Raw genomic sequence first — 72,089 nt, forward strand, 5'->3', positions numbered from 1 at the left:
GAAACCACCCCGTTGAAACTTGAAATTGGTTGGCTAAAAGTTAAAGAAAAAAAATCAATCGTGAAATTAAACCAATGATCGGTTTGAACGCTTTCAAACCGAATAAACACATATAAACTTGTAATGAGATTACCAAAGTCTGGATTTTCCGCTGCATCGCGCGGGCGCCCGTCTAGTTAATAATATATATCCAAACAAACAATTAATGGTTTAACTCTTTAGTAAAATTAAATCATATAGTATAAAAATGAGAGCGTTATTAGTTATTACCTTCTTTAATTTTCAACAAATTATCAATGGTGTGTCTAGTCATACTCCATAAAGTTGAGAATCTTGTAAATGGGGTGGTTCGGTTTTGGCGGGTTTGAAATTATCTTTAACCATAGCCAACCCGTATTTGGCGGTTTTTAAAAATTCATTAAACCGACCTGCTGGTTATGTCGGTTATCGGTTAAAATCAGTTCGGTTATGTCGGTTATGGTTCGGTTAATGATTATGACGGTTAATTTGCACACCCCTAAGAATAGATATGATTACATTCATAATAAAAGACTGATCATTTGTTTATTTGAAATAACTTAAAGCAAACTTATTAACAAAAAGGTTGTGATACTCTAAACTTTATTCTAAATGAGTTCACACGACTTTTGTTGTGTAATATATATTTTAGTTGTTCCACGATACCACAAGAACATGTATAGAAGGTTGATAGTATGTGCCAGGTATCAATCCCACCAATACCTAAATATCTTCAAGTAATGAGAGCTTTTTTTTTGGCCTAATTTGGTGGCTGAAAAGTAAGTTATCCAACATTGATCCTCACATCAAAGAAAATGAAACTAGGGTTCAAATGATTTATTATGATTTAGAAAATTTCCATAAAAATATCCACCAACTCAAACAGATATCAGGTGGTGTATCATCTATCTTATCACACACATTATACAAATACTTGATCTTTTTAATGTGCACATAACTATTCAAAGGAGGTTATTAGGATGACTATGTTAAGTTGTTAACCCCATGCATTTTTAATAAAGAGATCCGGTTATGTATGTAATAGAATTAGTGTGTATACTGATATGTACATATCATATTCATTCTAATGGATCGGTGTTTTAAATGTTTAGATCAAACATACTAAAGCTGCAATTCAATCCTTGAAGCTGCCAACTTCTTGATCACAATACAATACCCGCTAACAAATGCAGTACCTTTTCAATACAGACATTTAATCCAATATTTAATACATGTTAAAGAAGCTAAATGCATACACTTCAACATTAAACTACTACATAACATAAGTTTTCCTTTCGCCAACAGCAACCCTGTTCTTCCAAAAACTTCTTGACCTGATAAGCAACACAGACATTATTCATGAATAAAAATAGACTTACTTTGAGCTTGCATTGGTTAATAAGATTTTTTGACTTACATTGAGTAATCAATCATCCAGAAACCAGCTTTACAACAATGCTGAGAGAGTTGAAAATAATCAATAGAACTCTCAAATACTGAGTTGCATAAATCAGACCGATAATCTGTCCCTTGATGGAGTTTCTCTTCACCCCTGAGTATTCTTGGAAGCTCCATCCTCTAGGTGCAAGAAAACGATCTTCATTCAATATTGCAAATGCATTTGCAATAAGCAGACACCCCTCCAGAAGTGTCCAAAGACCCATATTCTGTATTATGCATTAGTCAACTTAACATTTAAAAAAAAACATTCTTATAAAACTAAAAGTTTTCAGTTGTACTATTAGATCTTATAAAACTAGAGGCTTTAATCTTTACTAACTATGTACAGATTCAGCATCGTTACAAACTTACAATTAACAGACACTTCAAATAATGACATAAACTATACGATCTATTTTCAACTATTTTACTACATTTCTGTCTCAAGAGCCAAATATACTCAGCTAATCATCATCAAACAGACTAATGATAAATTTTAGAGGCTACATAATTGAAAAAAGCTCCAAAGGCATCCTGTGATTAGGTATGCAATGATACTTCTAAGGCAAAAAATGTCAATAAGATTGCTGCCACTGGCCATCAACAAATACTAAGTCTTTTATTATAATTATTATCTGTCTCTTCACTCAAATGGCAAAACAGTCTGAACTGTGCTGCCAATCACCGTTAAAAAAATCAGTCCGATTAATCGCTAGCGAGTTCTGAAACACTGCTGCCAATATTTTAGCAGAAGATTCAGATCATACTCCATTCAACCGGATTATGTAATTAGTATCAGAAACTAAGATCCAGATAATACCTACAGAACTGTTGAACTACATACACAATGAACGATTATTAGAGGTGGCAAATGGGTTGGGTTGGGTTGGGTTGGGTCGAACGAGTCATGGGTTGAAATGAGTCATGGGTCAAAACGAGTATGAGTCAAAACGAGTCAATTAAAAAAAGGGTTGTTTTGGTTTGGGTCAAAATAGGTTATGGTCAAACCAGGTTTTGAGTTTTTTTTTTTTGTGAACGAGAATAACGGCGGAAACATTTTAGTTTTTTCGTTTTTTACTTATATTTTAAGTTATGATTTTTTAATTATTTTTTATGAATTTTTTTGAGGGGTTTTCTATTAAGATCAAAAACCCTCAAAAAAATATTCAAAAATAATAATAAAAAAATTATAACTCAAAATATAAATCATAAACAAAAAAAGTAAAAGCACTAAAATGTTCATACGTTGTCCTCGTTCCATAAAAAAAAAAACATCCATCTAGAATCGAACCGAAATTGAAAGAATCGACGAAAATGAAACAAAGAAACAAAAAGCCAAAACCAGACCGCATCAATCGAAATCGAAAAAATCAATCAAAACGAAACTAAAAGAATTCAAACCGAACAAAAACAAAACTGAAAAAACGAACAAAAACGAGTCCGGAATCGACCAGAAAGAAACCAAAACCCAACACGTCACGGGTGAAAACTCGTGTTGACTTGAAACCTGAATCGAACTCGTTCCGATCTGAAACCCGTTTCGTGCCGAAACCTGTACGAAAACCCGTTCCGATCCGAAACCTGTCACATTACTTTAGGACACTAACCCACATCGACCCATTTCTTTGAACTTGTCGACCCATTTTGACTCGAAAATAAAAGGATGGAATTTCAAATGACTCATTTTGACCCATTTATTTAAAACCTTTTACCCAAACAAACTCATTTAACTTTTAAAACAACTCAAATTGACTCATTTGAAAGGAGTTGGGTCAAGATTGCCACCCCTAACGATTATATACATATAGCAGATGGTTTCATGTAAACTAATCGCATCACTAACATTAAAGAAAGTTAATTGACTAGAACGACTGCTTCCGTAATTTCATGATTTATGTGACAATCATATTCAATCCGTTTAAACCCTAAATTGATCTATTAGACTTCTTCTAAATGCGATTCACGTGCCCTAATGGGAAGAAGGATATTCGTCGACGAAAACAACAACTAACCTCGTATAAAGAATCGAAAGATCAGCAGCAGACTCGAATCACCGGAGATCGACTTGATGTGTTTGTTTAAAAAGATACGAATCGTCAAAAATTATTACGCCGGAGGGCTAGGCCTTATTTATTTATTTATAAGAATGATCACAAATTAGTCCTCTATGTTTTAATTTTCAGCAGTTTGTATCCCATATATATATATTTTTCAGATTATATACTTATACACTGGGCCAAACCTTAAAGATGTTATCGGTATCGGGCTTGAAGATTAGTATACTAAGTCTAAGTTAGGCATGTTATCATTATGTAATCTTGCTAGTTAAATAACCGTTCACGTGGAATCAAATTTGAATTTGGTTGTTCGTTTTATGTCTAGTCTAAACCAAAGTTAAATAATGATTTTTGAATCAAGTTACAAAGGATTCACAACGCAGTATTTAGCGGTGTACAAACAAGCAGTTTCTGAACTTTAGAGGTGCAAAAAAAAAAACGGATTTTAAACCAAAGCATAAACCCAAACTGCTTTTGAAACCGGTTTGGAACTGATAAAAACCGTACTCAGCAAGGTTTTGACTTTTTGTTGATGATTGGGTCAAGTAGTCATGAAAAATCCATCTTAAAAGGCCAACCCAAGCCCAAACATTGAATCCAAAATAATAATCCACACCTATAAACTCACACACACTATTTAGGATTCTAGGGTTTGTTTTCTTCTTCATCAGCGCCGGCAGTCAGGTAAAGTTAAGCAAAGAAAGCAAAATGGTGAAAGGTCGTCAAGGAGAACGCGTCAGGTATAATCCAAACCCTAAATCACATAACATCTGTTTTTCACTCACGTTTTACATCTCAATTACAGACTGTACACCAGAGGAACCATCCTGGGGTACAAGAGATCGAAGTCAAACCAGTATCCAAACACATCGTTGGTTCAGATCGAAGGAGTGAACACCAAGGAAGAGGTGGCATGGTACCAAGGCAAACGCATGGCGTACGTCTACAAGGCCAAAGTGAAGAAGGACGGGTCTCATTACCGGTGCATTTGGGGGAAAGTGACAAGGCCGCATGGTAACACTGGTATTGTCAGGGCTAAGTTCAAGTCCAATCTTCCACCTAAATCCATGGTATATTATTTTATTATATGTTATATTCAACTTACAAGTTTATGTATCTTAGCAGTTTTTTGTTGTGTGACTGATTGTTGTTTTTCAGGGGTCTAGGGTTAGAGTCTTCATGTACCCAAGCAACATTTAAGGTATCATCTTTATTATTAAATCTGTTTATTTAATTCTGTTTTTGCTGCCTTTGTTTTTATGTGTTTGAAATGATATTATCTGCTTTTTTACAAATGCAGACTTGATATTAGTATTTCTAGTTGTCCCAATTGTAGTTGATAGTTGTTTTGATTTAAACATATAAATGCTCAATTTTTTATTTGAAAATGTTGATTAAGCATTGTTTTCGAATATTTATAGGCTTATAATTAGCCCTACAAGAAGCCATTTTGATTTAGGAGTATATTAATATGCAGGGTGTGTCTGGATTGAAATATTTGTATGCATGCTGAGTTTCATTCTGTTTTTGGAACATGGTTTGTAGTTTTGAAGATGTTTAGATCAATTTTCGTTGGTTAACTTAGGATTTTGTTGAACTTTTATCGATGGTCACACTTACGTAAATGCAGTCAAAGTATCTTTGTTTTGAGTCGGACATGATTTTATTTACGTTATCTTATATTTTTTAGTGTCATTATGAATAGTTGTTAGGCCATGTGTAGTGGGGCTACAATTTGGGCGATTTTGGGCGCGAAGAGGCGCGAACACTGCCCCCTGGGCGATTTTTAGGCGAAAATGGGTGGGGGCGAGGTCTTCTCCTCGCCTGGAAGAAGGGGCGAAATGTGTGGTGGTGGGGCCGGCATGTATGGATGTGTGTTATATACATATATATATATATATTATATATTACTATTATATTACAAGTTGTAGCCCCTACACCATTACACCCCAAAAACAAATTCTTACCCCTTGCTGACTGGGCGCCACACGGCGCAGTTCGCCCCCAATTGTAGCCCCTCCACTACGCATAGCCTTAGTAGCTGAGGAATTAGTTGAAGATTGTTGTTTTGTTATTATAATGTTCATTCGTTTTTTTGCTGACTGTTTAAAACCTTGCATACGTGCAATTTTATTGGAGAAGACCAAGGAGATTGTTGCTGTTGGTAATTTATCTGTTCTTGTAGTAGTTGTGTTGACCATTTGTTATGGAACATTTTTGTTTTTTACATTGAATATTAATGGATCTTTGTGTTTTCCTGTACCTTTTCCGAAAGAATGCAAGCTCACCTTCTTTATTGTTTGTTCTAGTTTCATTTTAATGTCATGCATTTTACTACATGACACAAATATTATCCTTTAAAAGACAAAACCCATGGTTGAGCTGTATTCAGTTTAGATCAAGTAGCCTGAATACCTAATGATGAGCTGAATTGAAATTGTTTTGCTTAAGCGTATTCTTTTGTAGGGCTGGCATATCGTGTATGCCCGTACACAGTAAGACACGAACACAAAATGTGTATACCTGTACATGACACGAAAACTTATTGTGTACATGTATTCTAAACACGAACACAAACCTGTTACTACCTGTATACACGATAAAACACGATAAGAGATGTTTAGAAACACATATTTGACAACCGGTTCAGTGAAACAAAAGCCTGGGAGGGAATGTTCGTGAGTGGTGAGTGATGAAGACTGGAAGACATAGAGTGAGAATGTTATTTTACTTGTTTAGACACGAAAATTAACAGGTAATTTCATGTCTACCTGTTTAGTACACGAAACCTGTTAAGGTCTTACATGTTACCTGTTACAGTCATGTAGGTATGTGTCGTGTATTCGTGTCTTGTGTATAAATTGTCAGCCCTATTCTTTTGTTACTCGCTCTTAAATTTGCAGTTGAATTTGGGTTCGGGGTATGTAAGAATCAAACTTTGAAACATTTTAGCCTAAAATGGTCATAGTCGGTCGGTTTTGGCAACTTGAAAGAACCGAGGACGACCCACCTTATTTCTGTCTGTTTTGGCTTTAGTTTCAATCCAACATATCCCTATGTCCAAGTGTATTCGGATGACGTCTATGGCTTCGGGCACCATCATGCCAACACCCACTCCTCTGTCGCCTCTATCGTCCAGGTGCTGAGTCGGGCTTAGCCTAACGCAACCAATGATGAAATACAAATAATCGTATTCTAACAACATAAATTTAAAGAAGTTTATATAATTACAATCAATCTTTTACAATTTTTATAAAACTACCACAAAACAAAACAAACTTAATTACCTTTTTCTTATTCACATCAACAAAATGATCTTCAATCACCCACAAAACACGACCCACCACTCTCTACATCTCTCTCCTGAATCCCACAATCTCATTTTCACAATTCTCATATCACCTTCTCTCTCTCTTCTCCAATGTCCTCTCACAACCTTCATATCCTTAACAAATTTCATCATCATGTCAGCCATCAAAACCCCTTCATCCAGCAAACTATTCACATTGAGCCTCGTATCCGCATGGTACTCTAGACGTGCACAAAAAAACCGGTTCCGGAACCTAACTGGTGGAACCGAACCGGAACCGGTTCCAGTTCCAACCCGGTTGGAACAATACCCGGTTTGGGTATTTTTGTACCCGAAAATCGTACCCGGTTCTCCTATTTGTATGTCAGTACCAGTTCCAACCCGGTTCTTAATTGGAACCGGTTCGGTTCGTACCCGGAAAAACCGGTTCCGACGGGTTTTTTTTGAAGGGTCAAACAAAAGTCAAACTAGCCGTTGGAACCGGTTCCAACGGTAATATAGCCGTTGGAACCGGTTTTTTAGACACCAATTAGCCGTTGGAACCGGTTCCAACGGTAATATAGCCGTTGGAACCGGTTTTTGAGACAATAGATCCGTTGGAACCGGTTTCAACGGTAATATAGCCGTTGGAACCGGTTTTTGATGCCCAAACCTATATATAACTTGTTTCCATTAAAAACTAACTATTACAAACCTATATATAACTTGTTTCCTATATTTAAAAACTAACTATTACAAACATTATTAAAACATAAACGATGCTAAACATAACAACTAAAACATAAAAAACAAAGTCCGTCGTTTTAATCCGGGAATACTTATTTTTGGGTTGTAGAGCCGGACGACTCTCCCACTTCCGTTTTTTTAGCTTCCAATCTTCTTTTCTCTCGACAATACTTATTCGTATGTTTTCGTAATGTCGAGTTGGACCCTGCTTTAAGAAACTTCGAGCAATATTTGCAACGTGCCAACTCATGTGAGTCGGTCATGAGACACAAATCGTAATGAACCCAAACATCGGGGCATCTTGTTGTTTCGATCACCATAACAACGTCATCATTGGTTGCCATTTGTTGTCGGTTTAAGGTTAATTGTGGTTTGGAGTTTGTTTTATAGTTTTGGAAGTGGTTTAACAAGTAAACAAACAAACCTTGCTATTTATAGTAAGAAAATAACCTATTTATAGTTAAAAAACCGGTTCCAACGGTCAAAAACGGCTATATAGCCGTTGGAACCGGTTCCTAACGGCTCTAATATTTAAATTTCAAACCGGTTTTTACGTAAAAACCGGTTCCGGTTCATACCCTACCTGGTTCTTAAAAGTTCGCATATCTGGGCATCAGTTCGGGTCAGGAACCGAACCGGTTCTTGATTGGAACCGGTGCCATTTTACAACCCGGTGTGAAAAAACCGGTTTGGAACCGGTTCGGGTTTTCCATTTGAACCCGATTTGTGCACCTCTATGGTACTCATCCAACATTGGCGTCTTATCGCTCAACAAATACGTGTTAACCAATTACGGATTCAAGTACCCGATTTTCCTCACAATGTGTCACATGTCATCGTGCGCTGTGCTCAGCTACATTGCCATTGCATGGATGAAGATGGTGCCTGTGCAAACCATTCGTTCACGTGTTCAGTTGGTTAAGATTTCGGCTTTGAGTTTGATCTTTTGTGCGTCGGTTGTTAGTGGCAATGTGTCTCTTAGGTATTTGCCTGTGTCGTTTAATCAAGCGGTTGGGGCTACAACGCCGTTTTTTACTGCGGTTTTTGCGTATATGATGACCTTGAAAATGGAGAGTTGGCTTACTTATGTTACCCTTGTTCCGGTTGTTACCGGTGTTGTTATTGCCAGTGGGGGTATGCTTCTTATTCTGTTATTTTCAGTTATGTTATTTTGTTGCATATTGCTGCCCATTTATGTAGGGTAGTAGCGTTGCGTTCTTTACACGAACCTAACATGAAATTTCCGGGTATGGGTTTGGTATAAATGGGTTAGCGTGTTGACATGTTTAACCCATATATTTATTTTTTATTTTTGAAATTGTGTTTTATACTTTTATATAATAACTTAAAAACTATTTGGTTATTTTGTTATACCAAAATCTAGAAGTTAAAACACAAAATTCTCAAGAAATATAAAAGCATGCATTATGTAAATTCAGAGTATTAAAGTACAAATATGCAAAAAAGATTTAGTTTCGGGTTAAACGGGCTGTGCTCATGTCAACTGCAAAGGCATGCATTGTGTTTGGGTTCATGTGTTTTATGCCGTTCATTTAGTTAATTTTAAGTATTTATGCTAAAATTCAAAACTTGGATGAAAATTTGATATAATATCTAATTGAAATAAAACTGTGCCATACCCATTTGTCTTCTTGGTTGTATAATTATAAATTTAAAGTATTAATATGCGAAAAAAGGTTAAAACAGTCATATTCGTGTCAACCTGCAAACGTTTGGGTTCGTATGTCTAACACGATTTTCTGGTTGTGTTGGGTTTGACCCGCCAACCCTTGAACACGGCCCGTTTATCACCCCCTACTTTTATACTCTCTAAAGAATCCTGCAAAAATCCCATAAATCTTATGAATTCTGTTTGGTTTCATACAAAGGTGGTTTTGATAACTCCTTTATGAATTCTGTTTGGTTTCAGGTTTTAGTTTCGGTTCATTTTCGATTTTTTTTGTTTTGCTTCAGTTAATGGTTTTCAGTTTTTTATATCTATTTTTTTGGTTTTCGGTACGATATTTTTCGTTGGTTTTGTTTTAGTTCTTTAGATTTGTTTCAGTTCTGTTTTAGTTCGGTTTTAGTTATTTGTTTTTTGTTCAGTTTTTTGTTTTATTTCGGTTTCAGTTTATTTAAGTTTTTTTATTTTTGTTTTCTTCATTTTCGATACGGTTTCGGTTCGTATTTTAAGCCACCAATAACTACAGGACCCATTAGCCAAATCTGACATGATCAGCAACAAATTTAACCCACAATAACTACAGGACCCATTAGCCAAATCTATGCTTAGCTGCGGATATTGTTGCTCATCCGTTTAAGGGAATAAATGAAAAAATAAATCATGCTTATAATTCTGAGCATAGTTTGTTTCAAGCTCGGCTCATTATTAATTTTTGAAGCCTGAGCCATTTAGGCTTATGAGCCAGCTAGTGCTCGAGAAGTCAAAATGCGGCCCGAGCTCGTTTATTAAACAAGCTTACTCTTAGGCTCGAGGTCATTTAATCCTGAAAAAAACAAAATTGATCTACTTTAAAATTGAAAACGTATTGTGTTCAACATCAACCATTAATGTGTACCTGTGAATTGTATCGAGATATCGATTTTATATGGATCCTCCCTACATGATGCATAATGATTAGAAACTAAGTATGTTCATATGTATGTATGTATGTATGTGTAAAGCAATAAAAAGAAAGATAACTCACAAGTCAAAGTTTTGGTTTATTGTACAAAAAGATATATTCAACGATGCACCAACACCGCTCATGTAGCATCTCTTTTCTGAAACTAATATGGCAGGTAACTGGTACATCGTGGAAGCCAATTATCAATACTTGAATATGTTTCAACTTTCAAACACTTCAATAGGGTAACAACAACTTGCACGCTGCTGCTGCTGCTGCTGCTGCTGCTTCCTTGAATATCAGTCAAATGCCCAAATTGACCTGGAATTTCAAACTGCAAGCAACTTTCAATTTCAAATTTCAAAAAAGAAATCCTAATTGCAGTCAACCACATATGACCGTGTAATCGACAATTTTTAACACATATAAAAAGCCTGGGAGCTAACAATTAATAGCAAAACAAAAACCCTCAGATTTAGTCAAGAAGCTGGTCAGCTGCCGAATAGCTTCTGTTTGAAACGCCTATTTCCTCTTGTCCCCGTGTTACAAATTCCGTATTTGCGGAAGCATCGTTAAATTCACCAAAGCCACCAAAGCTTCACGGCATAAAAACCCTAAAAAACATACCCGAGGTGGATATGTGATGTTGAAAAAGGTGAATGAAGCCAGACAATTGAACTCAGACCTGTTACAGCCCATGAAATTTCAACAACTTAAACCTAACATTAATGAATTAAACATCCAAGATCAATGAGAATATTCAAAATCAGTGGCTAAAACGCCACATAACTGCATACTGGTGATTGATATCTTCGATCCGTCCCTTGGCAGTTTCAATCGGTCCCTTTAAACTTAGATTACCCATTTTCAAATCATGGGTATAGATCAGTCCCAGTCGATTAGCATCATTATCCAATGCAAATAATCAAGAAACATACCTCTTGAAGTCTTGATTCGAACCCGAGGCTGACGGTTCTTCACCTTTTTTCTCGAATCTAAGCAAACCGAGTGCAATACAGGTAGCAGATAATCAATTGCTACTCCCGTCCATCGATTTCAAGTTTAACCAATCATGGTTTGAGCCTTGGATGTGATTTAGGGTTTGAAGTGTTCCACTCCTCTCTTCATACTTCTATGCGTAATCTTGTTTGTTTCTATCTTGTTTGTATGCATCTGACAGCTAGTGCGTGTTTTTAGGTTTTGAAACTCAAATTTTGAATCTGGCCGCCCATAATCCATCTTACACTTTCGGATGCTAAAAACACTTAGAACCTATGCTTTAATTGACTGTACCTCTTAATTTTAAGAGTTTTTAGTGAAATTACTCTTTTACCCATCCTATATGTATTTTAATATAGTGTATATATATATATATATTTAAAAACTCACTTTTGTTTTGCATTTTTTTCCAACATTATTCATAATATTTTGAAAACTGATTATTAAAATTATATTTTTATTTAACTAACCAAACCGATTAAAGAAAAGGGTTTATATTATTATATTATGGTTTTTGTTATTTTTATTGTTATTTTATAGCTATACGTTTTTTTTATGGTTTTCTTCAAGCTATTTTCATATATTAAGGGGCCTAGAAATTTTTGGATAATGTCTGTGTTGCTTATCAGGTCAAGAAGTTTTTGGAAGAACAGGGTTGCTGTTGGCGAAAGGAAAACTTATGTTATGTAGTAGTTTAATGTTGAAGTGTATGCATTTAGCTTCTTTAACATGTATTAAATATTGGATTAAATGTCTGTATTGAAAAGGTACTGCATTTGTTAGCGGGTATTGTATTGTGATCAAGAAGTTGGCAGCTTCAAGGATTGAATTGCAGCTTTAGTATGTTTGATCTAAACATTTAAAACACCGATCCATTAGAATGAATATGATATGTACATATCAGTATACACACTAATTCTATTACATACATAACCGGATCTCTTTATTAAAAATGCATGGGGTTAACAACTTAACATAGTCATCCTAATAACCTCCTTTGAATAGTTATGTGCACATTAAAAAGATCAAGTATTTGTATAATGTGTGTGATAAGATAGTTGATACACCACCTGATATCTGTTTGACTTGGTGGATATTTTTATGGAAATTTTCTAAATCATAATAAATCATTTGAACCCTAGTTTCATTTTCTTTGATGTGAGGATCAATGTTGGATAACTTACTTTTCAGCCACCAAATTAGGCCACAAAAAAAGCTCTCATTACTTGAAGATATTTAGGTATTGGTGGGATTGATACCTGGCACATACTATCAACCTTCTATACTTATGTAAGCTAATTGATGAACTTACTCACTTATAAAATTAGAAAATTGTAACCATTTTGCAAATTTCATACCCCCTTGGCAGGTTGTCTGGTGCACTTCTAGAAATATATAAATCAATAATTAATAATATTTGTTCAGATGAAGTTATGAGTATCTTGCATTGTTTTTATTTGAATTCGAATATATTTTTTTTCTTTTTACTATAAAAGTATGTCTAATTAATATATATATTTATGTATGAGATGTAATGAAATATGAAATTAGATGTTACAGTAGTGATAGAGCTGATGATGTTTGTGAATAATTAGTTGTTGATATTCATGATTAACCAATAATAATAATTGAATTACTTAATTATTTTATTATTATTATTTTTGTTATTTGTAAAATTTTTAGCTTACAACTAGTGCAAACAGACAAATTTATCCATATACCCTGGTGTTAGTTATTCAGAATGAAATTGTTTGACTTCAAATTTTTTTGTGGATTTGACTGCATATTTGACTAATGGGTCAAAACTGTAGTTTAATGGTCAAAAAAGAAGTTTTGATTGTTAAAAGTCAAACGGATCTGATAAATAAATCTTTAAATCATTTGAACTTTAGGTTTAACTAATCTAAATTTTTTCTCAGGCTGGAGGAGGAAAATAATGAATACACGGATGCTGATATTGATGGAATTCGTGAAGAATGATCGACTTTTGTGGCATCCTTTATTTACCAGTGAATGTTCGTATCGATGTTAATTAAATGTTAAACTTTGAAATATTGTGAAGAATGGTCGACTTTTGAATGTTTGTTAGTATGTTGAATATTATATGAAATGGATTATTTTGCTATATATGAATTTTAGTTTTATTATGAGACGTTAATTGCCATTATTTAATGTTGAAATTATAAATCTGTCAAAAACATTCTATTTTATAATACTTGAAACCATGACCCGCAAACGTGTGTCGAACACAAAGATGTCAATAATGTTTGTCATAAATGCATGACACACAAATTTTCATCATTGTTTCTTTATGACATGGCCTTCCTTGACACGAGATATCGTGTCATTTACCCATTTAATGACGCGCATAGCGCGTAATTAAAGGATTATTTTCTAGTTGTAGGGGTATGGTACTAAAACCCGGTTCTACGACCCTAAATCTATTATGTTTGGCTTATTTTATTACATGGACTAATACAATGTTATTGGGCTGAGGGGGTTTTGTGGAGGTAACCCTAACTGGACTAGGCCCATTAGGGTATCATGATGGTGGCCATGAGGCTCTCTATATATGGAGGTCTCCACCTCCTTGTTAGAGGGTCATGCTCAATAAGAGCCACCACCACTTTTTGTGTCTGTGAACAAGAAATCCTCAGGATATCTTAGCAGTCGCCTCCACACCCCCGAAACCATTGCAGGTTTCAACATTGCAGGTCACCGGCGCTGCCGCAGAAGAAGAAGATCAAGACGTGGTTCATTCATCTCGAAAATCCGTGGAAACATCGTCATGGATCAGGTTAGATTCATTTCGTGTTTAGACATTGGCGCCATCCGTGGTTCGTTCAGCTCGTAAGTCGCCCCGCGCGCCAGCTTAATTATTATTACAGCTCATAAGTCGCCATGCGCGCAGGCTTCATTGTTATTATAGCTCGTAAGTCGCCTCTCGCGCCAGCTTCATTATTATTACAGCTCATAAGTCGCCATGCGCGCAGGCTTCACTGTTATTATAGCTCGTAAGTCGCTTCTCGCGCCAGCTTCATTATTATCTCAGCTCGTAAGTCGCCCCGCGCGCCAGCTTAATTATTATTACAGCTCATAAGTCGCCATGCGCGCAGGCTTCATTGTTATTATAGCTCGTAAGTCGCCTCTCGCGCCAGCTTAATTATTATTACAGCTCATAAGTCGCCATGCGCGCAGGCTTCATTGTTATTATAGCTCGTAAGTCGCCTCTCGCGCCAGCTTCATTATTATTACAGCTCATAAGTCGCCATGCGCGCAGGCTTCATTGTTATTATAGCTCGTAAGTCGCCTCTCGCGCCAGCTTCATTATTATTGCAGCTCATAAGTCGCCATGCGCGCAGGCTTCATTGTTATTATAGCTCGTAAGTCGCCTCTCGCGCCAGCTTCATTATTATTACAGCTCATAAGTCGCCACGCGCGCAGGCTTCATTGTTATTATAGCTCGTAAGTCGCCTCTCGCGCCAGCTTCATTATTATTACAGCTCATAAGTCGCCATGCGCGCAGGCTTCATTATTATTATAGCTCGTAAGTCGCCTCTCGCGCCAGCTTCATTATTATAGCTCGTAAGTCGCCTCTCGTGCCAGCTTCATTATTATTACAGCTCATAAGTCGCCATGCGCGCAGGCTTCATTATTATTATAGCTCGTAAGTCGCCTCTCGCGCCAGCTTCATTATTATAGCTCGTAAGTCGCCTCACGCGCAAGCTTCATTATTATTACAGCTCATAAGACGCCTCGCGCGCAAGCTGTTATTATTACAGCTCGTAAGTCGCCTCACGCGCAAGCTTCATTATTATTATAGCTCGTAAGTCGCCTCGCGCGCAGGCTTTTATTACAACATGTCACCATCATGAAGAAAACCTCTCAAAACTCAAAAGACAATAAAGACAAGGCCAAAGAAAAGGGAAAAAACCGCCTCACACCTTATAAAGTCCAGCGCTCCACCTAGACGCTTGCGCGCCCAGGAGCAACGCTAGACTTGGGGGGCTTGTAGGGGTATGGTACTAAAACCCGGTTCTACGACCCTAAATCTATTATGTTTGGCTTATTTTATTACATGGACTAATACAATGTTATTGGGCTGGGGGGGTTTTGTGGAGGTAACCCTAACTGGGCTAGGCCCATTAGGGTATCATGATGGTGGCCATGAGGCTCTCTATATAAGGAGGTCTCCACCTCCTTGTTAGAGGGTCATGCTCAATAAGAGCCACCACCACTTTTTGTGTCTGTGAACAAGAAATCCTCAGGATATCTTAGCAGTCGCCTCCACACCCCCGAAACCATTGCAGGTTTCAACATTGCAGGTCACCGGCGCTGCCGCAGAAGAAGAAGATCAAGACGTGGTTCGTTCATCTCGAAAATCCGTGGAAACATCGTCATGGATCAGGTTAGATTCATTTCGTGTTTCGACACTAGTAGTGGAAGTAATGAAATTTGTAGTTGCTCATTGCAGTATATTTAATATACAATTGAGGAAACTAGTAAAAGAATCAGGTTTTCATGGTCATATTACATTAATTTCCCAATATATGAAAAATTATCTCAGACATTTCATCAAACAACACAGAGTTGAAATTACAAATTAGAACCTTATTCTGTTAATATAGGAACACTGGTGATATTAGGCTGCATGCTTCCTCATTTCGGAGTTTTTTCGAAACCGGATTGTATAAGCAAATATTCACACCTAAATTGGCCCATTAATTTGAATTTAGCTTCCTGTATCAGGTCTTTAATCATATTAGGTTCATTTTTTTTCAAAACATTCTTAACCACATTCTTGCATTCCAATCTGAAGCGTACGTTTTCTCATATTCTGTCAACAATCGATTTTCCGCCACCATTAACTGAGTTTAAATTAAGCTTCCAGTAATGCTTTTCCATTTCTTTCTTTTCTCTCCTCAATTTACTTTTGTCTTCAACTGCTTGACTAACTCGGCTAACCATTGGTCACCTACACATAATGATTCAAACTGAATCTTGGAAATCACCTTTACTTGTTTTTAGTTTAAAGTTTTGATTTTTGTAACTTTAGTCTTTATCTACATTCACTTTCAACCTGTATTTTTTTTATTGTTGGAATTTTGCTTTTAATTTAACGGAAGAATTCGTGTAATCCAAAAACACATTTCAAATCAAAACAAAACTCCAAAATCATAAATATAAATTATATCCTAGTCAAAACAATACAAGAGTTCAATATATGCAATAAGTAAGGAAAACACAGTTTTCAATTCATGCATGTTTCCAGTTATAAATACTTGCACAATGCCCACCTTCTAAGTTTGCCAAAATGCACAACCGCAATTACATATATCCAATCCTTGATGTGACTCAACGAAAAGAAAAAGAAATATCTGCAACGATGGTTTAAAACTAAAGCACCACAAATTCCCAAAAATCCAACACCCATACCTGTGTAATAAGATTTCCAAAAGTCGTCTTCATCTTCTTGATCAATATCTTTCTTTTCAACAACAGGTGAAACCCTACAACTTGGTGTAAGCGGAGGTCCACAAAGCAGAGGATTACCACTGTAGGAGGTATAATTGAAGCGTTGAAGTTGAGACCCAACCGGTATTTCTCCTGACAGATTATTATTTGAGAGGTCAAGATAGCTTAGAAAATTCAATTGTGACAAACTCCACGGAATACGTCCTGAAAAATTATTACTAGACAAGTCAAGAGATTCAAGAGAATTCAGTCGCCCCATATCTTGTGGGACTTCCCCATTTAGTTTGTTGACAGAAAGATTTAATGAAACCAATTCAAAAAGACTAGTGATTTCGTTTGGTAGTGTTCCAGACAAGTTGTTTCTTGAAAGATCTATACTCTTGAGTAGATGCAGGACACTTCTTCCAAATGAACGTTTTGTTCCTTTCCATGTAACCCATGCATTGTCTAAAAATTGCGCCTCTTCATTAGGAAGTGTACACGAGATTCCAATAACCGTTGTGCATGGAGCTGATATAGTTGATACATAAGTATGGCTAGTGATCATATAATCTCCAATACTTCTTCTAGCCATTGCTGTAAAGTTATCAAAGCACCTAGGAACACCGCCTGACAATCCATTATTAGACAGATCAAGGACATGAAGATTACGCAACCAGCATAACCGAGAAGGTAACGTCCCATTGAATCTATTGGATCCTAAAACAAGAACATATAACTCTGAAAGTTCTTCCCCTATCCATTCTGGTATAACACCGGATAACTTATTTTCCCCAAGATCTACAAACCTTAGTCTTGTGCAGTTTTTCAAGGTCATTGACACTTCACCCACAAATGCATTTCTTCGCAAATACAATGCCTCCAGGTTGGACAAGATTCCCAACGAAGAAGGAATTTCCCCGGACAGATTGTTATTTGAAAAACTTAGAACGACTAGCTTTTCTCGGAATTTCATCCAACAATCAGGTAGGCGCCCTGAAAATTTGTTGTTGGAGAGGTCAATAAAAGTTAAACCCGTATCAAAGTTACACAAGAATATAAGTGTTCCTGAGAACCTATTTCCCGAGAGATTTAATGCAGCCAGTTTAGAAGGCAATATCGGTACCCTTCCTTCGAAATGGTTGTTACTCAAATCTATTCCAGGAGAGCCATCAAATAACACCTCCGTGTTGGGAAGCATACCTTTCATTTGATTTGAAGAGAGGTTCAGAAACTTCAATTGACTTGGTAGGTCCCAAAACCAATCGGGGACGCTATCTGATATTCCGGCATTCGAAATATCAATATATTGGAAATTCTCTTGAGTTTTAATCCACGACGGGAATCCAGGTCCCAACTTGCAAGATTGCAATTTTATTGTTGATAATTGAAAAGGGATTCTCCCATGTAAGCTTAAAGCTAAAGAATTGAAAGACAAGTCCAAATAATCTAGTTTGGTGAGATTGAGAAAATGATCATCCGAGATAACACCTTCAAGGGAGTTGTATGAAAAATCAAGAAGTGAAAGCTTTGAGACCAGGCCCAAACTGTTTGGCACATTACCGGAAAACTGATTACTAGACAAGTCTAAATGTGAGAGGGAAGGATGCCCTTTAAAGTCAGGAATTCTTCCATTCAAAGAATTATGACTAGCATCAAGTTTTTCCAGATTTGAAAATTGACCGATACTATCAGGCATTGACCCATTAAGGAGGTTTCGTGACAAATATAGGTAAACTAAAGATGAAAAATTCCCTAAATGTTTTGGAATGACACCTCCTAATTGATTTTGTGATAAATCCAGATAAGCTAAGGATGAACAGTTGCCGAAGGATTTTGGGATGACACCTCCTAATTGATTTTGTGAGAGGTCTAAGTCGGTAAGAGAAGTGAAATCTCCAAAGGAAAAGGGAATAGACCCCGTCAAAGAATTACCGCTAAGATCAAGTTCATGCAAGTTGGAGAGATTGCCAAGTTGATGAGGAATAGGTCCACTCAGATTAGCACTAGAAATATACAATCTTTGTAAATTGGACAAGGAACCCAAAAAGGAGGGTAAAGGACTGGATTGAAAATCATTGTAACCCAGATAAAGATGTTGTAGCTGAGTTAACACTTGCAATGAGGGACTAATATTACCTGAACCTATCGAAGAAAGAAAAAGGCTGATTACATGACCAGTGTGGTCGTCACAAGTGACCAACCACCATTTGCAACAATCCGTTTTTTCTCCTTCGCTCCCCCAACCGTCTAGATTTCCAAACTCGTCTGTTAGGTTGGCTTTAACATCAAGTAGAGCTTGCCTCTCCACCTCAATGCAGGAGCTCACACCACCACTCATGAATAATAATATGCATAGCAGCAAAGACACAAGAATAGACATTGCTGATCATATAGTGTGTGTTTATTAAATGGGAATCTGAGGATATATCTGTCGGAGAATTATTAATAACTATTTATAGAAGAAAGTGGAAGAAAAAAACATTCTTCTATTGCAAAGTGGAATTCACTACCAGAACGTAACAGGAAGTTGCTGGTAAAAAAATAATAATATTGCTTTTCAGACTAATTCTTTTTTCGGTACTTCAGTGGTCATTTCCGTGTCAATCCGATGGCATAACGAACTATAATTGATACCTATCAAATTCGTGTTGTGAACGTCACCGTAAATCGGCCGCGGGTGTGTTACCTCGTTATGTATTAAGATTGTAGAAAAGTGTGTCAGTTTTATTAATAATAATTAACAAAAGATAGATAATTATACTTTCATTATTTGTGCGAAATATACTAATATAATACCGTATACAAAAACTAAGCGAATACAAAGATAAATTGATTCAAACCAAGTTTTGCAAAGAACTTCAGCCGTGCTGTGCCTTCTTGTAATGTTGCTATAAACACGAGCAAATTAGACATTGACGTGTGTGGATGAGGATTCATGTTTAACTCGGGTCATTTAATACAATTTAGAGTCTCCCCTAAAAGGGCTCGTCTGTATCCCAAGGTACAACAACCAAAACAGATATATGGTCTTATTTGTTTGTGTAAAAAGAAAAGTAAGTAAATCAATTTTAGCGTGGGAATCGTATGAAGCAAAGAAAGGAAAAAGCCAAAGGCACTAGCATTTTGATAAGTTTAATGTTTTTTTTATACATATAGCACACACATTTATTTAATTATATGTAAATAGTATTTATTTATATGTAAATGTAAGAAGTACAAAACTTTAAAGTATAAAGTATTTCATGAAAAAAAAAAACGCATTAAAGGATTTCGCTTTGTTCATTTTGTTCTAGTATAATAAAATAATTTAGTGTCTTGAAATAATAATCTTAATTAGCCCCATATGCATAAAACAGTTGCCGACACTTTTGCCTTTCTATCATAATTTTTTATCTCAAGACCAAAACTTCCTAGTCTGGTGCCACAAAAAGCTAGTCTCAGATGAAAAAATTTTCCACACGCTACTTTTACATAAAATATTTGAAACCCACAACCAGAAAGAGAATATATGATATATTAACAAAGTATGTGATATGATACCAAAAACACGTTACTTTTGCATAAAATATTTAGACAAGTAGAATCCCACAACCAAGACAACCAAGACGAGGAGATTCTGGAAGAACACGGTACGCAGTTGGAAATAAGATATAAATCAATATCTTTATACTAGATTTCATCATTAAATCAACAACCATTTACAACCATAGCTTGGTTCTAGTAACAAATGTGTATTGTATTCAACCAAAAGGTTGTGAGTTCTAGTATCACTTGAGACATCGAGTATAATAGGAGTAAAAAAATATCAGTATTTAAAACAAACAACAATAAAAGCGTACAAATAACATAAATGTAACAACTATAGCTAAACATAAAATTAACCTACTAACTGATCTGACCAAGTTTTGTGTTTGACATCATCTCTTAAGCTAAACAATCACAGCAACATAAGACTTCAAATGAAGTGTAACAAATCAAATAAAAGATAAATAATTTGATCAGAGGAACAAAATTTTTAACAAGTGTACGTATTGGTTGGTATGGGTTGGTTTTTGGTCTTAACTAACCAAGACCGAAATTTTTGGTTATAGGATTTTGTAAACAGTTTGGTTTTGGTATATTTAACCAGTTTGCCATTTGTTCTGTCCGGTTAACTATCTACTGGGACAACTTTTTTGGGTTTCGGCCTAATCGGGTTTGTTCACATATGAAGAAGTAAAACGAGCTGGTGTAAAAGAAACTTGGACGATTACACACCAATGAATTTGATAATCGCTTCAACTTGATGATGTTTGAGTTAAAACTTTAATCCCAATCGCTTCAACTTATTAAAGTTTGATCTCGATGATTTCTAAAACAAGTCACTCTTTTTAAACCCATTATTTATTTTGGGTAGGATATGTTTTGATCGACATTAATCTACTGTTGAAAAAGATTATCTTAACCTTGAATACAACACGGAATGCATAATGTACAACCATATGATTGATATTAGATTTTGAGAAAAAAACTGAGTTTTGATTGTATGTCTATTTTCATATTGGCTTCAGTTTAGGTGTCATTTTGGGATGTTGTAAATGAGCCGCTAAGTCGAGTCCAAGCTCGACTAGGCTTGATGTCTTCTTGTTTTAAATTACATGAGCTCGAGCTCGGCTTGAGTCTTTCACAAGCTCAAGCTCGACGCTTTTTTGTTAATTAATTTAAACATTTTAAGAAAAACTTTAAACGAGCTTAAGCAAGTTTATAACTTGTTTCAGTTAAGTAAGAGTTTAACAGTTCGGTTCAGTGCTATTTTAATCTTGGAACCAGTCGTAACCTTATTTTCTTTTTAATTTATCGAATATGAGTATGTATATATTAATTTATGAAAAAGTTTTATTATTTTTACTTTCGTAAATGGTTCAAACCGTCAAAACCGAAGTGTTTTGGCCCCTCCAACCAACCCAAATACATATTAGTAAAATTATAGAAATTAATAATTTAAAAATTAAAACATTACACATTTTTGTCATTCTACACAATTATTATATTAAAATCAATTATTTTAAAATTAGAAAGAAACATAATGTACAAGTCAGTATAATCTATCTATATACAAATACTAGTTTTTAGCTCCAGTTATGAGGTTTTTTTACATTTGTTGTTGTTAATATTGTAAATATATATTTATTTGCATTTAAATATAATTTATGATAAGGAAGTTTATAATATACTTGGATCTACTTTGATCCATTTATGTTTGGTTATGTTCGTTTATGTTCATTTTTGGATGAAACATTGAATAAATAATCTACTTAATGTTTTATATTTGTTCGTTTGTGTTCATTTAAGTATGCTTATTCATATCCGTTTATGTTTGTTTGTGTTCTTTTACGTTTGTTTAGTAATGTTCATTTATGTTCATGAGCGATTCATTTAAATGAACAAGCATTTAACCCAAGTTTGTATTAGAGATGCTTCTATAAATCATACATGCTTTTGTAAATTTAAGTGTAACATCCCGAAATTTCAAGATAATATTAATTATATTACTTAATAATATAGGGAAAGTTTACTCGGGTTATCAGGAAATAAATAATAGAATATGAGTTGGTATGGGTCGGGTTAGTGTTGGGTAATGGATGTGGGTTGTGGACTTGGGTTATTTGAGATGGGTTAAATGAGAATGGGATTTAAGGGATATAAATATCCCCTAAACCCAAAATATCTTCATTCTCACCTTACACCCTAAAACTCCTAACACACACATACACACACATTCTAACCGATCAAGATTCGGAGCCGAGACCCGAGATTTTGTTGATAGATCTGAGTTGGTAAGGTAAGAACAATCCAACAAAGCTAATATTACTGTAAATGGTTAGGATTGGATGGGTTAACCGGACCCGAAACCCAAACTGCCCAAATCGGACCCCTAAAACGTCGATTTTAGGCCGATTTGATGGTTGGGATTTGAAGGCGCCGATCATACGATTCCGTGGGTACCAAAATCGAGTTATTTGGCTAAGAAACGAAGGAGTTATGGGCAAACAGATCTGCAGCGCGATAACTTCGCCTGCAAGATTAAGTTCGCCTGATGAACTTCGCCTTCAAGCGTAACTTCGCCTTCAAGCGTAACTTCGCCTAAGGATAACTTCGCCTGGAGCCAAGTTCGCCTAAGGTTTAACTTCGCCTGAAGCCAAGTTCGCCTAAGGTTTAACTTCGCCTGAAGCCAAGTTCGCCTAAGGTTTAACTTCGCCTGAAGCAAGTTCGCCTAAGGTTTAACTTCGCCTGAAGCCAAGTTCGCCTAAGGTTTAACTTCGCCTGAAGCCAAGTTCGCCTAAGGTTTAACTTCGCCTGAAGCCAAGTTCGCCTAAGGTTTAACTTCGCCTGAAGTGAAGTTCGTTTAGAAAATAAATTAAAAGCGATAAGTAAAAGTAAGCTAATACTAGGCCACCAGATTAGATCAGGCGAGTATTGATACGTGTAACTTGTACAGTCAGCCGAGCTCAGTTTAAGAAGGGATTTACAGCTATCAGAAGATAGAAGCAGAGTTCAGGTGAGTTTCTAGCCCCATTCCTTGTTATGTTTTCGGGGCTGTGTGCATACTCGATGTGTTGTTAATACATTTATCCTAAGTGATAAGTGTATGTCATATGTGATATGTGTGATAGATATGAATGATTGTTTGTCGGTACGCGAACGATCTTCGGATATTGCGCGTACTGTCAGGTTAAAAATAAAGGTACGAATATTATATATCGAAGATGTATGAATATTTCAAATGAATACTTGTCGGGGCGTGAACGATCTTCGGATATTGCACGTAACGACAAGGGGTATGGTTGTTAAATGAATGAGGTAAAGAATGCCTAGAGTGTTCTTATGTTATAATGTAAGTATGTGTCTATAGGTACACGAATGGCATGTGAGTTCTACGTTCGACATAGTAAGTTAGGATGGCAAATCCCTCTGGCTTCTGTCGGACATAGACTCGGCTGGTGATGGCGTAGTTAAGGACTGCGAGCCTTATACGTGAAGTAGATGATATATGTAAACGTAGATAAGGACTGCGAATCTTATACGTAATATAGATAGGCGTCAGCATAGGAAAGGACTGTGAACCTTATACGTGCTGTATTTGTAGCATAGGGGAGGACTGCGAACCTCGTACGTGCTATGAATTAGGTTGCAGCATAGGAAAGGACTGTGAACCTTATACGTGCTGTATTTGTAGCATAGGGGAGGACTGCGAACCTCGTACGTGCTATGAATTAGGTTGCAACATAGGGAAGGACTGCGAACCTTGTACGTGTTGTGGATGTATGTCAGCATAGGAAAGGGCTGTGAACCTTATACGTGCTGGTTTTGTAGCATAGGGGAGGGCTGCGAACCTCGTACGTGCTATGAGTTAGGTTGCAACATAGGGAAGGACTGCGAACCTTGTACGTGTTGTGGATGTATTATGGTATAGGAAAGGACTGCGAACCTTGTACGTACCATAAATGGTGAACATAGGTAAGGACTGCGAACCTTGTACGTGTTCACGACCTTGAGTACAGGTATAGACGGTGAACTATGAACGTACTCTCGGTAAACTGAGGATAGTGATTGTAGATATGTATGTATGTATGGTAGCAAGTATGTATGTAGAACAGAAGGGTAACTAGTGAAGTATGGATATGTATCTACGGATATGTATGTATGTGTATGTATTGTATGGCGTTCGATTAACTAGAACTCACTCAGCGTAGCTGACTTTTAGTATGCACGCAGGTGAGCTGATTATAGAGTTAGCATGAGGATGACACACGGCATGGATTGAACGGCTGGCATCTGAAGAAAGAAGTAAAAATGTTTTGAATATAGAGTTTTGTGTTATGGTATCAAAGAAAAGATTTAATGTTTTGTAACAAATGATTGATGTTTTATATTCCGCGAAAAGTTTTAATAAACTCTGATTTGAAGGACTGTGTTTATGAGTAAATCCGACACGAAAGTAGGGCCACCGGGTTCGGGGCCTTACATTAAGATAGCATAATATGTTAGTAATCTGTCACCAATAAAACCGTTTTAGGCATGGAATCAAGTTTGGTGTGGTGGTGGTATGAGTGATGAAGATTAAACGGACTGGCCCTGATATGGTTTCATAAATAAAAGAGGAGGTAAGGGGCGACCGGATCTGAACGGGTGGTCGATTAACCAGTGTTCATTTGTTGATTCAGGAGAAATCCAACAAAGAAGGAGCATTTGATGTAAACGATGATGGTGGTTGATGAATTAGAGGGGAGGTTGATTATGGTAGGTGGTAATCGGAAGTTAACCGGTGATGGATAAGATAAACCACCGATGAATAGTATGTAGATGAGAGAATTGAATTAAGGTTTGATAATGAAAGAGTTTCACAAATAAATGAGATGTTATAAAGTGTTTAAGGGCTATTCAGGTTTGGTGAGACTCATGAATTGCGAAAATTATTGTTTGAAGATAAAAAAAATTCACAAATAAATGACATGTTATAACCCATTTTAAAGGCTATCCAGATTTGGTGAACCGAGCGAGGCTTTGCTCGTTCTTGGTTTGTTTTCAAACCAGACAGAGTGGATCGGCTCATTTTCCGAGCAATTTCCGAATGAGCGGCGTACGAACGGCGAGCGGCGAGCAGTTTAGACAGCCCTAGGTGAAATCCATCTAATCAAGACCGGCCCTTGAGTAGGCCAAATTGGGCGGTCGACCGAGGCACGTAATATTTGGGGGTCAAAGTTATATATATTATTTTTTTTTTATATATAATAGGTATGGATCTTGATCATCTCAAATATTGGGTCCAAATTCTTTTTATCTTCATTTAAGCTATTTGGCCCGAGCTAAATTCAAAAACTAAAAAAAAAAAATTACGTTAATCAACGTATAAAAAATTAGCTTATATATTTTGTTTCTCGTCAGGGCCTACAAACCTTTTTATTTTGACTTAACCGAGGTATTTAAATTCTTGAAGATAGCCCTGCCCCTAATAAATGAGGGATCCAAGGGGATCTAGGCGGGGTCAGGGTCGAGTTTGAAAATGGCAATTGTTGCTTCACTAAAATTCATTAGGAATTGATGTTTCCGGAATGTCATAAGTGAAACTCGGTGTCAAAGTTATGCCGATTATAAATGCAATTTAAATTTCAAAATGAAAGTTGTCGTCCTGTCGAACGCAGTTTGTAGCCCAATACGCAAATATGATTTTTCTTGATCATTACTCTCGTTCCTTTTGTTTCTAGTACTTAACACATCAAGCTTACACATAGCACAGCCTGCGAGGAAAATAAAGCAAATTATTGGTTGCCTTCACATCATTTGACTTTTGGAAATAAACATAATGCAAGTCTTGTTAGGCAATTAAATGAACTAGTGGACGAGTTAGGTTTCTTTACGTTTTCATATGAATTAACGAGTAACTTAGACAATCACCTAACCTTCTTAAATACATTTGGCTAATTAGTCAAAGCCAAGTCGTTTTCTAATAATCAATCTAAGACCATGTGTAGTAGTGGTAAAGCCACACTTAGTGACGCATCACATATCCTGGATCAAGTAAAGACTCTGGGTTTCGACAAGCTACCGCCGCATCCATTTCATTAGGAATTGATGATCTTTTAACAATACCTTCTAAAAGATGGCTTCCTTCCTTTTGCCGTATTTCGCTCAAAGAGTTGAAGATGCGACAGGTGATGTACATCATAAAAGGGCTTTAAGCGGAAAATTGTGTAGTGGTATAAAGTCTCATAATCATTACACAAATATTACTTTAATTATTTTTTTGTCTAATTTTTTAAAAATAAATAATATAAATGTGAAGGAAAAACCATGATTGGGTAAGCTCTCCCCTCACCCGGCGCCTTCACCAAAACACCCAAAGCCCAAAAAGCCGTCATAGCGTCCCTGGGGTGGTGTTCCAGGCGCTATGGGGCTTTTTCTCCCCTCCCAAAGCGCCCATTGCACATAGTCTAAAGTCGATGTAGAGTATCTCAATCGCCCTTTATCATTTTCTAACACTCATTTTTACAAACAATTTGAGCAAATTAGAGACATAATTTTCAGCCAGTTGTCATACAGAAGAACAAAGCGTTCAGTACTTACGAACTAGAAATCATTAACTATTTGAGTCTCTTCTCATGACTATAACATGAAGTCAAACAAATATTAATTAGACTAGTTGTAAATTGCCCTTTATACTCAAATAAAAGGATGTAAAGAGTAAGGCACCTCAAGCGTTTCAAAGTGTATCCAAAGTACTCTGCAACTCGTAGACAACATTTCTGATATTCATCCGTTGTGCGGGGGAATCCAGTGAGCATAATACTCCAATCTTCAAAAGTGAAGTCACACAATGCTCTATATTCTTTGTGTTTGGGTTCTTACTATTCATAGCAATTTCATCTTTTTGATCACAATTTAGAACGCCACAATCACTTTCATCATCTTGATGATAATTTAAAAGGTCACCATCAATAACATCAGTTACATGGTCATCTTGCAAGGCCATGCTCGCAAATTTATGGAGGTTGAGACCATCATTGAAGATGTCGTATGTCGGCCTTTTCCCTGTCATCACCTCCAACAATAATATTCCAAAACTATAGACATCCCCACTACTTGTCATCCCACTCCCAAGACCATACTCTACAACGTGTAAGCATTTATTAGAGAAAAAAAGGTAAGAAAAATACAAGCATTTGTGTATGCATGAATTTTTACCTGGAGCTGCATACCCAATGGTTCCTTTAATAGCTAAAGAGTTGTTTTTGTTTGAATCATGATTTCCAAGAAATCGGGCCAAACCAAAGTCTCCAACATGAGCCACCATATCACTATCAAGTAAAATGTTGCTAGGCTTCAAATCACCGTGAACAATGGTAGTTACACAATGATTATGAAGATAATCAAGTGCACACGCTACATCTATGAGAATATGTATTCTTGCAATAATGTCAAGTCTAGATTTTCTTGCACTTGAGTGCAACCAGTCATGTAAATTCCCATTAGGCATGAACTCGTAAACCAAAGCTTTGAAATCATTGCCTTTAAAGTCAATACTTGAACATGAAGTTATTATCTTCAATAAATTTCGGTGTCGGATACTCCGCCATACTTCACACTCTGCAAGAAAGCTTCTATCGGCTCCTCGAATTTGGAGATGTACAACTTTGACTGCAACATATCCACCATGAAGGATTCCTTTATAGACAGAGCTGAATCCCCCCTCTCCAATCAAATTTTCTTCAGCGAACCCATTGGTAGCCTCAAGAAGTTGACTATATGTTAAGTTCGAGAGTGGTTCGCTCGCCGATGATTGAGGTTGTCGGGCCTTGGGTCTCTTCTTAGACCAAACGTATACAAATAATAATACAGAGAAAAGTAGGAATCCAATTAAAACAGCTAGCACGATTAATAAAGGAAACCTTTTTTTGTGTTTCTTCATCACCTTGCATTTTGGTAACCCGAGTTCAACTAAGCCACCACAAAGCCTATTATTACCGGAAACTGAGAAGGCATTTGTTTTGGAAAACACTCCTGCAACTGGTACTTCACCCTCAAAATCATTAAAAGATAAGTCCAGATATTCTAACGAAAAATGTTCCAAGAATCGAGGAATTTGGCCGGATAAATTATTATAAGAAAGATCTAGTCTTGCCACTCCTCTCATGGAACTTAATGATGGTGGTATGATTCCTTGGAATGAGTTTCTTTTGAGTGATAAAAACAAAAGGCTAGTGCAACCACCAAGGCTGCCAGGAATGTTGCCTGATAAATTATTATGCGATAAATCTAGATAAGTTAGCATCTTAAGGTCTCCAACCTCTATTGGAAGTGAACCAAGCAGGTTGTTGTGAGAAAGATTTAGTATTATGGACAGAGATGAAAGTTGAAGAATCTCTTTAGGTATTCTATCACTGAGTTTATTGTCACTAAGGAACAACCCTAGTAGTTTTTGACAATTTCCTAGGCTTAATGGAATACGCCCTTCCAATCTGTTGGAGTTTAAAGCAAGTTTATTCAAGGATGATAAGTTTCCTATGGCATCTGGAATCAAACCTTCAAATTGGTTTCCATACATAGTAACAACTCCAAGATTTTGAAGCTTACCAATAGCAGAGGGGATTTTTCCGGTGAATCGATTACCTCCTAAATGCAAATTGGTCAAACCAACTAGATTACCTATACTTGAGGGGAGGTTTCCATATAACTGATTTTCACCAAAAGATAGATAATATAGTTGATAAGAAAGATTACCAATTGATCCGGGGAGCACCGCTCGAAAATTGTTGTAAGGAATATCCAATATTTGTAACTTGCTACAGTTTTTCAAAGAATCGAGAAACTTCATTTCATCAGCTTCACCGCTTCCCAAAAAATTTCCACCTAAGGTTATTTGATATAAATTTATAAGTTTTGCAAAGTCGACTGCCAACTCCCCATTAAATTTATTGTCAGACATTTCAATAAGTTCTAGTTTTGAACAATTAGATATGGAGAGTGGTAGATGTCCAGTGAGGTTGTTATCGCTTAACTGAAGGTTAACGATATTTGGAAGTGTTGTACCTATGGTTGAGGGAAGGCTACCGGTAAGTTGATTATCAGGCAATGAGAGATCCGTTAGGAGCGAAAGGTTATAAATGGAATCAGGTATGGTTCCATTTAAGTTGCATACACCCAAGTAAAGTACTTTCAAACGTTTCCAATTGCCTAAGGTGTCTGGAATGTTCCCACCCCATGGGATTCTCGAGGCTGAGAACGATTCGACAAATGTAAGATTACCCAAGAAAGACGGGATTCCACCTGTAAAGTTATTTCTATGAATAACAATAAAAACAAGTTTTGAGAGGAAACCAATCTCCTTGGGTATGCTTCCACCTAACCTGTTTTCAGAAATGACAAGCGTATCAAGGTTATAACAACCAGACAAGTTAGTTGGAATAACTCCCTCAAATTTGTTACGGTCAAAGTTGAGCAAGCTCATCCTAGATAAACGACCGAGTTCCTGAGGGATGGTTCCTTGAAAGCTATTGTTGAATATTACAAGTGCACGAAGGAAGCTAAGATTCCCCACATGAGGAGACAAATAGCCTGCTAGACCTTGGGAATACAGTCTCACACGAGTCACTCGCTTGTGCTTCTTCCCACATAAAACACCATTCCAATCACAATAATGAAAGGAAGTGTTCCATGAGGCTAGAGCTCCGTGCGGATCATGGGTGATCATCGACTTAAATGACAACAACGCCAAATGATCAGTCTCGTTTCCTCCATAGGAAGCAGAGGTGGGAGTTGTAATTAGAAATATAACAAGGCTAAAAAGACGAAAAGCGAGATGAGAGGAAGATGGAAAGAAAATTGGCTTGTGTGGTTTCATTTTTGGAACTACATGAAAATAGTAGGACAGGCAGTGGTTTTGTATATTCATTAATGTAAGATAGATGAAAATAATGAAACGAATGCCATCCACAAATTGAGTTGAGGACATATGCCTGCCAAGTCTTTATAGCAATAAATGTCTATATAAAGATTAGAGAGTAAAATTTATATAGAGAGTCCTAAATTATTGAATCCATTAAAGCTTCTGGAAGATCTTAAATACAAAGACATTGCCTTGCAAGGATCTTAAACTAGTTACTTTGCTGATTAAATATATACTAAAAAAAGTTAAAAATGCAAGTAAAAATATATAGTACACTGATCTAATCAGCCATTAATCAAAAATAAAACTTACATGAACACAAAATAAACACATCATTTTTGTAAACACCCAAATGGCCAAATCATATTATATAAAACATCAAGATCATAAAACTAAGAATTATAAACTAGTAAGAACACTGGACACGTATAAGACAATTGTCTTTAAAAATGAAAGGAAATTTGACGCCTGAACATGATAAAGAAGTGTTTTCGACCAAAAAAATATATTTTAAAAAAATGCATATAAATTACTTACATTAAGATTGACGTTGACGTTTAATATAATTATGTCGTAATCATGAAAGACTTCATGATCTTGAAAGAATTTGATCTCAAATATAACCCGAGCAATAAGAGAGAATGGAGAAGATGCTATATTTTTACAATATTGATGCAATTCTAATGATCCCAAGCATATTATGAAATTACGGGAAAAAAATATTTTTCATGAATGTGATGCAACAATAAATATAACGATATAATGGATTGAAAAAAGAAAATTTCGTTCAATGATTTTCAAATATATTAAAAGCTTGATGTGGAAATATTAAATGATAAGATATAATAAGTTGGTTGATAGTTATATTCGTGAGTGGACCAACAATGGACGGCAGGTGGGGTTGTGGGGTTGGTGATGTGACGAAGGGGATTATATTAAACTTTTTAACAAATTGTTACAGAAAATAATATTAGAAAATACCGGCCTATTCAAAAGTGAATGGATGTAAACGAAATAATACATCTTGGAAAGTGTATGGGTTGTGTTTTTAAAACTGTATGGTTGATATATAGTAAAGATATTTCAACTAAAAGAGTGTCAGAGACTCGACTGAGAATATCATTTGAAAAATTAATACACTGAAATTTTTAAAAGTGATTGTGTGTATTTAGTTTTTTTTTTCTAAGATGAAAATTTATGGATCCATGAATGACGTTTGCAGTTCTCTGTTAAAACTTACTATAGTTGGTATAGAGATAGGGTAGTGAAAAGACCCAAATACCCATAAAATATCACCTGTGGGTCGTCCAGGACTTCCCCAAAAGTCACCTGCGGAACAATCTTATCACCCGCATAACTCAAGTCAGAGAAAGAGTAAGAATAAACTCCAGAGATTATCTGCAGGTTGATCAGGACGTCCTTAGAAATCATACGCAAGGAATTCCCTTCATGCGCAAAGATGACTAGAGGGTGACGTCAGAGAATCAGCTGTAACTAACTTCTTTCTAGAAGATTTACGCGAAGATCTTTCTTTGAAAAGCACGTGATGTAACAGCAAATTAAAAAATGACAGCTGGTCAGGTTGTTATAACCGTGCACATGGCCACCTAGCTCGTCCTATCACATACGGACACGTGTCCAGGTTGTTACAAATACATCATCTAGAAAGGGACATTTGTACCAATATTATTCTCTTACCCTTCGGCTATAAATACTTCCTTCGTCATCATAAGTTATTCATTCACTCCCCACTTATCACTCGAATTACTTATTACTTTTCTTACCTTAAGAACGGTACTTATTCTCACGCCGGATGGTGGTTACGGGAAGACCCCCCCCCCCCCCCGGTTCCTTCCCGTAACGAACTCACGGTGGTTGTTTTGCAGGTTTTCGTCATCGGACTTGCAGGATTGAACTCGTATCACCGAATTGTTAATACTCGACCCGTATCCTGTGGAATCGCAGGTCAAACCTATTGGGGATTCGATCCGTGTTCTTCAGCCAGTTAAAACAACACTAGAGTAACCCACTTTCGTGAATGGAGTTTACGAATCTTGGCTAACATTCTGGCATGTGTCGCCGCGTTAGACACTTCTTTAAATGGCATTTACGGAATAACCATTAACCAAAAAATGTAACCTTAATTTTACCCGCAAACTGAAACCACCATCAAATGCAAAAAGTCCCCATTTTAAAAATATTGCAAAAAGGTTATCGATTGAAAGTTACAACTGAAATTTGATATTATTTTTTTGTAAATTTTGGTTTTGTGTTTCGTTTCTTTGTTTTTCATGGTGTGAGGATATTGCCGATTGGATGCGTAATTGGTATTGGAATGTGCGTATACGGCATTAAACACGCATAGCAATTGTCACGCGTAACCAACGCCTGAACACCCGTAACCGTCATCAAAATGTGCATAACTGGCATTAAACACGCGCAGCGACGTCAAGTGTCATCGGCGCTGGTTACTCGTACAGAGCTTGTCACATGCCAGGTGCTTAGTTAAGCGCGTACCAAGGCCGGTTACGTGCATTACGTGGCGCCACATGCGCGTTTCCCGGTCTGATACACATGATGCTCTGCCCGGGTAACCGGCATTTAAACACGGGTGACCAACGCCACACGCATACCTGGCGTCTGAATGTGCAACCAATATTAAACAAATGGAACCAATTTCGTGCACATAACCAACATTAAGCACGCGTAACCAACATGGATTACTCGTGGCGCTGGACTCACGTTTGTTAGCCTTCGTATGCGTAACCAACTCTGCACGCATGGGCGGCACTGGAATGCATGTAGCAAGCACTTAAGCACGTGTAACCTACGCTGTCCGCGTAGCTAGGGCCGAAAACTATGAAACTATAGGCAACGGTGAAATGTATAACAATTTCAAACAAAACAATTTTTTAAACCCATTTGTTTTGACCATAAACCCGTTCCAACCCAACCCCAATTAATTTAACCCGAAACCTGTTTTAACTCGACCCTCTTTGACCCAAACCAAATTACCCTTTTTTTATCAGTCCATTTCAACCCTAACTCGTTCTGACCCGTGACTCGAACCCGCCTGGCCTGACATGTTTGTCAGTCCTGCCTTTCGACTAGTTATAAGTGGAGCCAACTTTGTATTGGTTACCTGAATGATCCTAGGCGTGCAAACAAACCGAAGAATTTTATGTGTCTTTGTAATTTTTGTTTTAAATTTATAGTTTTAAAGTTTTAATATGCTAAAAAAAATTCAGAATTTCATGTTAAACTAGTTGTGTTCGTGTCAACTAGCGAAAACTTGTGTCGTGTTAGGTCTACTGTATCTTACATTATTTTTAAATCATTTTGTGTTCGAGTTCTTCATAAATTTGTTGGTTCGGGGCAGTTCAATCTGTGAGCACGACACATTTAACTCACTTAACTGTGAATATACAAATCAGAGTGAAGTGGTTGCATTGCTAGACGCCGAGACAATCGTGATGCATTACGTTTTGGTTCAAATGTTGGAACTTGATAAGGAGTTGACTTTGGGTGATGAATGAACTGGAAAATGAATGTCATAAATACTACTCACAACTCACAAGAATGAGTATGATTTCAATCTACACTTTTTATGCATGAAATTTTACTTGTATATGTTAATCCAAACTAAAGCACATTCTAAACTAAATGAAAACTCTCAAATTAAAACAGTACATTCAATTAAATTAAAACAGTGTTTCGTCTTAACAATGGACAATGGTGAACAAGAGGTAGATGGCTTTGACAGGGTCGCAGGAGATCTATATATGCAATAACTATAAACGGAAATTGAATATATTGTAGTTTTGTTATTTCATTCAAGGGTCCATATACATGCTTATAAACTAGAAAACAAGAAAAGGAAACCAATAATCTAGCCATGAATTAAGGCATGAAAACGGGATCTAGAATAATAACCATAAAGAGGAAAATACTTTCTATAATAATATTCCCCCTCAAGTTGGAGCGTGAAGATCCCGAACGCCTAACTTGCTGAGTAGAGCCTCCAACTGTTTCGATCCGAGGGCCTTGGTGAACAAGTCTGCTACTTGATGTTTGGTGTTGATGTAGACCGGTTCAACTTCCTTCGACTCGACTCGTTCGCGAACGAAATAGCAATCCATTTCGACATGTTTAGTACGCTCGTGGAAGACCGGGTTATTCGCGATGTGTTTAACAGCAATATTATCGCAAAAAACAGTAGTTGGAGCTGGTTGGGCAGTGTCAAGATCCTTAAGCAGCCATCGCATCCAAAGTATTTCACTAACGGTGGTGGCCATGGCTCTAAGTTCGACTTCAGCCGAGGATCGAGATACGACCGACTGTTTCTTTGACTTCCAAGATATAGGACCACCCCCGAGGAGGAGAAGGTACCCGGTTCTTGACCTTCTAGTGAAGGGACAACCCAACCAGTCGGAATCGGTATAAGCCACGAGATTGTTTCCCCCTGTCTTCGGCAATAGGATGCCTTGGCCCGCGGTTGCCTTCAAATATCTTATGACCCTTGTAGCGGCTTCGAGATGACTTGTTTGAGGATCCGCCACAAATTGACTTAGAGTACTAACCGAATAGGCAATGTCGGGACGGGTGGCCTGGAGATAGAGCAACCACCCGACAAGCCGCCGATAATGACTCGGATCAACCCGATCTTCCTCCTTTCCTACTTCCAACTTTAGACTTTGCTCCATAGGTATCGGACTTGGTCGACATCCAAGCATACCGGCATCTTCAATAATGTCGAGAGTGTACTTTCTTTGACTAAGTACCATACCTTCTTCCGTTCGAGCAACCTCTATCCCCAAAAAAATACTTAAGATTTCCACGATCTTTTATGCTAAAACGTTCATTCAGAAACGATTTTATCTCGCTCATTCTTGTAGCATTGTTGCCGACCAAAATCATGTCATCAACGTAAATTAAGACTGCAACATATATCTCCTTCCTCCTGAAAATAAACAATGAATGGTCGGCTTTTGACTGTCTAAAATCAGCTTCGACAAGTCCTGTGGTAAACTTATGATACCAATTTCTCGAGGCTTGTTTGAGCCCATAAAGAGACTTTCTTAACCGACACACTTTGTTTTCCTTTCCTTTATCAAAACCTTGAGGTATCTTCATGTACACCTCTTCATTCAAATCACCATGCAAGAATGCATTGTTCACGTCTAATTGATGAGCCATCCAGTTTCGTTTGACTGCAACTGCCAAAATGGTTCGAACGGTGACCAACTTGGCAACCGGAGCGAACGTGTCATGAAAATCGATCCCTTCTATTTGTGTGAAACCTTTAGCGACCAAGCGAGCTTTGTACCGTTCAATGTCTCCATTGGTCTTGTACTTAATCTTGTAAACCCATTTGGAATCGATGGCCCTCTTATCTTTTGGTAAGTCTTCAAGGGTCCATGTTCCGTTCATTTCGAGTGCCTCTATTTCTCGTTTCATAGCTACTCTCCAGTTTTCATTATGCGCAGCTTGTTTAAAGGTTCTTGGCTCATCGGTTTTATCGATGGCCGACAAGAAAGCTTTGTGAGAACGTGAGAAATTAGTATAGCAAACATAGTTAGACATGGAATGTACCGTGGAGGAGCGTTGATCGGAAGCGGATGCGGCATGGTCGAGGGACGGTGGTAGTGAGACATCATACCCATCTAGTCGTTTCGATCGAGCACGTTCCCTTCTTTCTCTCGGTTGTCGTTGAGGAGGTTCTGCCTCGTTTGATTGTTGAGCCTCGGTTTCCATGTCGTTGGGTTGTTGGGCCTCACCATTTTCTGGTTTGGAACTCACGGGCCCGGTTGGATCCATGTCATCCTCAACCACATTTTGTTCAGCCACTAGCATCTCATCATTGTTCTCATTTTCATTTTCTGCAGTGGTAGTTGGTGTTTGATTAACATTGCATTCTTCATTATGGTCTCCATAGTACCAAGGTGGGAACCCGAAAACACCATCGTCTTTTGACACACGGTTGTGTTGGCCACCTTTGTAAGGAAAAATGTCCTCAATGAACTTGACATCTCTCGAAATAATGATCTTACCCTTTTGAACATCAAATATTTTGTAGCCTTTTGTTCCGACAGGGTAACCGAGAAATACCCCCGGCTTCCCCCTTTCTTCGAGCTTGTCACCACTTGTGTCGGTATTTCTATAGTAGGCGAGACACCCAAACACCCTTAAAAGATTAAAATTCGGCTTTTCATTGTGGATTATTTCATATGGCGTTTTGTTATTTATGACTTTGGAAGGAAGACGATTGATGATGTGTGCAGCGGTTAACACGCACTCCCCCAAAATCTCTTTGGTAGGTTAGCCTCGAACCTAATAGAACATGTTGTTTCAAGAAGATGACGATGCTTTCTTTCCACAACGCCGTTTTGTTGAGGCGTGTGTGGACATGTGGTTTCAAGAATGATACCATTTTCGGCATAAAACTTGGTCATGCGGTTAGAGGTAAATTCTCCTCCATTGTCACACCGAATACGTTTGACCAACCTTGAAAATTGGGTTTTGATATATTGGTGAAAGTAAACAATACAATCGCTCGCTTCACTTTTATGTTTCAATAAAAATACCCAAGCGCCCCTGCTATAATCGTCAACAATGGTGAGAAAGTATCTTGCTTGAGTGAGTGAAGGCGTTCTATACTTTCCCCATATGTCACAATGCAAAAGCTCAAAGCAATCTTTCGTTTTAATAGAACTAATAGGAAACGGCAATCTTTTATGTTTTGCTTTAACACAAGAATCACAAAACAACATACGAGTTTTTGAAGGAAATTCAATAAAATCAAAACGAGAAAGCTCCTCATGTGAAGCGTGCCCCAAACGCCTATGCCAAGTATCCATAGTTACCATTAGCGCCTTCCTTTCACTACCCACCATGTCCACCTCGTAAAGACCATTCGTGCATTCACCCGCTCCAATCAACCTCCTCGTTGCTAAATCCTGCATCACACAAAAGGTTGGGAAAAAAGTTACTGCACATTGTAGATCTTGTGACAACCGGCTAACCGATAATAGATTACACGTGAATTTTGGAACGTGCAAAACATTATCTATTTTTAGACCATTTGGTAAAGTGCAAGTCCCTCTTCCTTCTACGGGAACGAGTGAACCGTTAGGAATTGAGACTGGCATTTCATTCAAAATTTTCACTTTGTTTTCAATCCATTCTTGCCTGTGCGTTATGTGCACCGAAGCACCCGAATCAACGAGCCACTTACCTTCGTGTCTAACGTTACCTGCAAAGTTTTCTGTCAAGGGGGTTTCGATCACTTCTTTCTTCCCAAACATGTTTAAAAATTGTTGGTATTGCTCGTTGCTTAGCCCCGGGAGAGGGCTCTCTTCGACATAGGCTGCTTTCGGGCTTGGCTTCTCGGTTTTTCCTTTCCCGGGCCACCATTCCGGGTAACCTACAAGTTTGAAGCAACCTTCGCGTTTGTGCCCATCTTTGTTACATAAATCACAGTGGCCCTCCTTATCATTCTTCCCTCCTCTAGCATTTCTTGACTGCCACTTGTTGGAATTGCCGGGCCCATCTCGTTTAACATGTGTTTGGAAAGCTACTGTGTTATCGGGGCTTATCTTTCTTCCTCCGGTAACTGCCTTTTGCTGCTCGTCCTCGGAGACGAGACGGTAAGCCTCTCCGAGTGTCGGGGTTGGCTTCATGACGAGCAGTTGGGTTCTAATGGTGGAGTAATCACTATCGAGCCCAAGAAGGAATTCATATAACCTTTCTTTGTCTCTCAAGTCACAAACCGTCTTACTAACATCACATTTGCATTCTCCACAAGAGCATCTAGGCGCGGGGAAAACCGAGCGGATCTCGTCCCAGACGGCCTTCAGCCGTGTATAATAAGCTAAAACGGAGGTTCCGTCTTGTTTTGTTAGGCTGAGAAGCTGTTTCAACTCGTATGCTCTCGGTGCGCTTACCTTTCCAAACCGCTCCCGCAAGTCATTCCACATCTCTTCACTGGTAGTTGCATATTTCACGCTTGTTCGGATCTCCTTTTCCATGGCTGTGGTGAGCCACCCCTTTATCATCGCGTCACACCAAAGCCATGTATTGTAGTTTGGGTCGGCCGCCTCCGGTTTTATTAACGAACCGTCAACGAAGCTTATTTTGTTCTTGGCAAATAGAAAGTTCTCCATCTCTTGAGACCAATCCAGGTAATTATTGTCATTGAGGGGCTCGTTTACCTGCATTTGTCTTGGGTAATCGGAGGGATGGAGGTAATACGGAGAGGAGTGATCGGTATTTTGGGTTTGGTTTTGAGTTTTGGCTGTCGTTGAGTCATCTTTTCCGGCCATTATTCTCGGTGGTCGGTGTGTTAGGGTTTGATGGTAGAGCAGTATATTACCTGCTCTGATACCATATAAACGGAAATTGAATATATTGTAGTTTTGTTATTTCATTCAAGGGTCCATATACATGCTTATAAACTAGAAAACAAGAAAAGAAAACCAATAATCTAGCCATGAATTAAGGCATGAAAATGGGATCTAGAATAATAACCATAAAGAGGAAAATACTTTCTATAATAATAATAACTAACTTACCAAGTAAACCATGGTTTTCATCAATTCATACTTGTTCCACATAACAAATAGAAAGTAATTGCACAAGCCTCACCTTCTAAACTTTCTTTCTAGTTTACCAAAACGCACAACCACAATTACATATATCCAATCCTTCATTCGACTCAACGAAGCAAAAAAGAAATATCAGCATCGACGGCTTAAAACTAAAGCACCACAAATTCCCAAAAATCCAACCGCAAACCCTGCACCCATACCTGTGTAATATGATTTCCAAAAATCATCATCTTCTTCAACTTCCTTCTTTTCAGCAACAGGTGGAACTCCACACATTTGTGTAATTGGAGGTCCACAGAGTTGAGGGTTACCAATGTAGGAGGTATTATCGAAGCTTTGAAGTTGAGTCCTTACAAAAATAAGCCTTAGGGTTACCAACTCACAATACCCCCCTTAAGCACCCAAAAGGAAAATAGAAAGAACAAGAGTGAAGCTCTGCTGGATGTACACTTTCTTGTGATAAAAAAAGTGTTTGTTGCTAGGGATCCCCAGAGCGAACTCCTCCTGCTTAGGTCTTGCATGGGGGTTGCTAAGTTGCTTTTTGGGTTACGAACATGCCACCCCCATATGATGGATGATGCGGTATCCTGTTTTGATAAGGGGCTACGAGAAGCCATCGAAGACATAGTTGTATGTGGAGGCCCGTTCTTTGGTGATCTTCAGTGGCGACTTGCATCTTTACCGATGCGCTTAGGGGGTTTAGGCCTTCTTTCGGCTCATGATGTCGGGGTTTACGCTTTTGTAGCGTCGAGGGCTCAGTCTTGGAAGCTACAGAATCACATCTTAAGGAATAGCGGAGTTGTCGACCTGGACCCAGACTACGTGCAGGCCCTGGAACGCCTAAATGGCGCTCTCCCAGACTTTGACATTGGCGGTTTCTCTAATATGGACACCGCCCCACCAAAGCCTCAAAAAACTTTGGCGAATGCCCTTTTTGGAAAAATCGCTCAGAGCCTGGGAGAAGTTTTTGGATTGTCCCCCCGACAGAAGGCGGTTTTTGAATGCTTACAAGGTCCTCATGCCCAAGATTTTCTGACCGTTATCCCGATTGATGGCTTGGGCCAAAGCATGTCTGCGGTTGAGTATAGGGCCATTCTTAAGTACCGTTTGATGGTCCCAATGTACCCCGAAGACGAAACATGTCCGATCTGCCGTAAGGCCTGCCTGGATAAATTCGGAGAGCATGCGGTTCATTGCAAGGAGATGCCTGGGTTCAAATACCGACATGATTGGGTGCGGGACGTTCTTTGGGACATCTTAAGGCGAGCTGGGATATCAGCTAAAAAGGAAGCCCCCGTAAACTTCCTTACAGACCCCACGGAAGGGAGATCCACTCTACGACCGGCAGATTTGCTCGTCTTTGGTTGGGCCGGGGGAAAACACGCTTGTGTTGACCTCACAGGGGTATCTCCCTTAGCTGGTTTGAGGGATAATGGGTTTGTAGCTGGGCAAGCAATAAAAAGGGCTGAAACGAAGAAGGTGGAGAAACATGCTAAAGCCTGCGAAGAGAACCAACATGTTTTTGTCCCTCTGGCTTTTGATACATTTGGCTCCTTGGCACCGGAAGCTATCCGTTTTCTAACCAGGGTCCAACAGGTTGTGCATAGCAATGTGTCGACTCCAAAGGGGCAGGGGTATGTCTTTAGCAGGTTAGGGTTTGCAATTCAGAAAGGGGTGGCGGCGCAGCTTGTTGCCCGCCTACCTGCTATATTGATGTAATATCTATGTTTCATCAGTAGAAATAAATAAAATTTTGGATCAAAAAAAAAAAAAAAAAAAAACAATAATAGTTGGTTTTGCTACATTTTCTATATATATAAGAAACAACCCACTATTTTCTTCTTTATTTCAAGACCAAACGTTCAAAACTACCCATAATTAATGATTTGAATTTCACACCTACTTTTGAATAAAACTAATTCAAACGATATTTTCCACACCGGCCTGTAACATCATAAAAATAAATACAACAACAACAACAATAATAATAATAATAATAATAATAATAATAATAATAATAATAATAATAATAATAAGAGTGATTTTGTCAATATATAAATAAACGATAGAAAGTATATATTGGTGATTTAATAATTGTTTAAAACTTTTAATAACTGAGTTAATAAATATCTAAGTTTTCAAATATACATAACTAATAAGTAAAATACAGATAAATTCATCATCATCATCATCATCATCATCATCGTACTCAGTATATCCCACCAATAGCAATGCTATGGTAGGGTCTGAGGAGGGTAAGATGTAGACAGCCTTACCTCTATCCCATAGGGATAGAGAGGCTGCTTCCGGTGAGACCCCCGGCTCGATAGTAGTTTTGAATCAAGCCTTGGACATAAGACACATAACACTCAATCATCGGGACACCGGCTGATTGGTGCATGTGCCATTGTCTTTCGGCTATCAACGCCACCACATGATGCCTGATTAACCTTCCGCCACTTTTAACGTTATTTTCACGTGATTAGTAAAATAACGTCAAAATTAGTGCAATTTTACTTTTGCCCACCCAAGGGTTCACACATATATACATTATATGTGCGCACCGCAAGCAGGGCGTAAAAATACAGATAAATTAAATTATATAAAAAATAAATAAATTAAAATATATTCTATGAAAGAAATAGAAATAGAATAAATTAAATAAGTAAGGAAATAAAAACAGAAACGAAAATAAAATGAATTATGTAATATTGTTTGGACCTGGTCATGACTCCGCGTCTCCGCTTCCAGATCACGGCCCAGTCAACCGGTCCGGTCAAAAGATTCAAATAAAAGATGTCATTTAATTTTGTATGTCATTAATTGGATGGGCAATTTTCTTTCTGTGGTTTTTTAAAGCAACAAAAAACATCGTCTATATTGTATTAACTTTAGCTTAAGTTACTAAATCCCAAGGGTACAAATACTTATTTACCAATGATGAGTCATGAAGCGATACCGTATCATTTCTTGTCGATCGATAAATTAATCTAATTTAAATTAGTCTTTTTTTTCTTTGGATGAATGTGTGATTAAAACTTTAATGATTAATCCAACATTTGTTTTTCATTGACATTATGAGATTTTTATGATTCCATTATGATGTTATATATATTTATGAATTTTTTTATTCTATATATGAATATAATAATTTTAAATAAGTTTGTAAAAGAATTATGATTATATTGTTTTACTATATATAAATATATAAAGATCTAATAATATCCATATTTGCAAAACTAAGACACTTGCCTCTTAAATTGGAGGTCTTACACACCGGTAACTTAGGATTACTGGTGTAAAATAGGTGTAACGTTTGCTGTTAAAAAAAGTGATTTCGTCGATATAAATCTAGGCTAATTTATTAGTATGAATCAAGAGAAACATTATTTCGGTAACCACAACATTGCTAGATTTGTGTTTATGGAGTGGTTGGGAATCTTTTTTTAACATAGGGTGTTCATTATCCGATGTTTATAAGGTCTATAGCAAGAATACATAGGTGTCGAGGGTACTAATAGATTCGATATTCATTTCGTGTGGATCATTTGTGTTCGTGATAATTCAATTCTAGGTGGAATACAAGTGTGTAAATCGATCAATACTATCTCAGTTATCAAAGGGTGGGGGGCTACAAGGTATAATGCCTTGGTGTGTGTGAGTTTGGACAAGATATGGATGCTGGAAGGGTTAGTAGGGGAATGGGTTACACATTGGCAAGGTACAATCCTCATTCAGCATTACATATTCATTTGATGTTCGTGCCACTCGGTTCGATGGCTTTGAAAGGGTTACAGCCTACTAGAGGTTAATATATGAAATAATTAACTCACAATTTGCCATCACACTTTTATTTCCACACTCTAAACAACTTGCAATTCATACATTTTATACATAGTTACACATTGCTCACCTTCTAAAGTATCTTTTAAGCTTGCCAAAATGCACAACCACGATGACATGTATCCAATCCATCATGTAACTCAATGATGCGAAGAAGAAATATCTACAGCGATCATTTAAAACCAAAGCCCCACAAATTCCCAAAAATCCAACCGCAAATCCAGCACCAATACCTGTGTAATATGATTTCCAAGAGTCGTCTTCTTCAACATCCTTCTTTTCAACAACAGGTGGAACCCCACACATTTGGGTAAGTGGAAGTCCACAAAGTTGAGGGTTACCAATGTAGGAGGTATTATCAAAGCTTTGAAGTTGAGTCCCCGTTGGTATTCTTCCTGACAAGTTATTATATGAGAAATCAAGGTAACTTAGAGAATGTATTTGTGCCAAACTCAAGGGAATATGTCCAGAGAACTCATTACTTGACAAGTCAAGAGATTCAAGAGACTTCAACCGACCCATATCTTTCGGGACTTCCCCATGCAGTTTGTTGACGGAAAGATTTAACGAAACCAATTCAAAAAGATTAGTGATCTCATATGGAAGTTTTCCAGATAAGTTGTTTCTTGAAAGATCGATGCTCTTGAGTAGCTGCAAACCAGTTTTTCCAAATGAACGTTTTGTTCCTTTCCATGTAACCCATGCACTGTCTAAAAATTGTGCCTCTTTACTAGGCGGAGAACATGAAGCTCCAGAATACATTCGACATGGAGCTGATACAGTAGATGAATAAGTATGGCTAGTGATCATATCATCCACAAAACTTCTTCTAGCCATAGCCGTGAAGTTATCAAAGCATCTAGGAATACTACCTGACAATCCATTATTAGACAGGTCAAAGACATGAAGGTTATGCAGCCAACATAACTGGGACGGTAACCTCCCATAGAATCTATTGGATCCTAAATCAAGAACATATAACTCTGAAAATTCTTCACCTATCCATTTTGGTATGACACCAGATAACTTGTTTTCCCCAAGATCCACAAACCTTAGTCTTGTGCAGTTTCTCAAGGACATTGGCACTTCACCCACAAATGCATTTTTTCGCAAATCCAAAGCCTCCAGGTTAGACAAGATTCCCAAATAAGGGGGAATTTCCCCGGACAAATTGTTATTCGATAAACTAAGAATGACTAGATTTTCTTGGAATTTCATCAAACAATCAGGCATGTGCCCTGAAAACAAGTTGTTGGAGAGGTCAAGATAAGTTAAACCGGTATCAAAGTTACACAAGAAAGAAAGTGTTTCTGAGAACTTATTTCCAGAGAGGTTTATTGCAGCCAGACTAGAAGGCAATGATGGTACCCTTCCTTCAAGATGATTATTACTCAAGTCCATTCCCGGATAATCATTAAAAGAAGACGTGATATTTGGTATCATACCTTTTATTCCATTTGAAGAGATGTTAAGAAACTTCAAATAAACAGGTAGGTCCCAAAACCAGTCAGGGATAGTATCTGATATACTAGCATTCGAAATATCAATGTACTCGAAATTCTCTTGAGTTTTAATCCACAATGGGAATCCAGGTCCCAGCTTGCAGGATTGCAATTTTATTGTCGATAATTGGAAAGGGATTCTCCCGTGTAAGCTTAAAGCTAAAGAATTGAAAGACAAGTCCAAATAATCTAGTTTGGTGAGATTGAGAAAATGAACATCCGAGATAACACCTTCAAGGGAGTTGTATGAAAAATCAAGATGTGTAAGCTTTGAAACCTGACCCAAACTGTTTGGCACATTACCAAAAAACTGATTACTAGACATGTCTAAATATGAAAGGGAGTGACACCCTATGAAGTTAGGAATGCTTCCATTCAAATAATTGTGATTAACATAAAGAAAGTCTAGATTTGAAAGCTGACCCACACTGTTGGACATGTCCCCGCTTAAAAAATTACTAGAAAAATCTAATATCGACAAGGATGTACATCCTGCGAAGTCAGGCACGCTTCCACTCAAAGAATTGTTAGCAAGGTACAAGGTAATCAAGGAAGAACAGCCAACAAAGTTGGGCAATGACTCATTAAAAAGGTTTTGTGACAAATCCAAGTGAGCTAAAGATGAGGAGTTCCCAAAGGATTTTGGAATGGCACCTCCGAGCTTATTTTTTGAGAGGTCTAAGCGGATAAGAGATGTCAAATCTCCAGAGGTAAAAGAAATGCCCCCCCATAAAAAATTGTCACTAAGATCAAGTTCAAGCAAGTTGGAGAGATTGGCAAGCTGACGAGGAATAGGTCCACTGAGATTAGCACCGGAAATACGCAATTCTTGTAAGTTGGACAAGGAACCCAAAAAGATGGGTAAAGGATTGAATTGAAAATCAGTAAAACTCATATCAAGATATTGTAGTTGATTTAACACTTGTAATGACGGACTAATTTTACCCGTACCTTCCAAAGAAATTAAAAGTTTGATTACATGACCGGTGAGGCTGTCACAAGTGACACCTGACCATTTGCAACAATCCGTTTTTTCTTCTCCGCTCCCCCAATCATCTAGATATCCCTTTGGGTCAGTTAGGTTGGCTTTAATGTCAAGTAGAGCTTGCCTCTCCTTCTCAATGCAAGAACTTATGTTGGCATCTTCTTTAAGGCCCAAAGTAAGAACACCATCACTCATAACTAATGGGTATAGCAGCATATAAGCAAGAACATGCATCATTGTATCTATTGCAATAGGAAAGTGAAGAGCTTAGCTTAGTTTAATTATCAAGAATATGTGTTTGATAACAATAATATTAAATTGGAACAACCTAATGCAGGCCGGCCTCAACATCCTGCCTGTCCACTATAGACGTAAATGTTATTAATATTGTTGGTCAATTTTGAGTTTTTTTTACTCCATAGACCAAGACTTCCTAGTGACAGATTTTCCGCACGCTATTTTTACATTAAATATTCTTTCATAAAGTTACGAGGGAATTCCACTTAACAGAAATGAGTTGTTTATCTATTTGTATATGTTTTTTCGACCAAGTTATTTAAATCCTTGAAGACAGCCTGAATTTCAGATAAAAAGGTCATAGCATGAGTTTACTTTTGATGTAAAATAATCGTACATTACAAAATAACAAAATTGGTGAATGGAAATATTAGTGGGCTGCAAATTAATTCACATGGTTTATACTTTAAAATGGACATTCAAGTGGTCTTCACTCCTCATGATGTTTATTTATAAATTAGTATATGGGCTGTAATGAAATTAAATGATTGGGCATTTGGGCTAAAGAGAGAGGTTTTCGAGGATTGGGAGACTACAAAACAATTTAAATTCGAATATAACCTCAATGAAGTGATGGACTATATTAATTGGGCTAAGGAATTAAAAGAGCATCGGCCCAACAAGAAAGAGAAGCATAAGAAAGTACTTATAGAGGTGCACAAACAAACCCAAACTCATAACCGAACCCCAAAAAAATACCCAAAATCGAAATATTTTATACCCGGGTTTTTAATACCCGAACCCGTTCTCGACCTACCCGTAGGGTACGAAAAGGGTATGCATTTAAGTACCAAAGCCCGTACCTGGAACCGGACCTGATTTATACACAGTAATAGCCGAAAACCGGAAACGGTTCCATACTGGAATCGGGTTTTTCCAATACTCGAAATCGGGTTCTTAAGATACTCGATCTATACCCGAAAAATACTTGCAAAATACTCGAAATTATCCCTAAAAGGTGTAATTCCTTAACAATTCCAATCTATACCCGGAAAAAAAACCCGAAAAACCCAAAAATAGGGGTTTTTCAATACCCGAAAATAGGGTATTCAAATACCCGGTTTTAGAATACCATGTTCTATACATGTCAAGAACTCAAACGTAATCTTCTATAAATTTGATAAGTCGATACAAACCCTAACAGACCAATCTTTATCAAACAACTGAAGAACAGAACCAAGAACAATTACAACTAACTGCGATTGAGATTATCACAAACAAGAACTCAAATCAACAGATGAACAATACTGAACTTCACCAACACAGTGAAACCCTAAGAGAGAACTTGGTGTTTTTGAGAGAAAAAAATAATACTGCATAAAACTTGAACCGTCTTTCTTTTCTTTTAAACTGATACAAATAGCAGCCCATCCAAAAAAGCCCGTTCATCCAAGCTCCAAGCCCAAACCAGCTTCCAACCACTAGGCCCAGCAACCAGTAACCACTCGGCCCAGCAACCAGCATATTTATTCTCAAACAAAAAATATAAGAACCAATATAAGAAAATTGAACTAATGAAAAAGAAAATTAATAAAGGATGGATATAAAACTGATACAATATATATATATATATATATATATATATATATATATATATTTTAACATCCCCCCTCAGGTTTATATCCAAAAGCATCAAATAATCCTAACTGTTTGCACATAAAAACATGTTGACTTACCAATAACCCTTTTGTAAGTACATCTGCAAGCTGCTTGTCCGAACGAATAGACACGGTTTTGATAACTCCTGAAGTTATCTTTTCACGCAAGAAAAACAAATCAATTTCAAAATGTTTTGTCCGGTCATGAAAAACCGGATTTGCAGCAATAGATATAGCTGCATTATTATCACAATTCAAGGATACTGGAAGAGAAACAGTAACTTTTAATTCTTTTAACAGATTTTTAATCCATATGATTTCTTCAGCACATGCACACATAGCCCTGTATTCAGCCTCAGCTGATGATCTCAAAACCGTTAACTGTTTCTTACTTTTCCAAGCAACAAGTGACTGGCCCAAAAAAACACAAAACCCAGTGACATATCTTCTTGTATCTAGACACTTAGCCCAATTAGAATCAACGAAGGCTGTGAGATTAAAAGTATCACCCTTTTTGAACAATATGCCTAAACCAGGAGCTCCTTTTAAATATCTTAACAACCTTAGAGCTAATTGTAAATGAGCATTAGATGGACTATGCATAAACTGACTCAGAAACTGAACAACATAACAAATATCAGGTCTTGTATGGGAAAGGTAAATCAATTTACCAATTAATTTTTGATAACCCGTGATACTTTTTAATAAAGTTTTATCTTTATTGGACATATTCATAACAACATAGTTTTGTTCAATAGGAGTACTAACCGGTTTGCATGCACTCATGCCATACTCGGTTAATAACTCCATGCAATATTTTCGTTGAGATAAACACACCCCAAAATCAGACTTTAACACTTCGATTCCCAAAAAATATTTAAGTAGACCCAAATCTTTAATCAAGAAATTTGACCTTAACATTTCTTTGATTGACTCAATTGCACTAACACTGTTACCGGTTATCACAATGTCATCCACATAAACTAATAATACAATAAACACAGAATTATCAGATTTAATAAACAAGGAATAATCACATGTTGACCTTCTAAGAGGTATCTGATTTGAGGTGCCCTCAGAATTATTATTATTTTCATTTTCAACGCTAGGCTGATCTACCTCACTAGAGCCATCAACACAACTAGCATTATGTGATCCAGTTGGATCATTAACAGTCCTAGAGTTGCTACTAGGTGGCTGATCCTCGCTAGAGTGATCATTTGTTACCCTCATTTCATCATCGAGACCTAATTCATTTAAGGACACTTTGGAAATATCATTATCATAAAGATCAAAAAAATTCAAGTTATTAACAGAAGCATCGATGTTAGAATCAAAGACTTTTAATGATATATTATCTTTAAAAGGAAATATATTTTTATAAAATTTAACATCTCTAGAAAAATATAATTTTTTTAGTGTCTAAACACCACAATTTATAACCCTTTTTTTTATATGAGTATCCTAAGAAAACACATTTTTCAGCTCTTTTTTCAAACTTATGTGACACGGTTAAAACGGTACTAAAACATAAACATCCAAAAGTCCTTAAATGTGATAATGAGGGTTTAAAACCAAAAAAACATTCGTAGGGGGTTTTACCTTCTAACACAGAAGATGGAATCCTGTTAATAAGATATGCAGCAGTTAGGACACACTCGGACCAGAAAGAAAGAGGAATACCTCCTTGAAAAAGTAAAGACCTGGCAACATTTAAAAGATGTCTATGTTTTCTATCCACAACCCCATTTTGTTGTGGAGAATATGTGCAAGAAGTTTGATGCAAAACACCATTATCTCTAAAGAAATTCTTAGTTTGGTTATTGACAAACTCAGTGCCATTATCACTCCTAACAACCTTAATATTCTGACTAAACTGATTTTTAATAAGTTTAAAAAAACTTTCAATATTATAAAAAACTTCATCCTTGTTTTTCATCAAAAAAATCCAAACAACTCTAGTATAATCATCAACAACCATTAAAAAATACTTGTAACCCTCTTTGCTTTTAACCTTATAGGGACCCCACACATCAATATGTATAAGATCACCTATAAATTTTGATTTGTGGTCACTTAAAGGATAAGGTTCCCTGTGTTGTTTAGCCAAATGACAAACCTCACAGGGATGATAATTTTTTTGAAAATTAAAATTTAACTCAGTTTGTAAAACATTTAAAGCATTATCAGCAGGATGACCTAACCTAGCATGCCACAAATTAATCATATCATGACTATTCATACACACCTTTAGAGAGCTAGTGACACCACCACAGAAGTATAGACCATCTAACTGACTATCAGTTACCAGGACTTTCCTTGTGAGTAAATCCTGGAGATAGCAATTATTTTCATCAAAAATAACTTTGACTTTGTTATCCTTAGCAAGTCTATGAACAGATAGTAGATTTACTTGATATTCAGGAACAACTAAAACATCATTTAAAATAATAGAGTCACTTAATTTTATATTTCCTATTTTAGTAACTATGGCATTAGACCCATTTGGGTGTTTAACAGTTACATTAAATTCAGAAATATCAATTTGATCAAAAATATTTTCATCATTTTTTACCATATGTTGGTTTGCACCTGAATCTACTATCCATTCATTATTGGTTAAAAAAGGAAAACTACTAGCAAAACAAAACATCTTAGGACTAAAAATACTAGCAGAAAAAGATCCTTGACTCTTACCTCCTATATGAGAAGTAGGAGCACTATCTCCTTGCTTTTCATTCAAGAGACTAAGAAGTTTTGTAACTTGCTCAGAAGTTAATGTAGCTCAAGAGCTAGAAGTGGACTGATCATTTTTACCTTGCACGGCATTATTTGAAACCACAGACTTAGATCCTTGATTAAAAGACTGGCCCCCCCTTGGTCTAGGACCTTGGGGGTATCCAACAATCTCAAAACACCTTTCAACAGTGTGCCCAATCTTATTGCAATATGTGCATTTAAGGTTAGGGTTGGGCCCTCTGTTGAATTTTTTTCTTAGTGTCAAAAGATTGACTCGACTTAGACACGAACCCCATATTTTGAGTTTGTGCCTTAGAAGTCCCACTAGAGTTTCTATGGGACTCTTCCCTAGACACAATTGAGAAAGCAATTTTAATAGTAGGTAGAGGATCCCTAGTTAACAAAGAAGTTCTAACAGATTGGTACACATCATCTAAGCCCATTAAGAATTGCATAAGTTTTATTAACTGGTTAAAATCATTAAATTTTTCTGATGCATTGCAACTACACGACGGGAGTTGAACCATAGCATCAAATTGTTTCCACATAGTATTAAGTTTATGATAATATTCAGACACAGAAGAACCATTTTGATTAAGAGAATTCATTTTTTGATAAAGGCCAAACACCACAGACCCATCCACTTTATCATAAGTTTCTTTTAAATCTTGCCAAACATCTAAAGCTTTCCTAGAAAAAACTTGTCCTAAGTATAGTTCATCAGACACAGAATTAAGAATCCAAGACAGAACCACAGAATTACATCTATCCCATTGTTTCCCAAGAACTTCGTTATCAAGTGATCTTTTACAAGAATCGTCAATAAAACCAACTTTATTTTTAACTTGCAAAGCGAGAAACATAGCATTAGCCCATACAGTGTAATTTTCTGTCCCTTTCAGTTTTATATTCACAATAGTTAAAGTGTTAGAGTCACTTGCATGCAAATACAACGGATCACTAGCCTCTAACTTACTAACAAGCGTTTCAGTATCACCCATAGTAACAATCAAGAAAATCAAGTATGAATATCACACAAGTATAAGCACATAAACTGGCCCGACTAGTCCAGCAACAACAAAGGCCTATTGCTAAAAAAAACAAAAATAAAAGCTAAAATTATCAAAGAGAAAAATAAAGACAAAAAAAATAAAAAGGAAGGAACGATATCACAAAGGTATAAGCAAGAGTATTAGAAGAAACCAGATGATCCTCAACTCCCAATTTGCCGCGAATCAGACTAATAACCCGAACTAAACAGCCTTTCAAACAGATCGTCACTTGCCGAACAAACCTAGGGTTTCAAATTGGAAACCCTAAACACATCAACCAGAGAATAAACGCGGAAGAATGGTAGATCAGAGCCTCATATGCTCTGATACCATGTCAAGAACTCAAACGTAATCTTCTATAAATTTGATAAGTCGATACAAACCCTAACAGACCAATCTTTATCAAACAACTGAAGAACAGAACCAAGAACAATTACAACTAACTGCGATTGAGATTATCACAAACAAGAACTCAAATCAACAGATGAACAATATTGAATTTCACCAACACAGTGAAACCCTAAGAGAGAACTTGGTGTTTTTGAGAGAAAAAAATAATACTGCATAAAACTTGAACCGTCTTTCTTTTCTTTTAAACTGATACAAATAGCAGCCCATCCAAAAAAGTCCGTTCATCCAAGCTCCAAGCCCAAACCAGCTTCCAACCACTAGGCCCAGCAACCAGTAACCACTCGGCCCAGCAACCAGCATATTTATTCTCAAACAAAAAATATAAGAACCAATATAAGAAAATTGAACTAATGAAAAAGAAAATTAATAAAGGATGGATATAAAACTGATACAATATATATATATATATATATATATATATATATATATATATATATTAACAATACCCGAACCCGATGCATATGGTATGGTTTTTAGAGACAATACTCGGGCTCGAACCCGACCCGGGTATTGCTATTACCGATATTCTAATATCCGGTCATACCTGAACCCGATTTCATACCCGGAATCGGGTATTTGAAAAACCCGATTTATGCACCTATAAGTACTTACGTAACGTTCAAGACGGCATTTCATATTTTCATGAAAGGAGTAATAATTATATTTGACACTTAAATTTATATTAAATCGTGACATGAAGGTTCCTATTTATTCTGGTAATATTGTTTGGTTGGGTTGATCATCGGGCTAGCTATTTAATTGTTAATTCCATCACAGTTAAGTTAGTACATATTTTAGAAATTTACATAATTTGTGCCCGACGTTAATTAACAGTGGCCTACGCCAATGATAAGATCAAGATAAGTCAGTGAGATATTTAGATTGGGACGGGGTTTGCATAATTGGCGAGGTATATAGATTGTGGTCTACATCAAATGATATGATCAAGATAAGATGTGTCTTTGTAGTTGATTCAACATTGTTATCACCAATAAGTTTTGCAACTAAAATACTAAATAACCAAACCCAAAACCGGAAGTGATTGCTTGTTCCCTTCTCCATAAACTTTTAAGCTATCTCATGATATCTTTGTGTTTTGTTGCTTCATAATTTGTATTTTAACTCAATCTCAATCAAAGCTTTTTACGTTTGCTTTTAGTCAAACAAAACATATAGTATTAACCGCATACTCATGGATACGATACCCTATTTACCTTAGCTATCTAATAGGTTTTTGCATAACTTAGCTATGATTATCAACCTAGTTTTTCGGTTTTGTTTTAATTTTTGTTTTTGTTCTTGTTTTTTCCGCATGTGAATATAAGGATACAAATATGGTTTTACAAGACATTAGTAGAAACTTTTAGCATTATCCACTTCAAGAATATATTTTATTATATTCGAGTAAACAACAAGACTAAGGAGGTGTTTGGGATTTCTTATTTTAACCTTCTTATAATTTATTATCATAAGTCATAAGTTATAAAAGTGTAACTTATGACGTTAACTTATGACTTATTTCTCACACAACTTTTAACTTATCCAACCACCTTATAACTTTTGAAAAAGTTATAAGTAGGGTAAAATTAAATTAGCAATTTCAAACGCCCCCCTAAGAGTGTAATAAATGAAACTTATACATCAAAAACAATATGGCTATAACACGTAGTGACCTAAGTAATAATCCGCGTAATTTATTCCAAAAATTGAAAAAAAAAATCCTAGATCAAGATATGAAGTAGCAAAAGCCCAACCATATTTCTTAGTGGCCCACTACACTTGACCCAATTGTTTGGTAGAGGGATTTGATTGGGGAGAAATGGAATTAGAAATATTTCTTTTGTTTGTTTTCCACTTTTCATTTCTATTTCTCTTTCTATTTCTCTAAAACTAAAGAATTCCATTTCTCTTTAAAACAAAGAGAAATCCATTTCTCAGCAGCCTCCTCATAGCATGTCACCACCTCGTCTCCGGCCACCACCTCGTCTCCGACCACCACCTCGTCTCCGGCCGCCACCTCATCTCCAAGTCTGCAACCGCCACCTCGTCTCCAAGTCTGCAACCACCACCCCGTCTCCGCCGTTCGCAGTGGTGAACACAGAGATGGTAACCGGTTGTAGGTTGCAGGTGGTACGGGTGAACGGAGATTAGGGTTTCAAGTGGTGGTTCGTGGTAGGTTAGGGTTTTCAGATGGTCGGGTGATTGTGGTCGCAGGTGGGTGACAGTGGTGGTGGAAATCGGCGGTGGTTGCAGGTGGCTTCTGATTATCATCATCATCATCGCCACCACAACCACCACCACAAAATCTCCAAAGAGGCAGTGATGACAGATCTGAGCCTCCTTTTTCTATATCTTATGTTCCAAAAATTTGAATCTTTTTAATTTCTTGTGTACTGTGGTTGAAGAAGGGGGTTTGGTGGCGGTAGCCGGTGGTGGTGGGCTGTGGTTGAAGAAAGGGCTGTGGTGGTGGTGCTAGTGGTGTGGGGCTGTGGTGGTGGGGCTGGTGGTGGTGGTGGGGCTGTGGTGGTGGGGCTGCGGTGGTGAGTGGTGTCAGGTTGGGTGGAGGTGGGGTTGGGTATGGTAGAGTTCTCTGTTTATTTTCTCGTGTACCAAACAAGAGAAATGATTCTCATTCTCCATACCAATTCTCTTTCTCTACAATTCCATTTCCATTTCTATTTTCTCTCCATTTCCATTCTCTGTACCAAACACCCCCTAAGGTTGAGAATGATATTGGACCATGGAGCCATGGAGGTGTACAAAACCAGTTCTTTTTTCCCAAACCGGTTTAGAAGCAAGAGAGGCCGACATGGTCCAGTTCAGTTCGGTTTATAATCGATTTAACTGATTTAAAACCGGTTTTTCTCAAACCGGTTCTGTTTACAAACCGGTTTGATCGTTCAAAAGGGATTCATGAACCGGTTTGGTCAGTTCATGAACCGGTTTGGGTGAAACTGATTTTTCTTATCAAATCGGTTCAAGTCGGTTTGCCATGAATCAATCTTAAACCGGTTTTTTGGTACACCTCTATTTTGGACCATATACATGCTTGCAATATACACACATTATACATATGTTTTAAGTGTTTTGCACATGTTTTTGGTTGGTCTTATGTTGTTTACTATTATTTACCCATAAATCATAATCAATCTAACTATCAAAAGGACTTTAACTTGATATATTCATAAAAATGTCATAACAAAATAAAAACAAACCTATGTTTATATTTCAACATGACTAAAATTCATCATCCACCATTTTGCACACTACTACACCATATATTATCACTAGACTAGAACCAACACCATGTAAAACAAAAACAACCAACCAACCAAAAACAATCAAACTTAATGGTTATGAGGCGCCGATGGTGGCGGCTTGCATTGGTAACACTTCGCAAACAGACCGAATGTGTCGACTTGATTGATAAAGTTTGTCATGCTGGCCCATCCTCCAAACCCAAAACCGACCACAAACACCCAAACCACAATGAATATGTTGACTATGTACATGGCGGTCCAGCTTGGTAGAAAGAACGGTGGCTTCTCCGCCGCATTCTGCAAAAAAACAAGTTTAATGTATTTAAAGTGAGTGGGTCAATTAGCCAGCCAACTCAATGTTAACTGTTGAGAATGATACAAAGTGCAATAATAGCAAGAGTGTGACTGATGCATCTAAGCTTTATAAATCAATGATAATGAAATATCACCAAAGTTTGTCATACACCTTATTTTAAAATACAAGGTACATTTCATTATCTCAAAAGTAATCATGTGAAGTAGTCTAATTATTTGAGAGTTGCATTGGTTTTGTTTGGTACAAGTTGATGTCAGTATTGTCAATATAAGGTCGTATTCGTTGAAAGGAGTCATTAGAGGTTGAAACGGGCCGACCCACAAAACACTTTTTTGTCCTTTAAAAATATATATATATATATTTATTATTACAAATAATAATTTAAATCTTTGAACAAAAATATTTGACCAGTTTGATACTTTGATAGTGTTTTTTTTTTAATTCGTTTGAGACTGTGAAATGATTACCTGGCGAGCGGAAGCCTTTCGGTAAGTGAGCATATGTGCTAGAGCTGGAATAATGTAGACGGTGAAGCTAACCAACAGAGCCCCAACAGCCGAATTGATAGGACCAAAAAACGGGAAGATAATGGCTAGGAACCATATCGGTATCACAACAGGCAACCTAGCTAAGGCCCGTAAACATATGCTCTTTGTATCATGCATCCCCACCACTTTCTCCCACACAAAATACAATGGTGTACACGCGAAACCGAATGTTATAAACTGCCAAAATAAAATAAAAAAGGTTCAATACTAGAATTAAAACTTTAGTAAGTCATATAGTCAATTAACAGTTCAAGGAACCGCACCTGGTGGATTAGCATGAGGATAACAGCTGCGTCACGAAAACGAGTTCGTGGCAGAAGAGCAAACGCGTTAGCGTGAGTTAAAAGTTGATCACCAAAGGCCCAATACATTGCAGCAGCTGATGGGAGCGTTAATGTGAATACATATAATGTAGCAAACAAATATATGTACTTAAATTTTTGCGGCTTCCACATCGCGTGCATTATTTCACTGCAAAAAACATGTAACTCTAATTATTAAAATTATCCATTTACCCTCAAGTAACTGAAAAAAAAATCTAGTTTATACTAGGGACGGATTCACTAACACTGTGACCGCGTGTCCACCAAAAGTATAGAGTATGTTTGTGGCTCCGGTGAAGTACAACACGAGCTTTTGGGGGCCCGAATGAACCACATGTTCAGCCTGACCATGGACCAGGGCTGCAACGGCTAAGTACCAAGCGGTGTATGTTGTCATACCAAGCCCGAGAAAAGACCAAATTCGGTAGTTGTGGAAAGAGGGTATGAAGACAGTTGTAGCGCAACAAGCTCCAAATATATATGTCCATGTCCTCTTGTCCAAATTATCATTTATGTAGTATATATTGCTGCATACATGTACAATATTTAAGTTTTAACATCCAAATGTCACATAAAAACAATGTTTAAAACAAAATAACTAACCTTGCACAAGCTATGAGTTGTATGACAGAGCCAAATAGAAGGAAGGTGCAGTTAAAGGCTAACCCCACAGCCTTCCAGTGTGGGCCCAAAAGCCCATCTAGCACTTCAAACCACTGCATAAAACTAATGTGTGTAAGTATGTATGTGTCATAAGAAAATGAATCATGTAGGGCATGTAGGAGCAAGAATCACATGCATCAGATGAAGTTCAAATTGTTTAATGCATTTGTCTAGAACTAAAGTACAAATTTAAGGCCATGGAAACAGATTGTAGACAACACCCATGATTAGATACTGATTTTTTGTTACTGGTTAATGTTGGGTTTATGGAGGCTTAATTGGGCCCGGGTTAGAAGACATCTCTAGTGGCAGATTAATTAAATTGAACACTGATGGCAACCTGGCCCGTTTATTTAATTAAAGTCCACCATTAGTTTTCTTAGGTAGTAAGTTGTAAACCCTAGTATGATCTCTATTAATATTCCTTGTACTTGTAATTCCTCATCACGAGTGAGGCAGTAGCAATAATAAAATACCCTGGTTGCAGCCTGTGGACGTAGGCCAGTTTAGACCGAACCACGTTAAATCTCGCGTGTTCATCTTCGTTTTTATTTCTCTTGCAGATTATATTGTGTTTGTGTGTGTGTTGAAATACCCGAATCCCTAACAGTTAAATTATTAAACTATAAAAAAAGATTGGATTTTGACCTGAATCACATGGTTCTTGAAGCTAACATTCTCTTTCTCCTTTCTGGCTCTATACTCCACATAGAGAACACTGATGAGATAAGCAGTCCAGCTTCCAAGAAGACCATAAAACACTTGTAATATGATTCCTGAAAGCATACCCAATTGAGAGAAAGAGTATGGCAAAGTCAACAGCACTTGAGCCACCTGAAATCCCAAATCAAGAAACAAAAAAAAAATAAAATTTTTAACAACCTGTTACCCGAAAACTCACGGACCCACCAATACTCTGCTAATCATTTAACCAATTGCATTAATTTTTTTTTGTAAAAAGAGAGCACAAGCTCTAGTGTATATTTTGGTAAAAGAATCCTTTTTCTTTAACCTAAGGTTAAATTCATTTTTTTGTATTAAGAGAGTACAAGGTCCAGTGGGTTTTTAATAAATTCCCCCAAAAAAAGAATCTATTTTTCCAATAAGATTGTGTAGCGGTTTGACTAAAAAGTTAAAAAAGGTTACAGCACGTCACTACCACGTAGGCATGGAGGCTTTTACTAACTTTTTAATAAAAGAAAGTAAAATGTTTTAACTAACAACACAATTACTGTTTAAACATTTTTTAATAAAATGTGTAAAAATGGTTTGATTGGTTTAAAAAAAACTGACCCCAACATATTGAGCCATTGAGCCCCTATCTCCGTTAAAGCAATAGTGACCGAAAGGGCAAACTGCCCTCTGGCGCCCTCTATCACAAAAGTGTAATAGTGTATAGCGCGTTCTTTGATTATGTGGAGCGAGTGGGCGTTAACCCATGACACTAGGTCTACCCATGACAACCAGCCACCTGACCACCAATACATTATTAACTAATATAATATTCTAATTTTTAGTAAATTCCCAATAAAAGATTCTACTTTTACATGCTCAACCATAGTACCCTGCTAACCATTTAGCTCAAAAGAATTAAAAAAAAAAACTAGTAGAAGCAAGATTCGAACTTGGAATGTTTTTGGGTATTTTAGTAAATTACCTGGTTTGAAGCACAACTGAACCAAGCATCATAAGCAGAACCACCATGCCAAAGAAAGTTCTTGAAACCAGACATTGACTGATCTACCCCTGCCTCTCCTTCACCATTTTCTTGCTCAACTGAACCCTTCATTTCCCCTGGAACTATGGCTTCTTCAGCTTGATTGTTAGGAACCATTTTTGCTTTGTTTCTTACTTACTCACTAATGAAAGATACCTGCAAACTGTAAACACATCACAGTATTTAAAGAGAAGAAAAAGCCTCCACCTTTGCCATTATTATGTTTGGTGGCAGGAACTATGTGAATCAATGCAAGTATGATGGAATAAAGTAACATAAAGTCAGAAACTACTCATAGTTGTCTGCTTACACATGTACAAAACACCCCAAAAATCTTGAAAAAAATCATGAAACAAAATCTTGAAAAATTGAGTGATTTTAGTATCAAAATTGTGCAAGAAAATATTACATCACATGTTTCTTGACTATATTTATCCAAAGACAACATTACCCTGAATCTGTGATGATTGTGTTGATTCCAATTTCCCAAGATTGATACAACTTTAACTAAAACACTAATTATAACTAAACCCCTACAAAACCCTCAAGTAAATCATGATAAAAATCAAAACTTTATGAGTTAAAGAAGCATACCCAAGTGAGAATCTTGGTTCTTGTTGTGATAATATTTTGTGCTATCTCTCTCTGTCTAGAAATGATGTGTTTGGTGTAAAGTGAAGAGATATTGAGGGAAGCATGAAGAGGCATTTGATGAGGTTTTAAAGAGGGAAAATGTGAGTGGCTTTTTGCAGGGTGGGAGAAAAGTGAGCTATTTTTCATGTTTATTTGTCTCTGTAAATTTTCTGTTATAATGACTGCTGCATACAGACAGAATCTTGTGCAGTTTTACTTTGTGGAGTAAATGAAACTGATGTTACATAAACTTTACTCTGTTTTTCCAACATAATAAAAGAATATAAAAGGTTACATTTTTTTTAAAAAGAAACTTCAAATTTTAGTTTGTTTTTTTTTTTTTTTTTTTTTTTTTTTTGTATTTAATAAGAAGTTGGTTAACACTTAACAGTTTAAATGTATTTTACTAAACTCAAACTTCATCTTATGTAATGTCTTGTAAATGAATTTTTCTGTCTAAAATAATTTTGATAATACATTTATCTGCTGATTAAGATAAAGAAGAAAATATATTCATGACCACAAAATATGAAATTTTAATCATCTCAATTGATTTATATAATTTATAGGTTATGTGTAATAGGTATTATAAAACAGTGTACTATTACAAATTTGAACATCCTTCTATGGTAATAATGACCTTTATGGGTCGACACCAATCATCGATAATATGTTAATAAAATTTCCTTAGAAATCCAGTAATCCGTCGATTTAAGAAAACCTTATTGGAATGATTTTAGTGTTTTTCTTACTTAAGAGCTTTAAAATCTCTTTTTTCTTTATGTTCTAGAATTAAATGTATAAAGGTCCAACATAGATCCACCGGTGATTGTAGACTAAATAGCCAATAAATATTTAAAACTTACAATATATTTTTAATGTTGGGTAAATTGTTTGATTCGACGGTAATTTGTCAGTGTTCACCGACGAACTACAACAAATTGGATCTTTTGTTTTTAGAATTTTTTTTTATGATAAATTTTTCATCTAATGAGACTAAAGTGTTTGATAAGGTTTTGTATTTTCAAATAATGAGATAAAATCTCAAAAAGAAACATTAAAAATGCACTTTAATACACACCCAACCAATAAATTCTCTTAATAATAGTGTTATCCATATTTGAGGGGAAGAAAACAGTTTCAAGACATTAGTGATCAATTAAATATAGGACAGTATAACGTAACTTGAAGCAATAACATTGTTTGAAATAAATGATCTTAGCTAACTATAAAATTGATCATCACCACATAAAAACAAATAAATTTCAAGTTCAAACTTTGGTAAATCATGTATGATAATATGAAGTGTCAAAATCAGTATAGATTATTGACATTTATTCTTAAAAAATTATTCACTCTAATTTTAAGGGTGGTTTCAAACACATTATTCCAAAAAAATTAAAAGATTTGGTGTAATTGGTATATCTCTCAAACCTTTAAAACAGGCCAACAATATAATTTAATACTTTTTGTGACAGATATGGATATTAAATTCTCTCTGCACATGCTAAGTGTGTTATTAAATTTGTAGAAGGTAGATATTCTTATTCTAGACAGGATTTAAATATACGATATACTTGTATTTATGACTGTCATTACATACATTGATTCTTTTAACAGTAATAATATTTGTTTGTTCGAAAATAGTAAGTTGATAACTATCATTTTAATCTTCTTTTCATATATTTTTATTTTTAGTTGGTTAAATTTATAAATAGAAATTAAATTTATAAATAGAAATTTATTATTGTTATACTTTTACACAGGGTAAAGTTACATTTTGTTAAAAGTTGGTGACTAAATTAAACTTTCCATAAATATAGCTTTTAGTAAATATAAAGAGCTCACTATGGCGGAATTTTACGCTTAAAATATATTTTTGGTTTAATAGTTCCATAAATCTATAATATCAAATGATAGGGGTGTGAAAAACAGAAAATACCGTTCTAAAAATCCAAACAAAAAAAAACGGTTTGGTTTTATTTTTTAGTAAAAAAGAATATTTGCATGTAATAAAAACCTAAAAAACCGACCGGGTTTCTAGATGTTTATCTTTTTATATTTTATTTAAAATAATTTATAATAATTTAATTGGTATGTAACTCAAGTATTTTTGTCAAATGCATAATAATCAATTAGTTAATAATTAACAAAATTATTTATACTTAAATTCATTATTTTTGGCCAACTTTTTTTATGTCAAAAAATTTCAAGCTCAAATAACAAAACCAAAAAAACCGAAACCAAAACGATAATCAAAAAATTAAAAACGTACATTTCAAAAATCCAAAAACCGAAAATACTGTTCCAAACTGAACCGTATAGACCTAACAAAATGTATCAATTGTTTTTATACCTTACCAAGTGAAATCATGTCATATATGTTTATGGATATATTTCTTTTACTTTTTATAACACAAATATTTGAATTTAAGCAAATGAAACATAAGATGATAAAAGTTTGAAATTTGTTTTTAAAGAAAAGACAATGAATGTGATATTAGGCATGATGACATAAGTAATGTTGTTTGGTGAGTGTGGGAGGGAGGGGCCTCCATCTCACTTACCACCAAAATTTTGCTCAACTTTTCCATAATTTCATACCACCCCTCACCCTTTGTCTCTTTGACTATTGACTCCCACCACCACTACACATAAAATACTATTGCATGTTATTAGGAATTCTTTCTATTTATTCTATATTTTTTGTTTTAATCTTTTTAATTATCTCCTTCGTTAGATTAAAAATGAATTTTTTTTTGGTTGATTATTGCATTAACTCAACAGTAATTTATATTTTTAGTTTCAAATCATACTAAAAGATCTTTTGGTGTTAAGTTTTAAGAATATCATATCATAAATCTTTCTTTCTTTTTTTTTAAGATTATTCAATTTAAACCAAAACCAAGTATGATATTTAGTCATAAAATTATTTAAATGTATGTATTAAAAGATATATATAAATGTTTATTATACAAGTATCATATAAAGTTGTTTCTTAATTTATATTCCACTAGTATTGTTTGAAATGAAGAAATCATTTCCAATCATAATACTCCACACACTCTTTGACATGCCTTAGTTGGATTAAAGATTGGTATAGGTCACAATTAAGGTAGTCATCCATTCTTTTCATGTCATGATGTGTTTTAATCCTTTGTTTTTTTTTTTTTTTTTTTGTTGTTAAAGTTGTTACTAAACCAAGTTTCCTGAACTTTGTAATTAGTGGAAGACCAAATGATTAAATGATAAGAGAGTATTTAGTAGGGTTTAGGTATGAATAATATCTTTACTTCAATGCCATTCTAACATAGAATCCTAGATTACTACCTTCAAACTATTTTATTGTATTTAATTTATGCATGCTCTTGGTGTTTAGCTTTGTGGCCCTTACTTGAGACAACTTTCTTCTTTAAATCACATTATTTTAATATAATCTATGTCATCCACCCAACCTTTCATTATATTTTATAAAAGTTGTGAGTGTGCTAAACAACGAGTAAAACCTACTTAACTATTAAATTTTTTACATCCAAAACCTACTAAACCTTACGTTTATAAGAATATAAGCGTTCATCACTTTTATAGGAGCTAAATTCCATATTACTTGACGTCTAGGTCATAAATAGAAAAGAATATATCTGAGCTAATAAAATCAACAATCGTAATTGTAAACAAAGAAATTTATAAACGTTGATAAACAGAGAGAAGTACATTTGGTAGTCTTAAAACTTAATAGGTTATAAAAATTATGTTTAGAAAAAAAAGGAAAAATGTATATTTGGAAGTACATTTTGCTATGAAAAAGGCATCTAGCGCTGTGGAACTAATGAGCTGTCTCCCAAGACTCCGGGATCCTCAATGCAAGCTTCTTTTACTTCGAACATGTATGGGAGTCGCAAAGCTTTTTGTTCGGTTTGAGAACGTGCCAACCTATGTATGTCGGGGAAGCTGTTACTATATTTGACAATGGCCTTCGAAGGGCGATTGAGGACATCATGGTTTGTGGGGTCCGTTCTTTGGGGATCTCCAATGGAGGTTGGCGTCACTTCCGACCCGTTTTGGGGGATTGGGTCTATGTTCGGCCGAGGATGTATCTACATATGCTTTTGTGGCTTCGAGAGCACAATCGTGGTGTTTGCAAGACCATATTCTTCGGGGTTGTGATATTTATGGGTTGGATTCTGATTATGGGTGTGCGATGGATCGTTTACGTGGGTTTGTTGTGGGTTAGGCTGCGTTGAAGGCTGAATCAGGCAAAGTTGTTAAACACGAGAAAACTTGTTTAGAGAATCAACATGTCTTTCTCCCATTTGCTTTAGATACATTTGGTTTCCTGGCCCCAGAGGTTGTAAATTTTTTGAGTAGGGTTCAATGTGTCGTACACGGAACCTCTTTAACTCCTAGGTCTCAAAGCTTCGTTTTTAGTAGGATTGGCTTTGTTATTCAAAAGGGGGTAGCGGCGCAGCTTGTTGCCCGTTTGCGTGCCACTTTATTGTAAATGTTTTCTAGAAATGAAAGTGGTTCGGAAAGGAAAAGGAAAAGAACCCCTTCTATTTCTTTAACACGGAAAACGATATTAAGATTAAACGAGTCGAGCAGTTAGATACTTAATAACGGCTTGCTAAACACTCAAATCAAGTCGAGAATATACGAAATCGAACTGAATTAAAGTGCAAATTGAAGTCCTTTAACTAAATGAGCTCAAGGTTGAACTTTTAATGTTGTAGACTCTCAAGCCAAAATAAACCTATTTACATGATCTAATACATGATTAACGATAAATAATGTCATTATATATAATTATGAAAAAAAATAAAAATTATGTACCATTATATGTATAAGTAGGATATATATATAATAAATATGAAAACTAATTATGTATATACATATATATATAATTAAATAGTAAATAAGCTGAGCTCTAGCCATCTAGAAGATTATAAATTTATTCCACAAGCTCAAACTTTAAACAGGGCTTGAGTTTAGTCGAACTCGAGCTTCATCAAATTAAATGAGTCAAACCTACACTTCATCCAACTCTTTTGCATAAGAGACAAGTTTTGTGGCTTTGTTACTCGTAGAAAACATACTGTTTTGTAAAAAACGAACACTGTTTTATATACATTTAAAATTAAAACAAAAATGCTTTATTCCATACGTATTTAAAAAAAATCGAATGAGTAGTTTAAGAAATCAATCATCCTATCATAGTATCATATAGCCAAAATTAGTTTCGTATTTTAGGGCTCGTGAAATATAAAACTTTTAAGAAGTACATATTTGGCCCTTAAACAAGAAAGAAAATTAATGGACCATACCAAACGCTAATTATGAAATTCAATTGTGGGGTGAGTGGAATTTGTTTTCCACACTCAACAATGATAATAGGGTCAATCATATTATGATTAGAAGGAATCCTTAGTACCCACAAAAATAAAGAATATTAGATTTAACTAATCATCTTAAATTCCAAGAAAATAATGGATTTGTTTTGCTTTTTCACCAAATCTTTCAAAACAATCTTTAATAATGTGATCTTGTTTTCAATTTTATTACGGACCATGTAAAGCATACCTTTGGAGTTTCTCGTGAACAAAACTACTACTACTACAACTACGATTGTATTAAAAAAAATCCCACAAATAACAAAAAATATTTAGAGTATGAGGGTGTAATGTAGACAGATTCATGCATAGGAGTGTTATTCGGTTTAATTTTTTGAGTTTTGAGTTTTTTGGGTCGAGTGTTCGGGTTTTTGGCTAGGAAAAGTGACCCGATAACCGACCCAAATAAATTTGGGGTGGTCGGGTTCGGGTTAGTTCGGGTCAAGTTGTTCAGATTTTGGGTTTAAATCTAAAATGAAAATATATATATATATATATATACAAAATATCATCATACTACAAAATAAATATCATAAAAACTCAAACATCATATGATAATCTTCAAAAGTCACAAAACTAACTATAAAACATAATATTTTAAATACCAAATTACTCCAAACCAAACTAAAACACGTCCATAAGAAAAAGCAATAAATATTCAGGTTACTTTCGGGTTTCGTGTTTGGGGTTGCTCAGGTTGGGTTATTTTTATTATTTTTTTATTTTTTTTTGAGAAAAAATGACCCGATACCGACCCATTTAAGGTTCAGTTCAATCGGGTGCGGTTTCGGGTATTCTCTAATTCGGGTTCAGGTAGCTTCAGGTCGGGTTCAATATCCAGGTACGATTAAAAAACACAATCCTAAGAAACCCTCGCCTCCAAAGCAATTTCTCATGATTAAAGAAAACCAAAATTATATAAGTTTGAAAATATTTTTTTTTTCTTTAAATTCGTCATTTATTTTTGAGGGATTTGAACATGCTAACTTACAAATCACTATCCAAGTGCTAAACTGCTACCAGTTATTTATGGATTGAAGTGAGTTTTAATTATTTTAAGTAAAGTGATTATTTATATAAAAAATATTAAAATGGGGAATTCTTAGAACAAACTTCAAAGCTACTTTGTGAATGATTATTAGAGGAATATTAGTATGGTTATGATGAGTTTGAGAATCAAGGGGGTAGCATACTAATTTGCACTTTGCATATAAAGTAAATTGAACCTTTTTAAGCGATTTAGTAGCTCCAAAGGTGAAGAGGTAGGTTCCCACAAAGCCCAGTTGGACCCACAAGACTCACCTTGAAGAGGTACGTCTACGCAAAGACCAACTGGATCCGCAGGACCCACCATGCTCAGAGAGATGAAGACCTTACACGCAGTAAGCCAGCTGTCCCCGCAGGAAAGCCTCCCTTGGTACAGTACCCTGCCTGTCCCCGCAGCTGTGGGTACAAGCCAAGAATGAAGGCTACCCGCATTAACAGTAAGGCTACACGTATAAGGCACTAACTCTTAATACTTCAGTAATGTCACCTGAAGAAGGAATGAGCAGGGCGGGAATATTCCCGCCCAAAAGAGCCAGTCCGTACGCTTCTAGAAGATCTTTTGTACTATACCTACCAAGGTATGGACAAATAGACAATATCTGACAAAAGCAACCCATGAACCAATCACAGGGTGACAGCTCACTGACAATAGTACGAGGAGGAGCACGCTCCAGTACAAAATGTCACTATCAGCCGCTGCCTACCCACCAACTCCCATCATGGCACGAACGTAGCCCATAGTTGGTGGAAAAGGAATATTATATACAGCTGGCCGTACCTGCTTGGAAACCTACCTTCGGCTATAAATACTCCAACACCCTGGAACGGTATCATCATCTTCTCTCTAGCTATTTCTCTCTATATACACTTATATTTAGAGTAACCTAGACTGATTCTCACGCCGGAGGGTGGTCACAAGGAGGAACCCCCCCCCCTTCTCAGTAACGAGCTTACGGTGTCTGTTTTTCAGGTTGAGAAGAATAGCCATCTTTGCCGGACCTAACCCTCGTGGGAAACATCTACTTAACCCTAAGATTATCCTTAATCTGTCGGGGTCATTTAGTGTTTCTTCATTGGCGCCATTCGTGCATTAAGCTAGAACTTACTCTTCTTTTTCTCAGTTTTTTCAAACTTCTGGAAAGATGGTTAAGGTTACTCTGATGCCAAAGCCACCGGGTAACCAAGAAACTCCGGTAACCACAACCCCAGCTACTGGGGGGAACACCGGTGAATACACGATTGTTACGAACACTACCCCGGTTACCCAAGCCGGGGCAAGTGCAGTAAACAATCCTCTCCTGGGATTCATTGATACCCAGTTGGGGAAACAACAGACGAGACTTCCCCGACAAACACCAGAACAAGTTAAAGCTTAGGCGGAAGCACGTCAAAAAGAATTCCAAGCCGAGTTGGACGAACGTTTACGTTCACTCCAACAGGCCAATGACAAATTTGGAAGCACTCGACAACAGCTCAACATGAGCAATGATTGCGAGTATGTGGATGATGAAGATTGGGAAGAATCTGACAGTGACGCAAACCCACGTCATAAGGCGAAAGGGAAGCGTAAAGAAGCAGACTTCCACTCGAGAAGAAATTTCGAATAAACTTTCAAACCAAAGAACACGGGGGGAAACCCACGTGACTTCTCCAAAACTTTCAGACCAACTGTTGCGAATGCGGGAACGTCCAAATTTGCAAGGGACATTGTGGAAGCAATCGCTCCAAAGAGTGCCAAACAGATGTCCAACATAGGCACTTACGATGGCATATCTGACCCGGACGATCACATGAACAGATTTATAGCGGGGGCAACCGTCAGTAATTGGACGGAACCCACATGGTGTTACATGTTCCAAACGACGCTCGTCGGGGCAGCCAGAGCGTGGTTTGATCGTCTACCGGTCCACCACATCTACGATTGGGCAGACTTCCAGCACAAATTCAACCAGCACTTCAGTCAACAAATAAAATATACTGAAGAGCAATGGACGATCCTCAACTGCATCCGAGAAGAAGACGAATCTTTGCTAGACTTCATCACTCGCTTCAACTCAAAGAAGCTAAGTCTGGGCACTATTAGCGAAGATCTTGTTCGCGCCGCTTTCATCCAGGGCGCTGAGTACCCAGAGCTCATCCGCACGTTGACAGGTAAAGACGGCATGCCACCCACGTGGGATGCCATCATGACGACAGCTAAACGCTTTGCCGAAACGGAGAAGCAACTGGGTAGAAATCTTCCCCAGAGCACAAACCTCTACACCCAGAGAACAAGAGAAAATAACGTCCGTACCGCCCGACAAATCAAAAAGAGGAAGCTTGGTATTTGGCAGTCAAGGGTAAACTTTGACACCTCATCCAGCTCTCGCCCTCTCTTAGGCGGAAGGGACAACATGCAGTCGTCGAACCGGAATCCCAGATGGACGCCACTCACCAAAAGCGTCACCGAGATATTTGCCACCGAGAAGCTCCCATGGCCAAAGGCTCCAATAATCCGACAGCGTCAAAACGCTGATCAGAGCAAATCCTGTGACTTCCACGGGACAAAAGGCCACACCACGGAGGAATTCACATCCTTGAAGGATGTCGTCGAAACATTCGTCAAAGATGGGAAACTCACACACCTCGTGGCGTCAATCAAGAACGGAGGGAGGAAAGACAATCGGTACAAGGGCAATGGACGGAAGCCCGTCGACATCAGCATTCACATGGTTCACGGCAACATCAGAGAAAGAAAACGACGAACAACAGAGCCAAGTGCGTGGAAGGAAGCAGAAGTGCGCTTCCCGCGTGTGCCAGGGGGGCCCAACAAAGAAGGCCCCATAGTCATCAAAAGCCAGCTGGGGCACTAAATCACCTCCCGCACCCTTGCTGATAATGGCGCTTCATCAACGGTCATGTATAGGCAGTTCTTCGACAAGCTAGACGACGAAGACAAAGAACGCCTAGAAACAGTTTACGCCTCGATGGAAGGGTTCGACGGCAGCACAAACACCCCCTTGGGAATCCTATCTTTCCCCGTCACTCTCACGGACGGGAAGTACTCCCGCACAGAAGACGTGGACTTCGTTGTAATGAGGAAGCCACACCACACATACGACATTCTCTTCGGGAGAGATGGGATGGCAAGATTTAATGCCGTGGTGTCTTCGGTCCATGGTATGATGGGATGGCCAACAGCTGAGGGCGTCGCTATGATCACGGGCATTCCCCAGGTATGCATCGCATCTGTCTCATCTAAACCCAAACCAAAAATGGCTAAACCAACCACTTCTAAGCCAGAAGAATGGTCCTTCAATGGCAAATACCCTGACGAGGCCGTTACCATTGGCCCAACGATCACTAATCCCACACGCACCTTACTCAAACGCTTGTTGCAAAAAAATGCCGACATCTTCGCGTGGACACCAGCTGACATGACTGGTGTACCTCGAAGTAAGGCTGAGCATAAGCTCAAGTGTGACCCGGCGTTTGCGCCGGTCATACAAAAGCGTCGCGTAATGGGTGCTGAGCAGGCTAACGCGTGTAGAACCCAAGTCAAGGAACTCCTTGATGCAGGCATCGTACGCGTTAGTAAATATCAAACATGGGTTGCAAATCCCGTCATGGTACCAAAATCCAACAAACAATGGCGCATGTGCATAGATTTTAAAGACCTAAACAAGGCATGCCCCAAGGATTGTTACCCGTTACCCGAAATTGACCTTAAGATAGATTCATTAGCACCGTTTCGCCTTAAATGCTTCCTTTATGCGTATAAAGGGTACCATCAAATCCACATGGCTGTTGACGATCAGGATAAAACCGCATTTCGGACGCCCGATGGCACATTTTGTTACCAAATGATGCCATTCGGACTAAAGAATGCCGGATCCACATACCAACGCCTGATGGACAAAGAGTTTCATGCCCAAATCGGGAAGAAATTAGAAGTTTACATGGATGACTTGGTCATCAAAATCCTCGAGCCAGAGGCGATGTTGAAATACATCGAAGAAACTTTCAACACGCTCAGAAAGATAAACATGAAGCTCAACCCGAGCAAGTGTCCTTTGGTATGGAAGATGAGAAGTTCTTAGGAGTCATCGTTACCAAAGATGGCTTCAGAGCGAACCCCGAAAAGGTTGAAGCCATTATGAAAATGGAATCACCTACTAACATCAAACAGGCTCAGACACTGAATGGACGACTAGTCGCACTTAACCGCTTTTTGGCAAACCATGCAGAAAGGTCGTTCCCATTCGTGTCAACATTGAGAAATTGTTTGAAGAAAACGCACTTCCGCTGGACACCAGAAGCGGAAGCAGCCTTTCAAGAGATTCGGCCACGCTTGATCGAACTCCCAACACTCACAGCACCAGAAGTGGGGGAGGAATTAATTCTCTACCTCTCCACCACAGACAGAGCAACTGGGGCAGTCTTACTAGTAGAACGAAAGGGCATCCAGATGCCCATCTACTATGTAAGCCGCGTCTTAACAGACGTGGAAACCCGGTACTCCACCCTGGAAAAATTAGTCTTAGCGCTTGTACAGGCTTCACGCAGGCTAAGACGATATTTCCAAGGCCACCCAATCACCATTCTCACCAACTTCAAACTTGCAAACGTTCTAGGCAAACCCGAGTTGTCAGGGCGCCTAGCCAAATGGACAATTGAGTTGGGAGAATACGCGATAAAGTACAAGCCAAGACCAGCCATAAAAGACCAGGTCTTGGCCGACTTTATTGCAAAAGTCCCCGCTTCGCGGGAAAAAGAGTGCCAGGAAGAGGCTCAACCATCTCCAGCACAAGACATTAACGATGTCTGGCGACTCTATACTGATGGAGCAGCCAACAACGAAGGTTCAGGCGCAGGGTTGAAACTAACTAACCCAGCAGGCCAAGAATACACTTACGCTATTCGGCTGGATTTCCCAAGTACGATTAACGAAGCGGAATACGAAGCATTCTTGGCCGGATTAAGAATTGCGCGTAAGATGGGGGTAAAAAACTTGGAAGCCCACGTGGATTCCATGCTAGTAGCCAACCAGATAAACGGGACGTACACGGCCGTGAACGACACAATGGCCCTATACCTCGCACAAGCAAAAACCCTTATGCGCGATTTCAACGATTGCAAAGTTGTGCACATCAAGCGAAGCGAAAACAAATCTGCGGATGCGCTAAGCAAGCTTGCATCGTTAGCCTTAACCCACTTGGGAAAGGACATCCGCGTTGAACTTCTTGGAGCACCATCAGTCCCGCACAAGGAAATTTGTGTCATCCAAACCGGCACGGAAATATGGATGACGCCAATCATAAATTACCTTGCGACGGGTGTACTACCAGAATCAAAGACACAGGCAAGAAAGATACGTTGTAAATCACTGAACTATCAACTTGTTGATGACATACTTTACAGGCGTAATTTCCTTGGCCCACTCCTCAGATGCGTTGACGACCAAGATGCCGACTACCTCCTAAGGGAAGTACACGAAGGCATCTGTGGAGTACACGCAGGTCCACGCGCAGTTGTAGCTAAGCTAAACAACGCGGGATACTTTTGGCCGGGGATGCACACGGATGCGGTGGCCTACATCAGAAAATGTAGGTCCTGCCAGCTTTACGCACCCAACACGCATCGCCCGAAGAACGAACTTGTTCCAGTCACTTCTTCATGGCCATTCCAGAAGTGGGCCATCAATGTTACAGGCCCATTTCCCACAGCAGCAGGGAACGTTCAGTTCCTAGTGGTAGTCATCGACTACTTCACCAAGTGGATAGAAGCAAAACCCCTAGCCCAAACAACCGCAAAACATATCAAAAAATTTATTTGGGAATTTATTATTTGTCGTTTTGGACTACCACAGAATTTGGTGAGCGATAACGGCACCAACTTTGCTGACCAGAAGCTACAAAAGTGGCTGAAAGAGCTTCAAATCACCCACACCTTTACCTCAGTGGCACACCCGCAGGGTAATGGTGAGGTTGAAAGAGCAGACAAGAGCATCGTCGACGGCATAAAGAAAAGACTCTTGGAGCATAGATCCGGCTGGGTGGACGAAGTTCCACATGTCCTTTGGGCAAACAGAACGCTGAAAAAAGCAAGCACGGGCGAAACCCCATTCAGCCTCACCTATGGCACTGAAGCTATGGTCCCAGTCGAGATCGGTCTACCCTCACCAAGAGTCATAAATCAACCAGAAGACAATGATGCGGAAAGACGGTTAAACCTTATGCTAACCGAAGAGCGCAGAGACTTAGCCGCAGCGCGTGAAGAGAACTACAAGCGACAAATGCAAAAGCACTACAACACGCGGGTGAAACTCTGCAACTTCAATGTCGGAGACTACATACTGCGTAACAACGAGGCTTCGAACCAGGAGCGCCCACGAAAGCTGGCCCCGGTCTGGGAAGGGCCATACATTATTAAAGAAGTTCTGGGAAAGGGCGCATACCGGCTCGAAAGGCTCGATGGCACCCCCATCCCAAGAACATGGAATGGAGCTCAATTACGCAGATGCTACATGTAGATCAATTCCAAACTTGTAACGAACAGGCCTAGAGCCACTTCTAATGGAAATGATTCTCCTTATCACATTGATGCTGATAGCCTTACCTTTATACTTATGATCTGACCACACTGATATGCCGGTATTCACCGCATAAATAAGTGAGGAAGGAAGTAAGTCGTTGCGTGTGGAAAGCGACACAACCCGCATAAACACAAATAAACAGTAAAAATTTCTAAGGAAAAGATGAGGAAAACCTTCACGCAGGTCAGATATAGATGAAGTTTGGTCATCCTACTAAGTGAAAGTGACGGTCCTACCCGCACAATCATGATAGAGGAAACAGAACATTAACCTATTATCTGACACGCGTCGAAAGGTTAACTTATTCAGAACACTTAGAAAATTGCTAAGATAAACTAAAATATGCATGAGCAAATCATATAATGTTTATAAGGCAAGGCATTAGCAAAGCATTTATATTCACGATAAAAGCTGTTCAAACATTACAAAATGGCTAGGTATCTACCCGCCTACAAAAAGTGCAAATCTATCCTAACGGCTTGGAGGAATCTCAAGATTCAGGCTTCGGGACCACTCCCTCCAAACCCACTT

General features: G+C 37.4%; 6 protein-coding genes and 1 pseudogene across 6 annotated transcripts; 1 reads left to right on the top strand and 6 right to left on the bottom strand.

Annotated features, from left to right (window-relative positions):
• Positions 1-1,305: 1,305 nt before the first annotated feature.
• LOC143581517 (uncharacterized) lies at positions 1,306-3,556 on the bottom strand. Its single transcript, XM_077064283.1, has 3 exons — positions 3,471-3,556; positions 1,436-1,685; positions 1,306-1,352 (listed from the first exon to the last, which is right to left on the bottom strand). Exon 2 carries the CDS (start codon positions 1,680-1,682, stop codon positions 1,449-1,451), a length of 234 nt encoding a protein of 77 aa, XP_076920398.1. The 5' UTR covers positions 1,683-1,685; positions 3,471-3,556; the 3' UTR covers positions 1,306-1,352; positions 1,436-1,448.
• Positions 3,557-4,152: 596 nt separating this feature from the next.
• LOC143581518 (large ribosomal subunit protein eL33w-like) lies at positions 4,153-4,715 on the top strand. Its single transcript, XM_077064284.1, has 3 exons — positions 4,153-4,255; positions 4,321-4,585; positions 4,674-4,715. The coding sequence occupies exons 1-3, from the start codon at positions 4,224-4,226 to the stop codon at positions 4,713-4,715; spliced, it is 339 nt and encodes a 112-aa protein (XP_076920399.1). The 5' UTR covers positions 4,153-4,223.
• Positions 4,716-16,449: 11,734 nt separating this feature from the next.
• Positions 16,450-19,184, bottom strand: LOC143581514 (receptor-like protein EIX2). The gene is made up of 2 exons (XM_077064281.1): positions 18,453-19,184; positions 16,450-18,386 (listed from the first exon to the last, which is right to left on the bottom strand). Exons 1-2 carry the CDS (start codon positions 19,012-19,014, stop codon positions 16,450-16,452), a joined length of 2,499 nt encoding a protein of 832 aa, XP_076920396.1. The 5' UTR covers positions 19,015-19,184.
• A 7,607-nt stretch (positions 19,185-26,791) lies between these two features.
• Positions 26,792-30,145, bottom strand: LOC143581519 (receptor kinase-like protein Xa21). The gene is made up of 2 exons (XM_077064285.1): positions 27,357-30,145; positions 26,792-27,281 (listed from the first exon to the last, which is right to left on the bottom strand). The coding sequence occupies exons 1-2, from the start codon at positions 30,121-30,123 to the stop codon at positions 26,875-26,877; spliced, it is 3,174 nt and encodes a 1,057-aa protein (XP_076920400.1). The 5' UTR covers positions 30,124-30,145; the 3' UTR covers positions 26,792-26,874.
• Positions 30,146-34,028: 3,883 nt separating this feature from the next.
• On the bottom strand, positions 34,029-34,760 carry LOC143581515 (secreted RxLR effector protein 161 pseudogene; annotated as a pseudogene).
• A 7,686-nt stretch (positions 34,761-42,446) lies between these two features.
• Positions 42,447-45,233, bottom strand: LOC143581520 (receptor-like protein EIX2). Its single transcript, XM_077064286.1, has one exon. It carries the CDS (start codon positions 45,228-45,230, stop codon positions 42,573-42,575), a length of 2,658 nt encoding a protein of 885 aa, XP_076920401.1. The 5' UTR covers positions 45,231-45,233; the 3' UTR covers positions 42,447-42,572.
• Positions 45,234-54,291: 9,058 nt separating this feature from the next.
• Positions 54,292-58,676, bottom strand: LOC143581507 (auxin transporter-like protein 4). Its single transcript, XM_077064275.1, has 8 exons — positions 58,512-58,676; positions 57,858-58,080; positions 56,849-57,034; positions 56,141-56,253; positions 55,783-56,064; positions 55,478-55,685; positions 55,134-55,391; positions 54,292-54,647 (listed from the first exon to the last, which is right to left on the bottom strand). Exons 2-8 carry the CDS (start codon positions 58,032-58,034, stop codon positions 54,438-54,440), a joined length of 1,434 nt encoding a protein of 477 aa, XP_076920390.1. The 5' UTR covers positions 58,035-58,080; positions 58,512-58,676; the 3' UTR covers positions 54,292-54,437.
• Between the last annotated feature and the right edge of the window lie 13,413 nt (positions 58,677-72,089).

The sequence above is a fragment of the Bidens hawaiensis genome, unplaced genomic scaffold (assembly GCF_021521415.1).
Source record: "Bidens hawaiensis isolate Kalapana, Puna unplaced genomic scaffold, B.hawaiensis_p1.1 tig00031087_1, whole genome shotgun sequence".
NCBI classification, from domain to species: domain Eukaryota; kingdom Viridiplantae; phylum Streptophyta; class Magnoliopsida; order Asterales; family Asteraceae; genus Bidens; species Bidens hawaiensis.

Bases quoted from the DNA above. Each gene is read 5' to 3' on its own strand.
- LOC143581518 (XM_077064284.1), top strand. From the start codon at position 4,224: ATGGTGAAAGGTCGTCAAGGAGAACGCGTCAG. The intron at 4,256-4,320 runs GTATAATCCAAA...TCTCAATTACAG, and splicing joins CGTCAAGGAGAACGCGTCAG to ACTGTACACCAGAGGAACCA. The intron at 4,586-4,673 runs GTATATTATTTT...GTTGTTTTTCAG, and splicing joins ATCTTCCACCTAAATCCATG to GGGTCTAGGGTTAGAGTCTT.
- LOC143581519 (XM_077064285.1), bottom strand. From the start codon at position 30,123: ATGTCCTCAACTCAATTTGTGGATGGCATTCGTTTCATTATTTTCATC. The intron at 27,282-27,356 runs GTAAAAATTCAT...TACACGTTGTAG, and splicing joins CATTGGGTATGCAGCTCCAG to AGTATGGTCTTGGGAGTGGG.
- LOC143581520 (XM_077064286.1), bottom strand. From the start codon at position 45,230: ATGATGCATGTTCTTGCTTATATGCTGCTATACCCATTAGTTATGAGT.
- LOC143581507 (XM_077064275.1), bottom strand. From the start codon at position 58,034: ATGGTTCCTAACAATCAAGCTGAAGAAGCCATAGTTCCAGGGGAAATG. The intron at 56,065-56,140 runs GTTAGTTATTTT...ACATGTATGCAG, and splicing joins CAACTCATAGCTTGTGCAAG to CAATATATACTACATAAATG. The intron at 55,392-55,477 runs GTGCGGTTCCTT...TTATTTTGGCAG, and splicing joins TCCTCATGCTAATCCACCAG to TTTATAACATTCGGTTTCGC.
- LOC143581514 (XM_077064281.1), bottom strand. From the start codon at position 19,014: ATGTCTATTCTTGTGTCTTTGCTGCTATGCATATTATTATTCATGAGT. The intron at 18,387-18,452 runs GTTCATCCTTAG...CAAAACATTTAG, and splicing joins CCCAAAATCCTTCGGCAACT to GGAATTTTTCATCTTTAGTT.
- LOC143581517 (XM_077064283.1), bottom strand. From the start codon at position 1,682: ATGGGTCTTTGGACACTTCTGGAGGGGTGTCTGCTTATTGCAAATGCA.